The sequence below is a fragment of the Sander lucioperca genome, chromosome 1, assembly GCF_008315115.2.
Source record: "Sander lucioperca isolate FBNREF2018 chromosome 1, SLUC_FBN_1.2, whole genome shotgun sequence".
NCBI lineage: Eukaryota > Metazoa > Chordata > Actinopteri > Perciformes > Percidae > Sander > Sander lucioperca.
In genome coordinates this window covers 18,671,548-18,743,636 of record NC_050173.1, presented here as the reverse complement: position 1 = coordinate 18,743,636, position 72,089 = coordinate 18,671,548, and the positions used below count along the sequence as shown (strand labels likewise).

The window sequence follows — 72,089 nt, the reverse complement described above, 5'->3', positions numbered from 1 at the left end:
GATTCGCACTGCACCAAATCCTCCTTCCACTACACATTCATGCGCACACACACCACAACAACAACATATAAGCTTTCTCGAGCAACATGTGTCTTCCTGAAAACAATGAGACGCTCCCTTTCATCTATATTCAGAACGCACAGGTTCCATATCCACATGCATCAGCTGTCTGTCTTTGTCCTCACACTGGCTGTCTGTCCCTGTCTCTATGTATCTTTTCCAACTAGAGACCGACAGCAGACAATGACACATCCATCGGGCTTTCATCTGAGCAATCAATAAAATGTATTGATAACCTATTACACCCAAGCCAAGCAGACCTCTCTCCAAGTGTGACGCCACAACACAAATGCCACATGCTGCACATCAACAAAAGCTTCTCTGTTCTCACCCTGTCTCCCACCATACCTACTCCTTGGGGATTTAAGCAACCAGGCTGTGGGGGGTGAAAGATGGAGGAGGGGAGTTGATGAGAGAGAGGTTCTATCTGGTTTTGCTCTAATTATACAAGTACACAAAGCCTCTGACATTAAAGTGTATAGGTTCTTGTTTAAATGTGGTTACAAAAAGTCAGGAGCTCATCTATCAGCGCAAAGAGTTTTATTCATTAAATGTGAAAAGTGGAAAGATTTCACACTGTGAACAGGGTAACATCAAAAAGGAAAACATAATATGCTTTTCATCGCAGCAAATAACCAAATAAAGGCCCAGATTTGTAATCAGAAAGAAAAGAATGGCCTATTTGGTTGATGTCATTACTGTGTATAGGCCAGTGCAACAGATCTGTCATGGTTGTGGTTTTCTGTTATAGTTTTTCCTGTTTTATTGTGTTAATTTATTCCCCATTTCCTTGTTGTTTACTGTCTCTTGTGTTCTCTGTTGCATTTTACCCTGTTTTCATCCTTGTGCATGTTTTTTGCTTCAGTTTCCTGTTTTATTTTGTAGTCTGTTTCTCCCATGTCATGTCTTATTTTACTTCCTGCCTTGTGTTTTCCCGCCATTGTGTGTATTTCTACCCCTTTTGTCTCGGTGTTCCAGTGTATTTTGATGCCTGGTCTTTTGTTTCTTCAATGTTTTTTTGGAACTACTTTTGCCTGCTTACTTCAGGACTATTTTTGTTGTATCCCTTTTTATTTATTAAATCCTCAAACTCAACACTGCCCTGTTGTCTGCATTTTTGGGTCCGCCATTTCTCTAAATCCTGACAAGATCAAGGTCCTTTAAGGGTTCAACGTCAATTTTCACTGTTAGACTTGGGGAACATTTTGAAACAAGTTCTATTTACACACCAAATTCCGACAGATGGGACATCAACCGAGGAGGACGCCATATCTCAACAAAACCTGTTACAATATGATGCATAATGACCCAGGTCATAGCTCCCCACTCACTCTTAATCTTAACATTAGTATCATTTGATTGGTGGCAGTGTCATAATGTAAAATTATGATTTTTGGACTGGTCAACAATCCACAAGCATCACCACTGCTGTTTGAAGAAAATACTCTTTTCTTTTTGTTTTTACCAGAAATGCTTTAAAGGTTTAGATTGTTGCCCATTTCAATTACCAAAAAGTTACCTTTAGTCACCATCCTTTTCCAACTAATCACTCTTTTGCAAAAAAAGAGTAAATACAAGTGATTGCATATTAAATCAAGAGAGGGAAGAGCACAGTCTAGGCAGAGAAAACAATAAGTCACGTGAGTTTTTTCTTCCTCCCAAATGACCTATAGCCTGTCCTTTTTATCGGGTGAGAAGCACACTTACTGCAGACCTGGGATCAGGTTACCCCATGGCCTGTCCTGCACTACACTGTCAGGGGGCTGAAAAGATATCTGAACCCGGAGCAGTGTTCTGGATCAATCCTCACATTCTAAATGAGATGGAACGCTATCATGAACTAGAATGACCCTTGGTGTCATTGGTACCTCTGTGGTTAGGATCAGAGAAATCTGGGATCTCTCAAATGTCTTTCCTACGAAAACCCCTTTCTTTACTGTAACTGAAGGGTAGGGACACTCTGCTCCCTGTAACTTGTCTCATTGAATTACATACAAAGGCCTTTTAGGACTGCAATACACCCCCTCATTCTTAAAACAAGTGGTGCTTTGCGAGGCTCGACACACTGTGCAGTAGTTTGTCTTCATTTTTCAGAGCACGGGGGACTTAGAAAACAGTAAACTCCACCATTTGTCTTGCCCCCACACAAGAGGGAGAAAGAGGAAAACAGACCAACACAGCTGACCAATGATCTACTATGATGTCAAGCTACATTCAGATTTGCACACAGCTGCAATGGTTACTAGACTGAAGTTGCACACTGTTAGTACAACAGCTAGGAGAGGAAGGGTAAAGGAGCTGATTTAGACCCCAAGTTTGGCTTTGTATTTTAAGATGTAATCAAGGTAATTACGTTTCTTTATCTTAAACCCTGATAGAATTGTTTGGGTCACAGTCTATTTAAAAAACACTTACAGGCATATTCTGCCTGTCTAAAACTGGTTTGTCATCCACTCACATCAGCCTGTATAATATGAACAGAAACACAACAGAAAGACCAGAAAGTAGAGCATTGGGAAGCTGGTGCAATCACAGTTTAAGATCCAAACAGTATGACGTAGGACGAAAGGAGGATACTATAAAAAACAGTATGAAATCCAGTGAAGAAGAAAGTACTAACTAGAAAAAATAGTGTGTCCTTAGAGAAAAAAGTCATCCAGTGTAGCTAAGAAGACCGTGCCAAATGTTGAACGGTGTTGTTCAGTATTAGATGATGTTCCCTGACCTTTGTGCCTTGAACTGTATGTGTGGCACTGCATGCGGAGAGGGAGAGGAAATGTTTGTGTGAATGTCTGATTTTGTGTGTGTGTGTGTGTGTGTGTGTGTGTGTGTATTGAAGCATCAGTGCAAGGGATCCCTCCAGGTCGAGTATTGCGATAATTTTGCAGGTTTCCTTGGTAATTCAACAGTTGTAAATCCCAGAGATAGACAGAATAGATTCTATGGATGTACTTCGGGTGATGCAGTGGTGTATACGTGAGATCCAGATGCAACAGGCTGAAGCTAAAAACCCACAAGATATTGTGCGGCCATCTGCAGGGTAGCTTTGCCACATAGCTGCAAAGTAAGTAAGTAATAAAACCAGATCTCAGTGTTCAGTCATATTTTTGCACATAGTTTAATAATCAGTGTGCGGTCAGAAGAAGACCATCTTCAAAAAGCAAAAAAAACACATACAACAACAAACAAAAAAGGTGGGTTATTCCAGGCTGTGGCTATTGTAGAGTATGTTCATCAGAGAGTTTGAAATGAAGATTCCATTGTTGCTTTTTTTAAAAACTTTGGCTCTAACATTAAAGGATTAGGAGGTAATTTGTTACAGATTAGACAAGATGACAAACTTTGATTAGATTAGGTCCGTGGGAGCAAATTATGTTATGCCATGTGGCGTTCCATAAGAAAAATGTAAAAGATAAAAGGTGCTCTGCTTTTTTCTGTTTTTGCAGTGTGCAGTCATGAGCTGTTGAACTTTCAGCAGGTCAGGAGCTTTTCCAGGAAGTTACAAGGCAAATGTGTCTATTGCGTGTCCATGGATTGTCAAAAGTCAACCTCCAAAGTTCCAGTGAGAGCTGTGAAGTGTTAACCCAGCTTTTTGGAGTCTCCTCGTGACTTTCCCAAGTGAACAAAACCACTTATTCTATTCTAGCCTGTCGTAAGCCAAAACACTTAAGGAATGAGAGCTTTTAAGATTCGAGAGGAATTTATAGGCTGTTAACTCTACAGCTCAACATTTTTCTTGGTCTGGGAAAACTTTTGGCTCTGCATAAACAGCACTAAAGTGATGCACACTCAAGTCCATAAGTTAGTAGGCGGGAATCACCCGTTTGACAGGAGCTACTTCTTGTGGGCAGTTCCTCTGGTTGTGCTGCCAGGTTTGTTTCCAGAACGACGGACTGGCACCTTGGATACAGGGATTCTGGTGCGAGCTGGGGGAGGCTGAGCCTGGATCTTTGGTGGAGGGGATTCAGCCTCTAGAACAGACGAGAGGGCTGACTGGCTTACAGAGTGGGGAGGTGGGGTTTGTCTGCTACTTACTGGGATCTTGGATTCCCTTGGAAGGCTGGTGCTGCCTTTCATTGATTGGAAGGAGGAAGAGGAGGAGGAGGAAGGAGGAGTTGTTTGGGAGCTGGGGCTGAGTTTGTATTCAGTGGATGGAGAGGGAGTACTTTTTAGATCTTCATCTCCCTCCTGCTCTTCATCCTCTCCTTCAGGATCATTGTACAGGTCGTACAGGTGGTCTCCAGAGCAACTGTCGCGTGATAGGGCCATCTTCTGGTTTCGCTGCAGCCCGCTCTCATCAGGTGTTGCTGTGGGCGTTGCAGAGGGAGTGTCCCAGTAACCCTCATCACTAAGTGGCTCTTTTTCACCAGGTGATGTGGGATGACGGCCATGTGTGTGAGGGAGGGGGGGTTTAGCTGCCCGGCCTCCTGCTGCACCAACTACAGGAATCTTACTGAGCCCCAACGCCTTCACCTGGGGTACCTTTCGGTCTGCGCTCCTGTGCGCTGAGGGCAGGTGGCTGCTGGCAGGGTTGGAGGTGGCACGTGGGGGATAAGTTGAAGTCGGGGTGGTTGAGGCAGGTTGGTGTGATCGGGGCAAAGCAGGGGAGCTGTCCCCTTTGGAGGGCAGCATGTGCCAGAGCCCCTGCATGTCTGCATCGTCCACACCTTCTGGACTTGCCATTTCTTCCCCTCCACCCATGTAGGCCACCACACCACTACCGGGTGGGTGCGGCTGTGGTGGAGGCGGCGCCCGGGCCCGGGCTGGGAGGGAAGAAGGCACGGAGCTTGCAGAAACCGAAAACATGGGCTGAGTCAGCTGCGAAGGTAGAGGGGGTTTGGTTGGGGAGCCCCGAGATATGGCACTGGTGATACCAACAGCTCTCCCAACACCTACTCCCACACTCCCCCCTCCTCCCCCACTGCTGCTACTGCTGGTGCCACTGCCACCATTACCCACTGGCCCCTCCTCGTCTGCGTCAGCAATAATGTCACCACAGCCTGTCAGTGAATCAAAGCTCTTGAGGGATGTGACGTCAGTAAAGAGGAGAGAGCAGAGGCGATCCACCGAAGGTTCTGAGGGTGGGTCACCTGTGCTGCAACGATCCAAAGGGGGTGTAGCGAGAGAGGGGGTGAGGCTGGAAATTGAGGCTTTGGCTTTTTGGATGGGAGGGCGGAGTGGCGAGTCAGTGGGTGTGTAAGGAAAGGGGGAGTCTGGCTCACCAGATGGCCCTGGCATGGCAACACACTGTGGGGGTGTCATGGTAACACTAGTACTGAGAGTCTCAGGGTTAGGTGATGCCTCTGCATTCCCACAATCCACTTGGTGATGATGCGGAGGCGGTTCAAGGGTGAGAGTTATATCCTTTACCTTTTCAGAGTCGGCAATATCTCCATCCTTCTCTGTCTTTCGTTCCACCTCCTCCCCCTCTCCCTCGTTTGTTTTTTCCTTGCGTCTCCATCGCATGCTGCTAAAAAAGCCTTTTAGGCCCCTCCCTCTTCTGACAAGCCCCGCCCCTCCATTTTCACTAGATCTAAAACTCCCTCTTCGAAGTAGAGAAAAGAAACTCAGCGATTTGCTGAGGGACCTCACCGGCCCCGCCTCCAGGATAGCAAGCCCTTCCCCTCTCTGTCCATCAGCATCGCTGTTAGAGCTCATTAGTCCATCGTGGGTTTTGCTCCTAACTAACTCCACTGAGCCGTTTCCATTTAAAGAATTCCCATTGTCAGAATTCCCGTTGTTCCCGCTGTTTGTAGACCCTTTGTTCCTGAAGGAGAAGAAGCTGGCCATGCCAGATCCGGTGCGCCGCTTTCCGAAGAGTTTGAAGGCAGCTTTGTTGATCTTCCCTGTGGGCTGGGGGTCACACTGAGGGGCCACAGGAGGCTCCACACACTCCGACTGCACCTCCATTATCTAGCACTCTATCGCTCCCACTCTATCGTCTCCCTCAAGCTCTCTAGCTGCCTTTCTGTCCTCTCTCTCTCTCTGGCCACACATACACTCGCCCTCTCTTTCTCTCACCCTGCTGTCTGGTGCTCTATCACTCCCACTCTGACTTGCTCTAACGCCTGCCTGCTGGTTTTGTCTATCTGCCTGCCTTCCCCCCTCCTCTCTCTCTCTCTCTCTCGCTCTTTCTCTCTCTCTCTCTCTCTCTCTCTCTCTCTCACACATGCTGGGAGCTGCTCCTTACTGTATCCATGGCAACTGGGTGGGCTAAGCAGCTTTCGTCAACGTTGGCGGGGCGCCAGTGTCTATCCTCCACACCCTCCCCCATCCTCTTCCTCCTCTCTTCCTCTACCTTCCCTGTCACCAATGCACTGTTTGCTCTTTTGTTTTAACTACTCATCAATTTATAAGCCCTACATTCACTGCTTTCATCCCTGCATGTGTGTCTGTGTGGGTTTGTACTGCATGTCTTAGTGTGTTCAGTAAGTGGCCTAAAGATATGCACCCACCGATGAATTATGACGGATTAGACACAAGCTCAATATGTTTAAGTGCGCTTTCTCAGTGGATCATGAGACAGAGTGGAATGGCTCATTATAAAGACTGCATGCATACTTGTTTAGATTTGATGTTGTTTATATATGTTTGTGGAACATAGGCCATGAAGGTGGGTAAAATCGAACAAGTAAAAAGCAGACTTAGCACAAGTTTTAGATATGAATATTTTGAATTAATTGTTAGTAGATGTGTCATACTGTATCATCCTGTGAGGTAAGTCATGTCAAAGCTTCGTGCAAACAGTGGCTTGACATCATACATTTATCAGCATTACTTACTTCACCCAGCCCTGTGTGTGTGTGTGTGTGTGTGTGTGTGTGTGTGTGTGTGTGTGTGTGTGTGTGTGTGTGTGTGTGTGTGAGAGCATGGAAAAGTTCAAAGTAAATGCAAATAAGCATGTCAGAAGCCTGAATTAGAGGACTCAAATACAAGACCTGCTGTTCAACAGTATGTGGGTTTAAACCAGGATATGATTTTAAAAAAAAAATATTACACACACACACACACACACACACACACACACACACATACACAGACACACACACACACACACACACACACACACACACACACACACACACACACACACACACACACACACACACACACACACACACACACGCCTCATGCCTCCAATACAGTTTGGCCCAGACATATAGGCCATATGGCCTCGAGCCCTCTTCCATATGGATATACAAGACCAGGTGTCTGAGAGCTATGACAACGCATCTAACTGTCATCCTATCATCCTAAGTGTGCGTGTGTGTGTGTGTGTGTGTGTGTGTGTGTGTCCATGTGTTTGTAACCACTCATGCCGTCAACATTATAATCTTTCTTTTTACATTAGCTATACTGTTAGTGTCTACCTTGGCAACCAGCAGAGTTTCTGTGGGCATGCAGAACAATAAAGTGTTCACTGTGTGTAACCTTAACTTATTGCCTTGCTGTTATTTTCCTTTTCTTATTCTTTTAAATATACATATGATAAAGTATGTTAATGAAACAAATGGTTCTGCAAATGTGTGAAGATAAACTTTGCGTTCATTGATGTGTTAAAGCATGCCCTGAAAAATAACAAAGAAGAGGTTTTAAACTAGTGCTCCCCATCTCTCCTGCTGAGCCACTGTTTTCAAGGTATCTCTTCCAAAAAATATATGTCATCCTCGCCTGCAGTGGATTCACCCAGAGTTCCCCATTTTCATGCTGAGCGTGATCCACTGTGGGTGCTCTTTTTACTGCCTATTCTATCATCCCAACCCCCCATGAATCTCACTGATACCCCGACCCACTTACAAACCTCCTCTCCCCTCCTTGCTTCCCTCCCCTGCTCCTTTTCTCTCTCTCTCTCCTCCTCCTACCCAGTTGCTCTGGGCACAGGCTCTCCTCTTCCAGCTCACTGCTATCAAACAATGTCTGCATTCATCTGCCCAAGGCAACACACACACACACACACACACACACACACACACACACACAGATCTACAGACAAGCTCACACCCACACAAACACATTCTGAGGGCTTCCTCAGAGTGAAGCGCTACAGCATATCTTCCTTATGCTCTCCCCCAATAAGAAAGATAATCTGTCCGCTCAGCCAACAAGTCAGTCACCCAGCCTGTTTGTCTGCCTGCCAGTCAGTCAGTCGCCCAGTCAGCAGGTTTTCAGATACATCAGACACTCAAGCAGAATGCCCTATAGCCATGCTAGCAGGTCAGCCGGCTATTGGATGGACTTGAAGCTGACTCTGAGCAGCAGATGGCTGGCTAAGAGTGGAGACTGATGAGTGGGCTCAGATATCACACGATGAGACAAAGGGTTTTTGCTGAGTTCTTAGGGAAAAAATGCATGTTGTTATGATGATTAAATAAAGTAAAGCATTACTACTAGTATGCAATATTTGTATATTCCGTAATTAAGACCATTTTCATAAATCTGGCAACCTGTACTCGCTTTTACAATCTATTTTGGCAGGGAAAGCAACAGGGTTTAGAGGATAATACGTATTTACTCCAAACAATGAATACAAAAAAATCAAATACATAAAGACAGCATGAGTTGACATTGATCTTTACATTTTGAAGTAAATATTCGGCTTAACTATCACAACATGAAGATGCTACTCCCCTATGTAACAAGAACTGTGGTCCACAAGCTTTTTATGGATATTTGTACAAAAATGTAACTTTCTTCACAACCTAATGATTCATTTCTTTCTCCATTAACTGTAAGCGAGAAAAACACACACACACACACACACACACACACACACACACACACACACGCCAGGAACAGAAAAGCACACACCCTATTATCTTTATACACACACACACACACACACACACACACACACCCCATCTGTCTAAATAGGGTTCCCATTTCAGCCCCTTGAGTGAAGCTCAGCACTAAGTGGGACAGTTAGAGGACATTTTCTCTCTGCCTGTCTTACTGTGTTTTCTAACCATATGGCTTGTCTGAGCTTGTGTGCATAGTGTGTGTGTGTGTCCTTTGCATAATACCTGCATGTGGCTGCTGAATGTGCTTCTAAACTCTTCATGCTCTGCTAGCGAAAGGCCTCAGGATGCAAATATTCATTGACAGGTGTGTATGTGTGTATGGCAGAGGGAATGGATTGATGGAGGGATGAATAATGTTATGATAAGATGCTGAATGTAGGCTACATTTGAATACCAGAGGTCTTCCTGATATGGTAATTGAGTTGACATCAGTTGCCTTAAAGGTCCAATATGTAATATATTTACTGTAATAAAGCCAAAAATGACCTCAGTGCATCATCAGATATTAAGGAAACATGCTAATTTGAAATACTATCTTTTCTGACAACAATGCTAATGCCAGTATTTTCTCCTTTTGAAATTAAACTATTTGTGTTTTGGCAGTATCAACTGCCCAGTTTGACAGCCAGGCCGGGTTGCCAGATATACCTGTAAAAACATAAACCCAGCGCACAACAGCTGTAACGTTAGTACAGCCATGAAAGAAGCAAACAAACGAACAGGATCAACGGAGATAGATTCTACCCGACCAAAAAAACCTGGCATGTTTCTAACAGTTGTGTGACCAGAGACGTAACAAATCCCGGGTAAATATTGGAGATGTATTTGAAAGATGGAGAGAGCTTAGAGCCCAAAAGGACGCCGAGTTGGCTAATTTCCTCCTGAACAGGTAAGTATTAGCTTCAGGCTAATTTATCACGGCTACAAGGGACGGGCATTTTAAGTCATTTCAACATTTGTCTACTCACATTGAATTATATAGCTAGAGTACCTGAGTTGGTTACTCGAAAAAACAATTAAGACACAGCCAGTAAAGTGATCCTGACTGGTCCTGGCTAATGCCGCCATGCTAACCCTACTAAATGCTAACGTTACCGGAGGACCAGTCAAGCGGGCCACGGCTGTTTACAACGTGTAGCCTGTTCAGCGGCCGGAGCCAACAACGGTGAGTTATTTTAAGCCAAGAGAGGGGGGCTGTAAATTGGGAAGAGAGGACCATGAGTTTGCAGTGTGTTTAGCGATTGTTGCCGTAATTCTAAGCAAATAAAGTGTGTTCAGTCGGGTGGAGAGGATGGCAAGGTAGTGTTATTTTTAGCGGTTCCTAACGTAATTCTAAGCCGAAAAAGCGTGTCTGTCAGTTGGGTACAGCGCTCCGCATGAGCATGGGCTGACTATGTGAGACAAGCGTCTAGCAACATTGTTGTGGATGCTGCGGTCTCAGCCTGGCAACCTCCGTGAACTTCGAGTCTGGGGAGGAGGGGCCAGGGGAGACAACTCTCTCCAGTAGCTATTTTTAATTTGTACTGCACTAACTATTTTAAAACAATAGCTGTCAGTATAACATATTGTACCTTTAAAATTGAAACAGCCCTTTGTAACTTGCCTGTTTGTGTCATTCTCTGCCCAATCTGCAACATGAAATCATGACTTTGCGTAAACATACAAACCACTTTCCTAAAGCCAAGAAGCGTGTTATCTGTACGCATTTTCAGCTGTCTGCGTGTATGTTTACGTTGTATACAGCTGACTGCCGTCTGCAACGTCTTTCTAAAGCCACGTGGCGTGTGAGGGTTGGGTTGAAAAGAAAAAACGGTTTGGATTAGGAAAAGAAGAACGGGGTTGCATGGGTTTAGGAAAAGAACAAATGTGGACAGGAAACATCACACGAGGGACACAAAGGAAACTCCACACGCGAGACGCGGTCCCCGTTCTCCTGGGCGAAAGTCCTGTGTTTTACCCATCCACCACCTCAACCAACCTCCTCACGTGGATTTTCGGCCTTTCATACGGCGACAATTCACACGCAATCGCAAGGTAATGTAAGTCAATGGAGGCCAAACGGCGTTGATAAACACCCAAAATAGCGAGTATGCGTCTTTATAACACGCAAATCATTTCTAGTTAAAGGCAATGCCTTTGTCTATTCTTTTTTCACGGCAGCTATAGTGGGTGAACAGTAGCCTGTAAAGTATTCCACTGTCTCCACATCATGATGTAATTATCTTGATTTATTAGTGTGTGTGTGTCCTTATCATCCAACTTTGATTATCTGACTATCATGAGATCATGCCAATGGTGAATATGATGTCTCAACAGTCTCTTCTTTGTTTAATCCACTTTAGTCCTTCTAAAAATTAGTACCAATCTTTCCAACCTCAGCAAAACCATTACATCATTATTTTTTAAATACATAGTCCAAGTGCAACCTTAATATATAAAGATAAAAACTGCAAATCTGCCACTTCAAACACATTATGCTTCTTAATGCTCTAGCACCACCTTGTTTACAACTACTGTAGGCTACTACTGTATCACAAACACGCGCAGGATAAAACCAAGCTGAATCAAATCATAGGATCAAGTCAAACAATTAAGCAAAAGTCTATTGTGTGATATTCCCTTGATTGTGCCCTCACTCTTATAGGACAAAGGCGTTAACATGACAAATTCAACAGTCTGAACAGTGCCTCAATGCGCTAATCAATACTAAATCATACACCCTAATCATTAATGTCAGCGAGTGTTTTGAGTGTAGCCACAAATGAAATATGCTTGAAGTGTAAAGCCTGTATACTGTATAGACAGCAATGCTAGTTTAAGTAAGATCAGGTGTGCATGTAAGTGTATGACACTTGTCAGAAATGAGAACAATGAAACCAACAAACTATCCATAGTTTAGTTTCAGTGTAGTCTTTGCCAGTGCTTTGATGTGTATTGAAGCATCGGTACAATACAATACACGCACAGTATGTCTGCAAAAGATTAGAAATGCAAACAAGGCACAGGTGTAGCTGCTTGTCCGTTATTAGTCACTTATACCGTGCAAACACACACACCCAACCTTTTCATATCACACACACTTTTTTTATCATCATCACTAGGGTCCGGCTTGTAAGGTTGTTTAGGACAGAAGGTCCTCTAGCTCCAGATTAAACTAAGATATAATGTGTGTGTGTGTGTGTGTGTGTGTGTGTGTGTGTGTGTGTGTGTGTGTGTGTGTGTGTGTGTGTGTGTGTGTGTCAGCGCACATGTCGATGTTTGTGTACGTGAACCTATTAAACCCCTCAGGATTACCTCCCTGTGCTCTCTTGTTAATTTATTAATCAACAGGGAGTGGTACTAACTGTCGTTAGGCCTTCTAAGCACAGACTCCCCAAACACTTTTACATTCCAAAGGCTGTAACAATGTCTCTATGAGCATGTTTAACCTTTTTCCTATAGGCCTGTATTAGATATATATATATATATATATATATATATATATATATATATATATATATATATATATATATAAAATAAAGTAAAATAAATAATAATGATAATAATCTGAATAATTGTCTAGTCCTGCATTATTTATTGATTCAATGAAATATTTTCAATGTTAAATCTTTGTTGCAGCAGACAATTTGGCTCATCATAGCATAAAAAGCACATGTTTAATTGATAATATTACTGACGGTAGTGTTCCATTTAGGTATACCAGTTCCAAAGTCCAGGATTTATGCATGCTGGCTGTTCGGTATTGGCTCACTAAATGGAACAGATCCATTATTAATGTTATTAGTTATACCTGCGTTTTTTCGACCATAACAAGTCCAAATTCATGCCATGAAAAAGGTCTTAATTTCTCTATGTGCATGCCACACACTAATTATAAAGAAATATGCAATGGCTATATTTCACAACAGGATATGAGTCATGTGATACAGAAAGGCAGTAAGGAATTATACGAGTATATAGTATGTGTGTGTGTGTATATAGAGAAGTGCAGTTGCCAATGACTAATAATTCAACATGCTGTTGACATTGAGTTCTGTCTGTAGAAAAGGGAGACACCCAAAACCATTTTACACTACAGACACAACCTGCATATGCACCATTAACATACAGTGTGTGCATGTATACAGTATGCATGTGGGCTGTCTGTGTATATGGTACATGGACATTTTACATGAGTACTACTAGCATTTATGTTGAGTGGAATTACAGTATTAGCTCCTTGTCCTCGGGAGTGTTCTCCCAGCATGGCGTGCAGTACTCATCTGAATGATTTAGAGCGCCAGAAGAGCCCCCCCAGAGACTCCTTAATGTTTAATGTGAGACAACATGCACAAGGTGGCTACAGGAAGAACTCTCGAACAGCGAGAGTAGTGGCATACAGGAGTGTTGCATTAACCTGACTTTGTCAACTATCCAAATAGAAAGCATGTCACTTAAAAACTACGATGCCTTAAAGCAAATAATTAGTTCTTTTTTTATGATTTGGGTCAAACGCAAAAATGGGACGCTGCCGTAAGAACTGGGCCTTAGAATATGGGGCACACGCTTAACCAGGTAAGCTACCAGGGCACCCCATAATTACTGTTCTTATCAGTACTTTGATGTTGCAAATTAAAGCTTTAGTGAGTAACTTTTTGATATTAATGAACGTCCGTAACATTCAAGCCATTGCCAAATGAGTTGCTACAGAGCTAATTAAGACTATCAGCTCCACACAACTCTCTCTGTATTTCTCAATATGGCTATGTTTAGAAGATAGTGTCGTCCGGTGACTTTCGCGGGCACACTCTCGAGTGAAGATAATTACCTCTTCTGAAGATTCCATCATATTTTTTAATCCTCCATGGCTACTAGCAACTGCGTGGGGGAGGGGTGGGAGCGCGTGACCGATCTAAGCGTGAATTACGGAAGGCTTGTATCATGTGGACGCGCCGACAGTGTTGTTGTCATTACTTAGAATTCCTAATGGGGGAGACAGAAACTACGCACTATAGCTTTAAATTAATCCTATTTAAGCAACTCTAACTAACTTAACTAAACTGAACACTGTGAGCTACAACTTGTTTCTGATTGAAGGCATTATAAAGCCTCTTTTACACACGGCATTCATCAAATTAAAAAATGTAATTGAATAAAAAGGTTGGAGAAACCTTAAGAGAGAACCAGAGAGAGGTACAATATGTACAGTTGTGTTCAAAATAATAGCAGTCCAACATCACTAACCTCATAAATCAATTTTTTCTGGTAGAAGTGATATTTCTACATGGTAAATAATTTACTAGTAAGTGTAATGAGTCATAGAAAACCAACCCCAACAGTCATGACATGCATGCTGCTCATTCTGTGTAATTGAATCTGTAATTGAAAGGGGCATGTTCAAAAAAATAGCAGTGTTGTGATTCTGTGAAGAAACAGGTGTCAGTTATGGCCCATATTTAAGGAAGGAAGGAAGCAAATGTTGTGCATGCTGGTTATAGTGCATTTCACACTGAAATACTCAGCAAAATGGGTCGTTCCAGACATTGCTCTGAAGAACAGCGGACTTTGATTAAAAAGTTGATTGGAGAGGGGAAAACATATAAAGAAGTGCAGAAAATTATAGGCTGCTCAGCCAAAATTATTTCAAATGCCTTGAAATGGCATCCAAAGCCTGAACGACATGGGAAAAAACGGTCAACTACCATTCGAATGGATCGAAGAATAGCCAAAATGGCAAAGGCTCAACCAATGATCAGCTCCGGGAAAATCAAAGAAGACTTAAAGTTACCTGTGAGTACTGTTACGATCAGAAGAAGGCTATGTGAAGCAAAGCTATCAGCTAGAAGCCCCAAAGTCCCATTGTTGAAAAAAAGACATGTACTGAATAGGTTGAAATTTGCCAAAGGACACATTGACTGGCCAAAGGAGAAATGGTGCAACATTCTGTGGACTGATGAGAGCAAAATTGTTCTTTTTGGGTCTAGGGGCCGCAGACAGTTTGTCCGACGTGCACTGAACCATGCACTGAATTCAAGCCACCCACAGTACACTGTGAAGACAGGAAAGCATGGTAGTGCAAAAATCATGTTATGGGGATGTTTCTCGTACTGTGGTGTTGGGCCTATTTATCGCATACCAGGGATCATGGATCAGTTTCAATACATCAAAATACTTGAAGAGGTCATGTTGCCTTATGCTGAAGAGGAAATTCCTTTGAAATGGGTCTTTCAACAAGACAATGACCCAAAACACACCAGTAAGCGAGCAAAGTCTTGGTTCCAGATGAACAAGATTGATGTTATGGAGTGGCCAGCCCAATCCCCAGACCTCAATCCCATAGAAAACTTGTGGGGTGACATCAAAAATGCTGTTTCTGATGCAAAACCCAGTAATGCAGAGGAATTGTGGAATGTAGTTCCATCGTCCTGGGCTGGAATACCTGTTCACAGGTGCCAGAAGTTGGTCGACTCCATGCAACACAGATATGAAGCAGTTCTCAGAAATAATGGTTATGCAACTAAATATTAAGGCAGTGATTCAAAGTAAAGCAAACCCTTGAGACATTTTTCAGTTTATACAGTAAATGTTTGAGTTTGTAAAGAAAAATGCAAATCCTGCTATTTTTTTGAACAGCCTAATATTCCTTTTTCTTCACTTTCTGTGAAGGTAGAACACAAACTTGATCAATTTTGGTCATGTTTTGATTTGGAATTGAATGTGCAGTGTTCCCAATGCATTGATATTATGGAATTAAAAGCTATTCTAAGGATTTTGAGCATTATTCACTTTTTTAAACACACTGCTATTATTCTGAACACAACTGTATGTAAAGTGAAACTAAGGTTGCTAAAAACCATATTCTTCATTCTTCTACATGTTTGTGTACTCTGGGGGCCAATTTTTTTTGCCCCTTTCCCTCTGAATGTAGAGAGTATGGAGCTTTGGAGAAAGCTGACACAGGGAGTGTACACATCACACTGCACTGCCAGTCCAAGTTGTGCAAGTGTGCAAGTTGTTGTAGCTGCTCATTAGACATTGATTTGTCTAAGGCCAATGGTCACTTTGTTTGATTGCTGTGTGAATGCATATGTAAGCACAAAACTCCCATTTATTCCTGCAGTATGTGAGGACAGTGAAGAGAGTGGTGTTTCAGAAATAACTAGTTCACTGCCAGTGCTGCAAGCACAAATTCCATAAAGTATTTAGAAGCACACAGGCTGAGTCTCTGGTGTTGTGAAAGCATGTTTTGTTTCCTTGAGTGAGGCGCAAAGCACTGCACAAATAAAATATACGTAGGCAATAATGGATTTGCAGAGACACACACATCGCACATTCACTCTGTATGCTGACATCCTCCAGGTTTTAACTCTCGTCTTTCTGCAGCAATCGGATTGAGGGAGATGTTTGCTTGTACAGTAAATCCAATCCAATGAAGATCAAATCCTTTCTGAGCTCCGATATGAAGCAAAGTTACAACTTCGGTCTGGAATTAACACTGAATTATTATGGTTTTTAAATATAGCCAAAATACACAGTCTGGCTCGAAAATAAATGTGAACTTAAAGGACAATCCCACGCAAAACGAACCTAGGGGTTATTAACAGATGTGTACCCACTCGATCGCTCTCTGGGACATGTTTTCATGCTAATCGAATGTGTTTGTAGCTCGAAACAAGCTAGCGCGGACCGCTGATTAGCTTACAACGCTAGTATTCGGGGCACAGGGAAAGTAAAAACAAATCACTATTTATACCACTAAAAAGGCTCAAAATATCACCAAACTTCAACGGTAGCATAATGAGGGTCCTTAAATGTTAACCGAAGCATTGAGAACTTTGTAAGTGTACGGACAGTTTATTAAAAAGATAGATGATAAAGACAGTTGCGTTCTCGTATACAGGCGGCCGCCGTCTTGGGAACTACTGGGTTTCTTTGTTTCGAGCTACAAACATTCGTTTAGCATGAAAACATGTCCCAGAGAGCGATCGAGTGGGTACACAGCTGTTATCAACCCAGGTTCGTTTTGCGCCGGAATTGTCCTTTAAGGCCTAAATGCCAATTCCCGAAGGGCAGTAAACCTAACCCAGTTAGGTGTAGAAAAGTGGCCTGCTCCAAGATGTGAGTGCAACTAAAGGAACCTTTGGGATTGTCTGTGCTGGTGTCTTTTCATATTTCACGGTTTTAAATGCACTGTAAGGCAATGTTGGGTTTGGGTATGGTAAGGCACCCTAAAATGAAATATATTATTATTAAGTTAATCTTATAAATCCTGATTTATTGTTACCTACAACATTTTATGCAGATATAAATATTATGAAGAGTATTTCGACACAAAGTATTAGCACATACTATAACTTCTATCCAGTAATGCCAAGCAACACATTTCTTTTTCTAAATTTCCTTTTAAAGAGTCCAGCATTTGTCAGTGTTTAGCAGCGGTGGAATGTACTGAGTACATTTACTCAAGTACAACTTTGAGATACTTGTACTTTACTTTAGTATTTCCATTTTATGCTACTTTATACTCCACTTTGCCCACTCCACTACATCTCAGAGGGAAATCTTGTACCGTTTACTCCACTACATTTATTTGACATTTATAGTTACTAGTAACTTTTTACATAGAACATATGATGCAGCACTATATTACTAATAAGTATCTAAAATTTGGCTGCTGCTGCCCCCGCGACCCGACCCCGGATAAGCGGACGAAGATGGATGGATGGTATCTAAAATTTGCTCCACTTTGATGAACTGCATTAAAATGCATTTGTTGGCAATAAAACCTAAATATAATATTCTATAACAACACTTTGAAAAGGAGCCATTCTAAATAATGAGTACTTTAACTTTTGATACTTTGAGGAGCAGCTATTATACTACTTTTCTGGTCTTAGTTTTTGATTCTGGACTCCTATAGAGCAGCCTGACATGATTCACCGCACAATAATCTATGAAGATCGTCGGCAAACTCTTACCCACTTTCTGCAGCTCCTCTGAAAGCTTGGTTTAGGTTTCTCCTCCCTCAATTACATTTTACTGATAATACTTGTGTTATTTTAAGCATAGTAACTAAGTAAAATAACAAAAGTATGTGTTATTTTACTTAGTTACTATGCTTAAACAATCTTTTAAAACTTTGGCTCGTGACACAGTGACAGTGATACCCGGTTTAGCTCACGATACATCCAAAGTAGGCTAAGTTACTGTATGCTACACTTGAAATCCAACGATGCATTTGGAACGTATTCTCTTAATGTAAATGAATGATTTACTTTCTGAGCAAAACATTCATCGCAACGATATGACCTCCAGGTAACGCTAACTTAGTAACATAGGCCTACAGTGGGCAATAAAGCACTGTAAAGAAAAGACCGTTACGACAGCAGGTGTGGCAAAAAACACTGCTGCTTTTGTCCAAAGCAGCCGCTAGAATCATCACAAACCGAAAGTTACATATTGCCACTTTAAGTAACATTTTGAATTCAGAACTTTTACTTATAATTGAGTATTTCTACTTTGACTTAAGTAAAGGATCTGAGTACTTCTTCCACCACTGGTGCTTAGACACGCAGACTTTGACCTTCCACATTGTCCCAAGAGTATCTGTGACAGTGACCCGGGATCAGGGTCAGCTGTCATAAATAATCAGTCATTGACATGACAGACACAGACGACCAATAGGATTTGGGGATCAATTCACTTTAGTAAGTGAGATTATCTAATCAATGTGAGATGTGAAATAGGATTAAATGATGAATGAGGGTGGCAGTTAACAGCTGAACCTTTTCAGGGTCTGCACGTCAAGCCCATTTGTCCACCGTCGCAGTAATAGTTGAATAAGGGAAATGACTTCTTAAATCAAAACTGTGTTTAGTCCGATGAAGTTAGTAGTGCAGCAAAATTCTGGTTCAGCGTAGCTTCCAGTGCTAGATTATCTTTACTAATTTAGAATTTGAGGTTGTATTTTTTTCTAAGTCGCTTACATTGGAGCAAAATCATCATTCAGATTAGGCTGGATTCAAGCCTTTAGATGAGATGAAATATTTCTGGTGCCAAAAAAAGTGATTTCCTGTGGGTTTTCATGTAGGGAAATATGATTATTTGTTAAGAATATCAAGGTCATATGTTTAGGATTATATAAAAAGCTGAACAAACTAGAAGACTCACTAATTTTGGATGAATTTATTCTCTTATTCTATTCATTAATTTTCTATAGAGCTTTTCAACATTCATAAAAAAAACAAGCTTTTTTTCTATAGGTGCAGTATATGACATATTAATGACGCTTTCCATTGAGATGTAGACCATACACACATACAACTTCATTCACTCGGCCCATTCAGGACCATTGCGTAATCAGCAACCTTATCACATACAGAACCACAGCTTCCCCTCGACACGCAGTAAGCCCTATCACTCAATCGCGCCTGTCCCTCGCTATCCCACAATCCCCGTGTTTGGTCTCAGCAGGTCATGCGTGCTACTCCAAACTCCAGGCTGACAACAGCTGGCTCCTCTTTGGCCGACTCGCTGTTGTATGTCCCTTCCAGCTCTCCGTAGCTCTGCTTCCTGCTCTCGGTGCCGCTGCTGCCCTCCACCGTCCGCTCCGTGTCCGTGCTCTCCGTGGCCTCCTCGCCCACCTCCTCCTGCTCGTCGTCGTCGTCGTCCTCCTCCTGTCGCTGCACTTCTTTGTGGTTGATCGGCGCCCCCAGGATGAGGGAATTGGGACGTGGCGGGAGGGTGTTGGAGTTGGAGCGCTGATCTCTGGTGGGAGGAGGTGCAGGGGGGTCGGAGGTCACAATGGGAATCACACCGAGCTGGTGGAGCCGCTGGACAGAGAGGAAGGGACAAGACAACACAGAGGAGGAGGTTTTCACTCAGGAATTCAGAAATGCACCACATGTAAATGCAGCCACTTACTTTTCACCTTTTGACATGCTCTAAATATGATGGCATATTTAGGTTAATATCAGTTTCAATTTTAAACATGTTTCAAGATTAATATATATATTCTAAGATGATTTTACATGCATCCACTAAAAATGTTTTTGGAAAATAACTAAGAGCAGCCGGTTGAAATTATTTCATCTCAAGACAGAGAGAAGATAATGACCTTGTTATCTCAAAATAATGTCTTTTTCTCCACCATTTGTTTCCCCAATGTCACGAGAAAAACAACTTTGTTATTTATTCGAGATAATTAGCTCATAATCTCGGGATAACGAAATAAAAAAAATTAAAAAAACATAATTGCAACCATGGTTTCTGAAGGAATGGGATTTAATTTAAAAAAAAAATAAAAAAAATAAAACAGCATATATTCACACTGAATGTATAAAACAAAACAAAAACAATGACAACTGAGTGTATCTTCACATGCCCTAACTACAACATAGAGGCTCTACAGAGAAGTGTTTCAACTCACCTTCTCCAGAGCTTGCAAAGTGCTCTCTGCCTTGCGGTTGTTCTCTCTCATAGTCAGAACGGTTTTGAGGATAGACTGACGAGGGTGCATAGACCGGTCAAACTGGTGGTACATGTTCCTCCAGAACCTTTAAACAAAGAAACAGATAAGACATGACTGGGACAATCGAAATACGGTAGATAAAATATGTAACGACAGTGAGGAGGCGAGGAAGGCTGTACTGACTTGAAATGGTAGGGCAGAGTGGAAGGCTCCAGCACAGGGTGCGCTTCAGAGTAGGCAGGGCTGTAGAACGGATTCAAGTAGTTCTGTTTTTCGCTCATTAGAAATGCCCACAGTGAGTGTGTCCGCTCTCTCAGCCTGGAATACAAAACATCAGTTAGAAGGACACATAGCACATACATTTAAACACAGTCCAATTGTTTAGGTTTTTCAAAAATCGAGATTGATCTCGCTTTCACACACAAAAAGCTCACAGCCGATCTCCGCCAAATCCATTACTGCTGCCACTCACTCCACCCTCACAAAATGCCTCATAGATATAAACACCTGGATGCTAACGTCCTCAAACTCAACAGCGACATATATGAAATCCTCATCATCGGCCCCAAATCCCTCAACAAATCCTGCCATAATTTCTCCCTCTGCATCGATGGCTGTGCTGTTCCTGCTTCCATACACACCCCTCATCTTGGTGTCATCGTTGATCAAATACTCTCCGTCGAAACGCCATGTTAAACACATTACAGAAACTGCCTTCTTCCATTTTAAAAACATTGCCTGTCTTCGCCTCTCCTCTTGCTCATGCGTGTGTGTGTGTGTGTGTGTGTGTGTGTGTGTGTGTGTGTGTGTGTGTGTGTGCGTGCGCGTGTGTTGGACTCACCGCAAGTCCTCTCTTTGTCTCTGGTTGTTGCCAAGGAAGTTCCCATATTGACAGGAGTGGACGTGTTCATGAATCTGCAGCAGGAACCACTCGCTGAACTCAAATGCCTACGGAGATGGTTATCATTACATGAATACAAAAAAAAAAACATGTATGCATGTAAGACACAAGTCTGTGTAAATACGATACACAAGTCGTGTAGCTCGCACACTCCCACACACCTGTGGGAACTGCTCTGTCAGCTGCCAGACACACTCCAGGAACTGAGTGAAGATAGGAGACACCTCCTTTGGATCCCCATCCAACTGGTCACACCTAAGGGTACACAATTCACATACACCATAACAGCCACATAATTACTATTAAAGAATTAACTAAGTAGTATAAATGGTATCTATATAAATAATAATAGAGTTGGGTCGATATCTGGTTTCACCCATCTGACAGGCTAACCCTATAACAATTTACTGCAGAGTCGAGCAACCATGAAGGAGATCACATTGGCAGGGCGGCGACAGACTGGATGCGTGGCGTGAGCGTGTCAGCTGCATGGCGTGTCCGTTTTTATTTCGGCTCCCATGATAACAGGTTAGAGCTTGCAAACTGCCTGCGTGACACGCACGTCTCACGCGAATGCGCGTGTATGCTAGAAATAGGACTGACGCCTATTTTTCACGCGACACGCAAGCGTGTTGGAAGAGTTTCCAGGCAAAATAGAATAGGAAAATATGTTTACATGTCATTTTGACACAAATACATATTAATAAATGACATGTTGATGTTTGAAAGTATATAAATGTAATTTAAAAAAAATAAAAAAATAATTGATTTTCTAATATTGCACCTGTCAATACAGAACGAAATATTTTGTAGCCTATTTTGCCGTCAATACTACCGACGTTGTCTTTGCTGTAATCAAATCAGTATATATTTATGTTTAACATGGTATTTCATTTTATCAATGGGAAACATACATGTGTACAGACAAGGCTAGCAGCAGCAGCGCCGCGTCAGACACGTTTCTGGTGTGTAAAGACATGGAAAAATCCACCGCCGCAGCTGACGCGCAACAGAAACGCCACGCTCACGCCACGCATCCAGTCTGTTGCTGGCCTTGGAGGTGCATTACCAGCACCAAGTGGACTGGAGTCACTCTCTCGTCAGTCTCACTCGGGAGCCGCTTGTGTGACACCTAGTGGTAAAATTTCATTATATACCGGTCTGGTCCTGTGTAACAACCCGGTTATTATATTGTATATTAAAAATATAAATGACTATGAAATAAAGAGCAGACTAAAATCTTGAGGCTTATTTAATCCAATTCAAATCTCACCTGTCTGCAAACTTGTGACCAAAGGAGATCCAGTCTTTCTCTATCAGTACCTAGAAGACAGATGTGCAGAAAAAGAAAGTTTGAAGTAAGACTTTTCACTAGTGCCTAACTGTGTGTGTGTGTGTGTGTGTGTGTGTGTGTTTGTGGTTGGTACCATGAAGCCCTTGATGGTGCGGTAGTAAGGGTCCATAAGCAGCGCCCCCAGTGAGCAGACCTGGGCTGTTCTGTCCCATCCGTCTGAACAGTGAACCAACACACTGGCCCCTTCCACTGTCACCGCCTGGGGTGAAAGTGAAGACAGACGGCAGAGGATTGTTGTGGCAATAAAAAAGGGAAAAGAAATGAAGCAGTCCTTGACAGTCACGGTCTATGACGGACTAGTGGAGATGAGCCCATGATGAGCGAGGAGATGATGATATCATCACTGTTATTATTGAATGCTTTACAGTTTAGTTATAGGAATATGGAATTATATAAACACTAAATGCATTTTCACAGAAACTCAAGCAGGAAAGGGATTTGTTTTTTTTTACCTTGGCGAGAAAGATAGCTGCGTCTACAACAGCCTTGATGTGCCGCAGCCAGCCACTACTCTCCAGGCCAACCAGGAAGTCACTCATGGAGAGAGACCGAGTCCCAATCACTGAGAGAGACACAGACACAAAGTCATTTCAGATGAACCGTTTACTGATTACTTTGACATTTGAATTATCAAAAAAGTGGCCTTCATAATCTGCAAAAACTGAAATGATATTTTTGGGCTGGTGTGTGTCAACGCGTGTTTAACCTTCTAGCAATTTCTGTAGGCTGGTCCTCATTACATGGATGTTTTCAATGCCAACAAACTGGAAGCGGATGTTGGAGTAGTTGTCCTCGTTCTCATAGCCTTTACCTGCTGCTCGGTTAGCTAGCGCATTCAACTGCAAGACAGAAAAAAAACACATAAAACACAAAATACTATGCTAGTCTGGTTTCAAAACTGTTTTATGTAGTGTTGAATCCAGTTGTACGTACAAACAGCACATTTAAAGCATTTCAGAAGTTTTTTGTTCAGCTGTTACCTTTGGCCTGGTGTCCATGACGTAGACAAATCGGCTGTTGTGATTGGCTTTGCTGATGGCCTGCAGCATGCTCTCGTCCTCCAAGCATCGAGCACTGAACCCAGAGAGAGGCTGACTGCATCGACACACTGCCGCCTGTCAGGGTGAACAGAGGACGCTGATCAGAACAAGGACATGTACAAAAATGACAAAGTGTTAAGGAAAAACTCAGGAGCAGCACAACCCACTTCACACGCGTGAAGAAGATTCGGGAGACCTTGATGAATTGCACAGAAGCGTTTAAAGCACCCATATTATGCTCATTTTCAGGTTCATAATTGTATTTTAAGGTTGTACCAGAATAGGTTTACATGGTTTCATTTTCAAAAAACACCATATTTTTGTTGTACTGCACCGCTCTCTCTCACTGCTGCAGATCCTCTTTTCAGCTGGTCTCTGTTTTCTCTGCTACAGAGTGAGACCTCTTTTCTTCTTCTGTACTATCTTTGATTGCACTCGCACATGCGCAGTAGCTCAGCTGTAGATCATGTGAGCTAGCTAGCTCCATAGACAGTAAAAGAAAGGCTGTTCCTACAACTTTGGTCAGTTACAAGGTAGGATTAGCTGGGAGACTTCTAAATGAGGGCGCACATGTAAGTAGTTCTTTTGTAGATTATGGTGAACTTGTGTGTGTTGTAGCAGTGCTTTGCTATTGAGAACGAGGTAGCATGCTAGCGTTAGCATTAGCGTTAGCATGCTAACGCTACGAGCTAATGGTTGCGGTTAGCCAGCTCGTTTCGGCTTGTGACGTCACAAGCCGTGCTGATTTTGAACAGCTCACCCAGAGACTGAAGGCAGGAAACATTCAGAAACTGTATCTCACTCTAAATGGCATGGATGGGTTTTTTTTCAAAGTTTGTATGAGTGTGGAAGCACCAGAGACACAAAAGAACACCCCAAATCCCAGAAAAAGTGTTTTTTCATAATATGGGCACTTTAATGAACTCTCAATTGAGGAGAGAATTTAGGCAGGCAGTACAGTTTGACCACAGTGTGTTATTGTGTCGTGCCGTCCCAACTCTCCAAAGTTCCTGTCTTCCTGAAGGTATATTTAAACATGCTGGAGGTGTTACGTTTAGCTGAACCTTCAATATAAACAAAGCTATTGCAGGCGCCGTAAACACAGATGGCTTAGCTAAAGCCTAGTTTTCACCAAACTACAAAAGGAGACAGTCCTCGAACAAAACATTCCCTTATCATGCAGCTGCCTAGATTCCCTGAATCTGTAGAGACATATTTTTACATCAACAGTTTAATGGTTAATTGATCATGACTAAGCCATTCTGTAGAACTGTACATCATTCTGTGAAAACCCCAGATGAAGTCACTGTGCCAAAAATGCATTCATTGAATGCCGAGTGCAGATAGTTCATTTTGACGAATCCGTGCCGAGAGTCAGGTTTCCACATAATGTGGCACAGCAGGCTGGCAGGACTTCTGCTCTCTTGGGCTTTGTGTTTTTAATGAAAAATTTGCTAAAACAATTTAAAATAATCAATTGATGGAAGAATACTGTCTTTTGAAAACCAATACTCTACTACACCTTTAATAGCAATCTTTTGTTACTTTCCATGGTGATTTCTTTTTTTCCTTTCACACCCTCTCTACACACTACTACACAACAACATACAAAATTACTAAACCAAACTTAATAAAAAAGAAATGTACAAAGCATGAAAAAATGGTTCATACTCATACTGTGAACAGGTTGTTACAGTACCTTCTTTTCTTGGTAGAAGTATGTGAGTACAGGAAAGCGTCCTTTGCTTCTGAACTTGGAACTCCCTACAATGATAGGCTTACTGGCGGTTATGGGAACATACAGGTCCCGTGGATATGTCTCACACACCTGGAAAACCAAACACAAAACATACACACATTACATACACAAAATATATTGGCAGATGTCTCCTGGTTTTTGAGCATGGGTATTTCTCTGAACAGTGAAACATGGTGCTGTTAACTAAATCCATTAATCGATTAGTTCAAAACAACAGATGATTCTACCCTAAAAACTACTCTGTGTAACTATAGTTTGGGTTCTGCACTTTCCTGCGAGTAATCGCTTTTTTAAAGTTGAACTTTTGGATTGGAGCTGTGCTTGTCTGTCATTTTAGAGTTGGAGGTGAACAGTGAAGCTCCAGCGCCCTCTTATGGACATATGTGCATCATGTTTTCATCATGTGTGGTTTCTCCAATATACTGTATTAAAAGGTGCACTATGAGTTCCTGCACGACGTCACTTCTGTTGACGTTCCAAGTAAATATCAAACAAAACAGAGCAAGCTCGCCCCTCCCCCCATGTTTCCGTAACTGTCATGACTAAGTGACTAACTGTCACTAACCCCCAATCCCTCCCCCAACCATCTTGTCAGTGACTGGCTGGAACGTGGTTTGTTGTATTTTGGTGTACATTTCATTTGTACAGACAGTCTGGCCACCCTCCATTGACAAGTGTTAACTTCCTTAAAGCAGTACTTCCAGAAAAATTCGATGATGTTCACGTCGCGTAATTACGTCACTTCATAACATTCCCATGGCAACAGGGGAAAATGGCTAAGATATATGTGACTTTTTTGCAATGAAAATGCGGGGATTATGAAATCATGCAAGCCCCGTATATTTTGTGCGGAAATCGGCAATTTATGCGGCGAAAGTGCGGCGTATTTGAAAAAATGCGGCCCCAGCATAAATTTGCGGACTTTGGCTGATTATGCATTGAATTATGCGATCGCATAATCGCGTTCTTCTGGAGCGACTGTTAAAGGCGGGTACTCTGTTGAAGTTTAAAACTACTGGATCTGCCCAGAGCCACTCTGGATCTGCCATAACCAATCGCTTACGTTTGGTCATGATGTATGTCATGCGCATGTGCAACAAGAAGGGAGACGCCAAGGCTATTAGCATTAGCACCGCTAGCGATAGCCTTAGCCAGCTACTTCACCACTAACAGAGCGAGCTGGAAAATCAAACTTTTCCCAAACCCCGTGGGGAGGAGGGCCACAACATCATGTAGAGCTGGGCAATATATCGATATTATATCGATATCGTGATTTGAGACTAGATATCGTCTTAGATTTTGGATATCGTAATATCGTGACATAAGTGTTGTCTTTTCCTGGTTTTAAAGGCTGCATTACAGTAAAGTGATGTACTTTTCTGAACTTACCAGACTGTTCTAGCTGTTCTATTATTTGCCTTTTACACACTGCCATTATGTCCACATTACTGATGATTATTTATCTAAAATCTAAGTGTGAAGATATTTTGTTAAAGCACCACTTGTCAACCCTAGAATATCGCCGCAATATCGATAGCGAGGTATTTGGTCAAGAATATCGCGATATCTGATTTTCTCCATATCGCCCAGCCCTAACATCATGGCCACCAACAAAACTTAGCAAAGATTGTTCTTTAACTTCTGGATATTCGGCGGCGTTGCCACAAAGGACCGAATGGCGTCACTCGCATCTTTCTAGCGCACGTCCTCAACATCATCGTTCTCAGCCACTCCCTCTGTTCGCTGATTGGACCACCAAAAACTTTGGTCGAGAAAACCCAAGACTGTACCGCGAACCCAGACGGAGTACTGAAGCAAAATGAAAATTGAGCGGAGGTACGTAGGAGGGGCGGAGCCAGGCTACACAACCTGTGCCCCTAGTGTTTGTTTGACATTTACGACCCGTGTTGTCTCCCGAAACCAGGCTTTTTCACAGTGTATTCAGGGAGCAGGCAGCTAACGGATCAAGGAGAGATGCCTACGACTACGTGACTACGATTTGAGACCAAAATTAAATTGCGCTGAAAACATGCAGGAACTCATAGTACACCTCTAACTGATTCCCTACACTACCACTACGTATAGAGTTATAGCCAGCTTATTTTAACATAGGGATCCCTTTGCCTCATGTTTGAGCAGGCAAGCCTGGAAAATGTTTACACAAAACACAATAAAGTAATACAGAGTGTCAGAAAATACAACTATGCCATATGTGTGACTTTACTGCTCTGTAATCATGTGACCTCAACAAACTAACTACTCCTTGGGAGTTTTTGTCTTTGTAGCATGTGTTGTTTATTGCACACAGAGACAGTGCCAAGGTTCCAAGTCCAGCTTTAACTGGGCGCAGTGCTTGCTGGGTACAATTTGGAAGCATATATTTTTTTTTTTTTTACTCTTTTACTCCAAGTTTTATTTCATCACTTTCTGTACATGGACAATATATCCTTGCAGTTACCAAAACTGTTGACATGATCTGTTGTGTTTATCCATTTTGTCCTGATTGAGGAGGATGTTAGGCTAATTAAAAAAAGGTGCATTTTTACACAAAGGTCTGGCTTACGGCAGATTTAACTACATCTTGGCTGTGAATGGTAACAAGACATACCATGAAACTGCAGAGACTATTGCTTCATTTCCACTGCATAGTACAGCATGGTCGTACCCAACTTGACTCGCTCTTTTTCTGTTCTCCATTAGCAGAGGTTGTGGATAGTACCTGGTACTTCAATGGTATTCGCCTACACTGGGGGTAATATCTGCAGTGGAAAACTAAATAGGGAAAAGGACCTACGTAGTACCTAAAGTGAGTTGAGTCAAGTCGAACCATGCAGTAGAAATTAGACGTGTTTGTTCCTCTTTCTCAGCACAGAAAAGAAGCAGTTATGACTACAACAATTTGGCACTTCAGATGACCAAAACTTATGGTTTACAAGACACAGCCAACTATCTACCTTGTAGTCTATGTTGACGTTCGTGAGCTGCCATTGGTCGCAGGGGACACCCATTCTCTCAAACTCCGCCCCGAGGTCGATGATTTGCCATCCTTCCTCCCTCTGTTGGTCGTTCTGTTTGGGGTTGTATGAGAACGCATAGACCTCCTCATAGGATACTACACAAAGGAGAAGGAAATTAGAGACTAAAAACCCTAACAAAACGCAGACAAACATGGACAGATAAAAACACAGATCTCAGACGGACACACTGAAACCCACCAGGCCGTAGAAGACGCAGCAGCGAGCTGTAAATGTCGTGGCAATCTCTCTCTCTCTGTACCACAAAATGAACCACCCTAAAGTTGCGACACTGGATGACCAGAGGGCAGCCTGTGGTGGTCAGGGAGAGCTTCTCCACAGACGCTATATGGTGATGCAAAATCTGCACAGGAGGGGAGAAGTACAGGAGCAACAGAGAGACAGAGTTGATGATGTTCAGAGTTATTTACATCGGCTTAATTATGTCGAAAGAAAAAAAAAATTATTTCTGGAGTATACTGCTAAAGATCCATAGTATGCAAGGTGCTATTTTCCTTCTTCTCATAACTTTCTGCACCTTTGGTAAACTTAATGTATACACAAAAAAATGCTGTGTGTCAAGATTAATTAATGTAACACCCTTTAATGTGTTCAATCTGATAGTAACCTCAAACCATTGTAAATTGTTCTAAGAGGACTTATAAGCAAATCATGAGGTTACAAAGCAAAGCCAGACAAGTCATTTTGAAATTTAAAAAAAGGCACATTTACAAATCCTGCCACTGGTTCAGTTGCTGCACAACAACATCTGTCTTTAGGACTAATGAAGAGAATCTGACAGCATGTTCAAAATCTTTGTAAACGGAGTCCACTAGAGGAAGCCTGTATGCCTACTGTAGCATTTGAACCTCTTTTGCATTTGTTTGCGTCACAGATCTTTGTCAGAATAATTAAGATTCAGAATATTGAAAGATGTGCGAGGATTTCAAGAACAGGTAAGTTAAACAGAGGAAAGTTGCAAAAAGCTTGCCGTTTGCTCCATATTACCACTTCATCATAAACTGTTTTAATGCCATAAAGTACAAAGGGCAAGCAGGCCAAGAGCAGCACATCACCATATTCAATGAGGGCAGCTTGAACTCCACAGGGATTCCAACCATGGGAGATCATTAAGATGCACATTCATCAGCATTGGTAATGACCAGTGAAACACACACACACCCACACAAAGTATATGCTGATCTCACCAGCTGTTGAGACAGACATTAACTCAACTGTTTAATATTTTATAAGGCTCAATGGTATTTCTAACAAACTCTTTTCTCTCTGACCAACAGACTGATCCTAAAATGCCTCCACAAATGCACGCAGATACAGCACACTGGCGCACACACACACACACACACACACACACACACACACACACACACACAGGACTAAATGCACCAACAAACACACAGGGCCCAGTAGGAGACATCCCTGCATGCTGCACAGTGCACCAGAACCAAAACAAGAGAAAATGTTCCCTTCTCTCAGCAAATAAAGCAGGAAGGATGTTGGGGAGGGGAGGAGGTCATGGCCCAGGATCTGCTGCACAAAGCATTTTAAACCACGCTAATCTTTTCACAATGCAGGCCATCTAAACACTGAGAGTGCTACTTTCACTCCATCACATAACAGGATACAAAAAAGGATAGCATTTCTTCCATGCATACCCCAACACATGCCATTGTGTTGTCACTGTAACATTAAAAAAGGTCGACCATCAACAAATCACTTCAGGATGCCCTACCGACTGTTGCAGCAGGATATAAGATAACCCAGTTCTCACAGTGCTACAACAGTAATCCTCTTTCAGGTGAAAGCAGAAAACACACACACACTTCACATGCACGCACAAAAGCCTAACCGGATACCTTGCTACTATATAATGAGGCTTTTGAACCTCTAACCTACTTCCCCTTACCACACACAGGCTTACATATTCTCTCCTTTTGCCCAACACCCCACCAACACAAGGACACACACACACTGAATCAGATTGCAGACTTCCTTGTGGTGGTCACGCTGATGTCTCTTTTCAAAACTGGCTGCAAATTTAGTAAAAAAAAAAAAAGTGATTTTCTGACATCAGCAGCAATGATTTTGCGAGACGCTACTAGCAACATTTCACTGCCAGTGTGGGAGTGCATAAATTATATATTGCAGACTAATAAAAGTGAACTAATAGCCTAAAAATACATATTCTTTCTCAAATGAACATCCTCAATTTACTCACAGTAATTAGTGTGGTTGTAATTGTACTATCACACTTTAAACTTTTGGCAAATTGGCACCATCAGGTGAAAAATCTGGGGCACATGGAGCAGAAGCCACAGGAGAAACTGTCTCCACTGTGAAAGTCCTCCCATTCTGCACCTAACCCTGCACTACTGTGGTATACAACACTCAGCATGGTTAGCCTAACCAATGGTGGATTTATTGCGGTTACATCCATGTATAACATACTGGGTGAGAAAAGGGACTGTGAATGACACCTGTCATATCGGCAGAATGCAGTCACCACCTAAACTACTCACCCAGATCTCCTGTGCGGCAGATGTTGAGTTGTTAGAGCTGCTCTCCACAAAGATGAGATGTGTAGCTGTGAGGTACAGTGTGCCATTTGTGGACTTGTTGCTGAATCGATCCAACAGTCGCACCTGCTCCACCTGCAAACACACACACACACACACACACAACCAGTAAAAACATTAATCAGCAGTTCAAAGTTATGTATAGTACATACTTAAAAGAAGAAAGATAGGATCTTGCTAACACGAATGCCACCTGTCACAAAATGACTAAGTGGCACTCTGCAGTCTGCACTGGCTCCAGCTGGCACACCACCTAATCCTGACCACCTGGCCTACCGTTCAGCTGCCAGTTCCATTATAATGAGTCACAAATGATTTCTGGATATGGGAAGAAAGTCTTCGTGTGCGGTTTGACTGAACAACGTAACAAATGTAAATGTGCATGAATCATCTGATTGTTAAATTTTTGTTTTGTTTGACCAACTGGTAACTCAACTCCTTTGTTTCCGTTTTCCTGTGGTTCTCAGATATGAAGTAATAATTAAGCCTATCTCTGTCTCCCAGCAACCAGCGGGACACAGCTCTGTCATATAGACAGGCTTATTAGCAGATAGGTAGGCCTACTGGAAGTCAGGTGTGTGTTTGAGTGAATGAGTGAGTCTCGTAAGAAAGTTTATGATGAATGTGTATATAACAATGCAATGCAACCTAAGCTCTGCTTCAAAGTACTTACAATATTTAGTTTTATTCAAGCAAACAACCGATAAGACTTTAAGACAGTAGGGCCACACCCAGTCTGTATACACTTATTCCATTATGTTCCCAAAGAATTGTGTGCACTTGGCTGTAATGTAGGACTTTCCTTGAGCCTCGAAAATGAGGTCACAATGTTTCCTAATGTGATGAAGAAAGCTCACCTTTCAACATACACACCCTTACAATTACACATACGAGAATAGATTAGGTGTGGGCCTAAATCATGTCCCAAACTAGCTACAGAGGCTTATGAAGGATACTTTTGAGTTGTTATTGTTGTAACCTGTAAGTATTTGGACAGTGACATATATTTTAGCTGTGTTGCCTTTGTACTCCAGCAATCTGGATTTGAAGTAAACAATGATTATGAGCATAACGTGCTGTCTGTTTTAGCTTTAATCTGAAGGTGTAAATCCCATACTGGTTGAACAGTGTATACTGTAGCCCTTTTAATACAACTTTTAGAGTAGCTGCTACATTGTTAGCAGCTACTGGGGATCTGAATAAAAGATAAAGATGGGACGAAACATAATTTGATCATTTATCATACAATTAAATTCAGCATATTTAATATCCGGTTGCTAATCATTTAACGTCCCTCAATGTCTTAAGTATCTAACCCATATGCATCACCAGCCACTTTGTATCTTTTCTATTGCTGCTCTGCAAGGCCTGTACTTCAGTGATCATCAGTTCTTGCTTGTTTGAGGACTTTTTGCCGTCTGGCTGGTGTTCACACAGGGAGTGATTTGGGAGTCAAGTAATTGACTTGGCCAGTCAAAAACACTCCACTGTTTAGCAAACCCCAATCCATGTTCGGATGTTTAGGATAACTGTGCAGATGATGAACAGGTGAGACTATATATAAAAAAGACTGCCAGTCCTGTTGCCAGTCCAGTGATCACTCTGGGTGTGAACAGCTAACAGTACAAACACTATCAGACAACACAGATGTGTCATTATTCTTGAACGTAGCTTGGTCTCTCCTTGTGGTGTTCTATCACACTGCATGTTAACGTTACACTATCAAGCCAGACTGTACCGATAGTGTAACGTTAACTCAGTCAATAATAGGGCGTGTAGATAGTAACATTACAAAGAGGAAGCCCAGCTAACGTTATTTGCTGAACGAAAAAAAAAAAAATAGCTCATTGATTCTCGTCACGTCTGACACTCCAAGCTGCTGACGACACCTGCTACTAGTCATTATGCTATTAGCTAGATCCACAAACATTAGTCTAAACATTTATATTTGGTAAACGTAACCACACTCGGGCATTCCAGAAATCCCCACAAGACAGGCCGAGCTGCTGAATGTACCCCATCCATTTGCAATTAGCTAGAAATGTTAGCTACCTTTGGCGTTCGGATATGCTCCATTTTACCGAGTCGAAACAGCTGTCAGCGACTGAAAGGTTCACACGACGCCTTCCGGATATAACTGTATCATTGATAATTTGTTGGCTGAGACTGCTGCACAAACTGCCTGAACTTTCTCGGAGACATACGATGTATGTTTATTGTCAATTATTTTTACTCCTCCATCCGCGTAAAGATCCTGGCAAACACTTCACGTTGCACACTTTTCAAAGTAAAAGCACGACTTTATGTCGGTGTTTATATAACATAAAATGGGTCACGAATTTATCCCACTATTTATAAATTGTGTATACTAAAAATAAGTTATTTTCATCTTGATTAAGCACAACTTTAGTATTCAGTAAACTTTTTACTATTTACTATTTAAATACTGAAGTAATAAAGGCCTTAAAAATCGATGGTATAGTCAAAGATTCTCTAGCTGGTTCTCAACCGTCTCTATAGTAATATGTAGATGTTGCCTTAAGGCTACCTAGTATTTCAATGTATAATACCTTATTATAGGATATAGAGCATTTGCCCACTTTGCCTGTGGTTATCCAGATAATGTATGATCATATGGTAAAATCTACACTATAGCAGGTATTGGCCAGTATTACAAAACATTTTACAAAAGTGTTTGCAATAGCACTAGGGGTACTGCAGAAAGGTAACATTAAAATTAAGTAGTATGAAAAATGTGTTTATTGTAAAGGTATTGTTATGCAAAACATAGAAATGTAAATAATGATATATTTGCGTTATCTGGAGATAGAGTATATGCAGTGTAAAACAAAACAGAGAAAAAGAAAAACAATACATAAAAGAGAAATCATTCACAAATACAGTACAATGGAACAAGTAAGGCTAATGCAGAAAATGACAAGTGGCAAGAATTGACCAAAAAGAGTGTTTGAGGGAAACAGCATTGTGCAAATAATGTTTGAACCTATTTACAGTCTATGGTTTCCAAATACAGTGCTAAGCATAAGTGAATACACCCATGCTAATGACTAAAAAGAGGAATAAAAAATCATCTTTTGGAAATTGCTCTTAATGCCTTAATTAAAAACAATTAGCATGATTTTATATTCCTCTTTTTAGTCAACTTTAGCATGGGTGTATTCACTTATGCTTAGCACTGTACATATGTTTTATCTGCCTGGCCTAAGCATCTACTAAATCTAGTCTCAAATGGCGTATTTTATTTTGAAAGCAAGACCGGTCAATTGCTACCTTGCGCATGTGTGAGGCATCACGCGAGAACAAAAACAGCGATAGGGACGACGGGAAATGTAGTTAAACAAATTACCCGAAATGCAACAGCATTCGGGAATTACCAGGCGGGGAATAGAAAAACACCATGCGAGAATTAATCCTGCGGTATTTGACAGCTTTACAAATCTAAAAACAAAAGAAAGAAGTGCGAAACCATAATATTAAGATTACAGCCAAAGAGCTCCGGATTTAGCGTATTTGGAAAAGCCGACATTTTTGTCTTTTTGAGGAAAGGCAAACCGCGAATTTGGCCCTCACGCGGGCATCTTTCAAAGCTAACATTAGCCGGGATGCTGGGTTGCTAGCTGAGTGTCTTCTGGATAAAGTCCAAATCGCCAGTTGGTGTTAAATGTGTGCCTCTTAAGACAAAATGTCTGGCTTTAACTTTGGATCAGGGACTCTTGGTTCTACCAACACTGGTGGAGGATTCGCATTTGGGGCCGCAACCAGGTAACGTAATGAGATATTTCAAATAGTCGACTGAGCTAACGTTAGCATAGTTAACCTGACGTTAGCAGGTGACAACAAATGCATGCTTTTATAACATTACCTGAGTATCCTAACCTTATGTTATCGTTAAAGGCAACGCGACATACTTTTGCGAAGACTAGTAACGTTAATATGTGAGCGAGGAATGTTTTGTGTAACGTTAACGCTAACAATCTAACGAGAGAAAGTGTTAACGCGTATTTTAAGTTCAAAGTTACGTTCTGTCTGTTGTGTAATTAACGTTAACGTTACTTGTAGCTTGTCCTGATAAGCAAAGCAAATGTGGCGTGGCATTCTCAACAGAAGGAACTGTCACAGCTGTTACTTTGATCCACCAAATTTAACTCTGCGAATTGTCCTGGCAATCTGTTGTTTGGACATGTAACAAGTAAAATGTGTAACGTTAAGGTAAAGAGTTGGAGGGCATGTCCTTCAATTTTTCTATTGTTATCTTTCTATTGAGTAGTTTTACCAAGTTTTATTAGGAAAAAAACGTTTGCATAACTGACGATGACAGATTATCCCTAGTTTGACACTTGTCTCTGGTATCTTGAAAGAACTGTGTTATGTAACTGAATTTACTGTCTTTTTTCCTCATTAGTGCACCTGCGGCCAATACTGGTGGCTTCTCCATCGGGACTTCTCTGGGTACAGCAGCAGCAACCCTTGCCACCTCCACCAGCACCACCCCATCTCTTGGTCTCGGAGGAAGTCTCTTTGCTCAGAAACCAACTGGGGGATTTTCTTTCAACACACCTGCCTCAAGTAATGTCACACAGATTCAAAAAACAAACCCCATGGCAAACGGTGACATAAATTCCTGTGTCTGCCAGCTGCATCCATAGGCTAATATCTTATCATATGTTGTGATGTTGTTTTCTTTTAGGCGCTGCGGCACCCACTGCAGGCCTTACATTAGGTATGTTTGTGTTAATGCTTTATTTATTTTTAAGAAAAATCGTGGAAATTTAATGAAATAAGTTATAACCTTGATTTCTACATATACTTTCTTTCAGGTGCCCCAGCTACTACAGCTGCGTCCACTGGCTTCAGCTTGGCCTTTAACAAGCCCACCGCCTCAGCAACACCCTTCTCCCTCACCACCACTTCCATTTCCTCATCAGCCCCTGCGGGGGCAGGTGTATCATTTGGCTCTGTCCTGACATCCGTGGCTCCACAGCAGCCTGCATCGGCAGGCTTCAGCCTTGGTCTTGGTGGCACAACAACCACCACAGCTGCAACCTCAACAGGCCCATCACTGGGCGGGAGTCTCTTCGCCAACACTTTGTCTGCAGGTGAGATGCAAACAGGTAACCTGAGCTTGTGCACATGTGCGGACATGGTGCTGAGAGCTCAGCATAGTGGCAAAACGTTGTATGATTTATATTAAAGAAGAATTGTATACAAAGGCAAAGTCAATGAAACGTCTTAATTGTTATAAATAAACTAATCATAATTAGGTTTTTTTGTAGTTTTTGGTCAGTGGGAGAGCAATGTAGTGGTGACCTTTCAATGAGGAAATCAATGTTTTAAATTGTTCCAGCTGCAGTGGTTTTGATTATGACTCAACTATCTTAACTGAGGACTATTTCAGAAGTAGTTCTCAATCTTTACAATGTTGCACAGAGTTATAACCCATATGTGTACTTGGTGTTGCAGGTTTGGGTCAGACCACTCTTGGACTAGGAAGCGGGTTAACTTTGGGTTCTCTGTTAGCTGCCTCCACAGCAGTATCAGCGGCCCCTGCCCCCAGTATTGGCCTGGGTGGAGTCGACTTCAGTACTTCCTCTGAGAGTAAGAGCGACACTTCTGGAGCCAACGCACAGTAAGTCCTGCTGACCAACATATGCATGGTTCTTTACTTAATGTAAATCCTAGAACTGTCCAGGCGTCTCATTTATAAAACTGTGCGTAGGATCCTTACTAAAAGTGTACGTACGCCCAAAATCCCAAAATGGCGTATGCCAAAATAAAGTCAGATTTATAAAACAGTGCGTACGCACACCTGTAAGCAATGTTCCCTTTATGAATCAGATTACCCACAAGTGTGCGTACGTGGATCAGCCTCTTATCCTGCCCAAAACGGCAGGCATTACGGCACTCGGGGACAGCTTTGATATACCAGACGTATATAATTAGATTTAACAGAACTATATATTATATCCAAACAAGCCTTAGTGATAAAAATGAAGATTATATATAATATTTATATTATAAAAACACTCAGCTCTCTGACATTTCCCTCTGGAAACAGCCGGTTGCCCACAGAGTGGCGAGGACCTGTATTTGGACCGGGATGGCGCGGTTCTGGCGCGTTGCCCTCTCTACTGGACCCAATTCAGTACATAGATCCAAGAGCTCAGCTTTAGGGAATTTAAATCGGCATATTAGCCAGTCATCGACATGGTCCCTGAAGTCTCTTTCTCTCCTGATTCTGTCATTGGCAGAGTCCTCCTGCAGGGCCAGCAGTGCCATCATGCAGCATTACGCACGAGGTTCATCGCAGTATTTATATGTTTACAACAATTTGTGATTGTTAACACCTTGCCAACACAGCATCAACTAGTGGTATCCCCCACCTTGAGATACAATTTGAAGACAAAAGAAAGTCTAATAGGCAAACACACTTTTCTTCATGCAGGTTTTGTCACAAACAGTATTAAAGTTCGGACGGATAACGAGGACATTAAGGGTAACGATTGCGTCAGAGCATAACGGCTGTATTTTCAGACTTTGACATTTGATGATAAATGCACAGTATTAAAGACAGATATTTAGTTATTTACACTGTGTTCTGCCGTTATGTAATGGAAGGGTATTTGATGCTATCCTGTAATCCATGCAGTCGGGCCATCTCCTCCTCCTGTGCTCCGTAGCGGACAATGTGACGCGAGACAGCGCCGATTTAAACATTAAGAACTAATTTTTATTTAAGATTTGAGTTGGAGGTGTTTATGGAACAATTATCACTCAGTACAAGGGCAAATACCACTGCTGGATTTAATCTTCATGATGATATGGAGTGAAAAAATGTGCGTGAGGCATCAATACTAGAAAATATTACGAGTAATCGTTATTCCCATTTACTTTCTGCAGTCTGACTTCAGTTCACCACCTCACCATCTGCGTCGCCAATTCCTATTTTGTCTCCAAAATGTGCGTACGCGTGGGTCAGAGTTTGTGTGGAGGACCGCACATTCTCCCGTCAAGTTTGTTTTTTATAAATCACAACCTTTGCGTGGGAAGTGGTGTACGCACATTTTCAGCCCCGTTTTGTGCGTACACCACGTTTATAAATGAGACCCCAGACCTGTACATGCTATAATGTAAAATAGTGTACATAACTGTTTACTGAGAGGCATTCTGTGGCTTTGTACCCTGTTTATGTATACCTGATCAGCATGTACTATTCAGTTTGTTGTAATGATGAAAAGCACTTTTTTTTTTCTCTCAGGGACAGTAAAGCTCTGAAAGACGAGAACCTGCCCCCAGTTATTTGTCAGGATGTCGAGAATTTCCAGTAAGTGTTTTTGTATGTGTATACACTCACCTAAAGGATTATTAGGAACACCTGTTAAATTTCTCGTTAATGCAATTATCTAATCAACCAATCACATAGCAGCTGCTTCAATGCATTTAGGGTTGTGGTCCTGGTCAGGACAATCTCCTGAACTCCAAACTGAATGTCAGAATGGGACAGAAAGGTGATCTAAGCAACTTTGAGCGGGACATGGTTGTTGGTGCCAGATGGGCTGGTCTGAGTATTCACAATCTGCTCAGTTACTGGGATTTTCACGCACAGGGTTTACAAAGAATGGTCTGGAAAAAGGAAAAACATCCAGTATGCGGCAGTCCTGTGGGTGAAAATACCTTGTTGATGCTAGAGGTCAGAGGAGAATGGGCCGAGTGATTCAAGCTGATAGAAGATAAACTTTGACTCAAATAACCACTCGTTACAACCGAGGTATGCAGCAAAGCATTTGTAAACATGGCTAGAAGGATCATATGGCGTTTTTCCATTACATGGTATCTGCTTGACTCGACTCGACACACTGTGCGTCCGTTTTCCATTGCAGATTTTAGTACCGCCTCAGCGTTGCTGGTCGTCTTTCCTGCTCGATGCACACACCAGCGCACAAGTATAAACATCAGACCACTTGAGCTTGTTTTACAATTCTGTGGAGGCTCCACGCAGAGCTTTCGCCGTAGCCTATGTAATATGTGGCCTGATGTATACATTTGTCAGCTGGTGTGTGCGTCGAGCCAGCATGTGTGTGTACGTAGGCTACGGTGAAAGCTCTGCCTGGAGCCTCCGCAGAACTGTAAACAAGCGGTGCCGTAGTAAACTGCCGTGACCTAACGCGACACACACAGAACGTCGACGGTGTGTGTTGTTGCCAGAAGACACATTTTATTTCAGAAGAAGCTGGAGGCAGCAAAAAAAAAACCAGTTGGCTAAACTGTTTAAAAATAGCGGGTTTGTTCAGGACACCCCCGTCTGTCGCTTTCACGTCACCTTTTCGGCTCGCCTCAGCTCGCTTGGAACCTCGACTGAGGAGGTACTAAAAAAAGTACCTGTTAGCAGGTACCAGGTACTTTTTTTCGTAATGGAAAACCAAAAAAGGCGAGTCGAGCAGGTACCATGTAATGGAAAAGCGCCAATAGTCATAAAGCTATGGCTTCTACTTAATAGGTGGAGTGTGGCAATGTTAGGGCTGGGTACCGAATTCAATACGTTTTAGGCACCGACCAAGTTGCCTCTAAAGTATCGAAAAATGCTGCATCATTCAATACCCAATTTCAATATTTAAGGATTAATTCAGCGTCAGTGAGCCAATAAGCATGCACAGTGGCGGCGCCAGAGATTTGTTTTGCTGGTGCTATGGGGTTGCTCGACGTTTCAGTGAGGGTGCTCTCAGGGCTATAAATAAATCAATGTCCTGTGTGCTGTTAACTTTGGTTTTGTGATTCATTTATTCACAGTTCTGTAAAACACATTTTCACTGTAATGTTCTGCTACGAGACAGAGATAAGAGTGAAGTTCTTGCATAGACCCCTATAGAAAACTCCTCACCCACTATGGCCTCGCTGTGCGATCCCCTGGTCTAATGTAATTTACAGCAGTGTAACGTTAGGCATCCTCAGCAGCAATCGTGGCCGCGGTCAGGTCATCATCCTCCGGCCGCTTTTCTTCATCCCGGTTGGTGACAGGTTCACCATATCTCTGTCTCATTTACAGGTTTTTTGATAAAGTCTCCACACGTTGACGTTTAGGTAGTAAAAAATGACGTTACTAACGTTACACTCACTTCGCTAATCCTAATGGCTCCAAATATTGCGCTCTTCTTCTACTGTGTGAATACGTTACTGCGGAAGTAATGTCTGTAAGGCTGCACACATTGGCCGAATAGTATCTGTGTTTGCTTCATGTTTTTATTCTAAAAATAATCGGTTTGTTTTATTAATGTATAATGTTTAAATCTAGATTATAGTATTATTAACACATTAACGAAAATATTTTTTTATAAATAAACCGCAGCAATTTCTTGGGGTTGCTGAGGGGATGCTATGGGAATCCTAGGGGTAGCTACTGCACCCCCAAACACCTCCCTGGAGCCGCCAAGTGCTGGCCAATTGCCAAGTAAAATCCATTATTCACTTTGGAATTAAAATGCAAAACAACTAGTACTGGTACCCGTCCACCGACAGTGTATTGCTGGAAAACATTTTTTGTTTAGTTATTTCCAATTTTATTTCTTTCTTCTTTTTATAGAAAATTTGTGAAAGATCAGAAACAGGTTCAGGAAGACATCAGCAGGATGTCATCTAAGGCCATTTCCAAAGTCCAAGATGACATCAAGAGCCTCAAACAGCTGCTCTCTGTCAGTGCCAGCGGTCTGCAGCGCCAAGCCCTGGCCATCGACAAGCTAAAGCTGGAGACAGCGCAGGTAAAAACAGTACAGCTACATACACAAGCATAAGTGTGAAGTTATGTGTTGACTCAACTTTTTGGTCCTGATGCACAAATTCTATATAGTCATACAGTAGATCCATTGTCAGAATGAGCATGCATCACAATGAACACTTGACTTCCTTAATCAAGTCAAGAAATACACATGACAACACACATTGTATGTACCTACTGTTGCCCATTTTAATCACAAACTACATATATAATTCACAAGAAAATGCCCCAGTTCTATACCAAGATGGATAAGTGGTAGTTTTCTCTGAGGTATAGCTGTAGATCAGTGTAGCTCTTGCAAATGGGACTTCAAATGAAAATGTTCTCCAAAAAAAAAGGTATATATATATATATATATATATATATATATATATATATATATATATATATATATATATATATATATATATATAAAAATCTGTCTTTTTACTGTCTTCTTTTCCTTTGTTCTCAAGGAGCTGAAAAATGCTGACATAGCACTGCGTACACAAAAGACTCCCCCTGGACTTCAGCATGAGAACACTGCTCCATCAGAGTAAGTAAGCCACCACATGTAGCAAGTAAATCAAAGGGAGATGTGCAGTAGCAGTGGACAAAGATGAAAATGTGTACATTTTCTGTGTTTAGTTATTTCCGTAGCCTGGTAGAGCAGTTTGAGGTGCAGTTGCAGCAGTACCGCCAGCAGATAGAAGAACTGGAGAACCACCTGACAACGCAGAGCAGTGGCTCCCACATCACTCCTCAAGGTAAGAGGACATTTGTCTGACTTTTAACACAACCCAGGAAAGTAAGTGAATGTGTCTTGTCATCTCCATGTATTAATTCATGTATTTTCTATTAACATTAACGCTGATGACTGCGGAAAGTGAAAACTGTTGCTCACAGTGACAAACAGCAAATTACTGATCTGTTTAGTCATTTCAGTTTATTTAAAAAGCTTTTTAGGTATTCTGTTGTTCTATATTATTGGAAAAAAAATAAAAGAATATCCAAATACTAAAATTGAAACCTGAATACCTACCCATCAAACAAATTTCAGAATAGTTGAATTTTTGGGTCCAGACCTACTTATTTTGATGCAAAGATATGTACATTAGCAGGAATGAAGCACAGCATTGAAATGAAAGCAGTGCTCTGTTTATTTAAATGTGAAAGTGCAACAACAACAAAAAATGTCCATAATCACTGAATAATCGTGCTTATCATTTTGGCCATAACCGTGCAGCCCTACCTTCATCTTTTCTTGAACTCACCTCAAATGTGTACTCAGATGATGATATTTTGTATGTTTTTTTGTTTCCAGACCTGACATTGGCCATGCAGAAGTTGTACCAGACATTTGTTGCACAGGCTGCCCAGCTCCAGTCTGTTAATGAGAATGTCAAGGTCAGTTCTTTTCCTCCAGCTTTGTCTGAAAATGATTCAATATTCTTATCAACTTTCAAAACATTGTTTTGAAAATGTGTTTAATATTGTCTAATGGTGTGTTCACACCGGCTGCGCTACACGCGAAATGCGCAGCGTAATTACAAAGTCAATGCAAAGACACCAGTAGACGTAAATTTGCGGCGCAAATGAAGCGAACATGCGAAATGCGCGTGACTTGCGTATTTGCACGCCGTTTAAAAAAATGGCAACTCGAGCAAAACAAATTGTGTGACGTTGTGTCGCGAAACCTAATCAGCGTTGAGATTCTTCTGCATAGCATAGCCCTGATTGATCCTAACCTGCAGAAAACAAGCATTTTAAAAGTTGTTTGCTTGTCGTCTTGCGGATAGACTTGACAAAGCATGAATTCAGACTTTTTATGATGAGTTTATTACAAACCATCCAACCAGATTTAATTGACAAAGTGCATCATAAGCTACGCTTCATCTGTATCATCTTCTCGCTTGTTTAGTTTTGTCTTTCCAAGTTTTATTTTTTAAAGGTCCCATGGCATGAAAATTTCACTTTGAGGTTTTTTAACATTAATATGAGTTCCCCCAGCCTGCCTATGGTCCCTCAGTGGCTAGAAATGGCGATAGATGTAAACCGAGCTCTGGGTATCCTGCTCTGCCTTTGAGAAAATGAAAGCTCAGATGTCTCAGATCTGGAATCTCCTCCTTATGAGGTCATAAGGAGGAAGGTTACCTCCCCTTTCTCTGCTTTGCCAGCCTAGAGAATTTGGCCCACCCATGAGAGAGAGACATCATGGCTTTCAAATGAGCAAAGTGGCAGTTGGTCAAGGCCACACCCCCACCCTCCACCTCTCTCCTCCTCAATAGCTACAGACACCGAAATGGCACATACTAAGTAAAGCTCATTGTGGGACTGGCTCTAGTAGCTGTAATTCTGCACCAAGGCTGAATTTCGGGAAAGAGACTTCAGATACATTATTAGGGGACCACTAAGGTCTATATAAAAGCATCCAAAGAGCACCATGTAATGGGACCTTTAATGTTGTAGTCATTGTTTCCCATAATTAGTTAATACACCTTTGTTTTACTAGTTTATGTGGGAAACACTGACGGCAGTAAAAGTTCACCGAGCTGTGTGCTCCTTCAGATGATGTTATGAATCCAGACACGATTTTGTGACGTATCTGGGACTTCCGCAACAGGTACAAAGCAGCAATAGTGGTTATTTCGGCCGTGGTTGATGACGGAAAGAATCATTGTTGGTGCCTACAGCTCTGCACTGGCGCAAGTAAGCACAATGATGCTGCGATCAAACTCGCGCAAATAATACAACACAAAACTATCGGCCAGTGTGAACCCAACACAAGGCTGTGTGAAAAGGAATTTATCAAGCATAAGCATTGTAATAATATGATGTTATTATTTACAAAATGATGTTGTCCACATTGTCCAGATTCTAAGCAAATTGTAATTTACAATGTGTGAACAATATGTTAATTCTATTCTTTTCTTTGTCTTTCCCTTTGTATACGTCTGATATCATAGATCTTGAAGCACCAGTACCTTTCCTACCGTCGGTCTTTCCTGGAAGACTCAACGGACGTCTTTGAGTCCAAACGGGCATCCAACAGGAAGTGGCAGAGTACGCCACGAGTCACGACTGGGCCTGCCCCATTCTCCAGTGTGCCCAACGCTGCAGCGGTTGCCATGGCAGCCACGTTGACCCAGCAACAACAGCCTACTCCAGGTCTGACTGCCTACAAGTTCTAGAAAGTTTTCCTCTTCTCACCTTAAAATAAAAGAGGGAGAGGAGAGAAATGTTTTGGAGAGGACAGGATAAGTAACTTTTAAAATGAGGCAATCGTGGGAGTGGAAAGGTCAAGAGGGGACAGAGAGGATGATTAGAAATAATAAAAAATAAAAAAAACCTTAGCTGGTGCCAAGCTATTGTGTCTGTACTTTCTCTAATGAAAGAACAGCTAAAGAAAGACGGAGAAAGGCAGAGATAAGAAATCTGTTGCTAAACTCCGACAGGAAACCTTTGTGCTGCCTTACCATCTTGTCATACAGAATGTCATACAAACACTTTCAGTAATACTAGGGATACAATAACCTACTTCACCTAATTTCTCTCTGTGCCCTATGTTAGAGCAGGTATATGTGGCTGACATTGAAGAAATGATATAATGTGAGAGAAAGTCCAGCTATCTCAATTTTACTCACATGAATCTTGAAGTTATAATTAGAGCTTGTACATTTCATTTGAGTTAGGACTGTTTTTTATTTAATGGATGCTTGAAATGAGCCTACTCAATGAAGGTTGTTATGTGATGGGGTTAGAAGCATTAGACACTTGCTGTGTGATTACTTGGCAAACATTCTTTGAATTGAATCAGAGTTCTGTTTTTTTAATTTTTTTTTATAAGATTGTGTCTTGGTGGTCAGTTGGTGTATAAATGTATTATAATGTAGCTCCTACTCTCTTCAGTCCAACTGTAATGTAGGGAAGCTCCAATTGATTATTTACTTCACTAAAAATACAGCAATGTTGAACATTTTAAAGAACAATTTATAAAAAGATTGTATCACCATTGTTTATTGAAGCATGGAGCTTCTCTTGTTCAGGGTCTTTCCGATAGTAGGCACAGTTTAGGCTAAGACCCATTTTAAGGCAACCACACTCTAAATAATTAAACTAAAGGCCTAAATCAACTTGTATTCAAAAAAGCAAGTTCTATTTAATAATTTATAAAGTTATGTTCCTTAAATGTTAAACCATCATACCACATGTGAAATTCTTTCCATATTCTGCAAGTAAAATCATAATTATTTCTAAAGGTTGTTCTACACAGTATTAATATCCAGGACAAGCAGACAGGTGATTACACATACAGCTTACACACAGATTGGTGTCAATGGTGTGTTAAGACTAGTGTCCATAATGGTTGTTGCCACATCTCAGAGGTGTTAAACAAATGTTTGGCCTTTTTTGTAGGCTTTGTTTTGTAGGCCATTTTATTGGAATATCAGGGCACTCAGTCACTATGAACAAACAAACTAAGCTCCTCTATATTGGCATGTTTCTGCTGTATTTTTCTTTCTTCTAAAGTGTAGTGAAGATGTAATTCAAAAGTTCAAAAGCAATATTTTAATTGGATGGGGTTAGGCAGCATGGTTTGGAAATTCTCACATGGAAAATTATAGAAACTTCAGCTCAAGTCTGGCTTCATTTGCAAATTTCTGCTGCCTCCTTTTTCACAAAAATCAGCAAATCTGCTCAGACTGTCACCAGATACAATAATTACCAATTGTTACCCAGACAATGAATGTGGCTTATTTTTCAGTGTTATAATATTGGAACATTCAAATACCTTTGGTCGCTTAGCAGGACATGCAGTAGCTATTCTGAATAAGCATCTAGCCTTTTTAAGTATGTGCCAAGTAGGGAAAGGAATGTTTTACAATCCATTGCTTGACCCTAATTTGGAGATAAAAGCCCTTCGTAATCAAGCCCTGTTGCCACAGTAGGTCAAATCCACTTGTGTGGTAGAAGTGCACGCTACCTTGGTGCCTGCTGAAGATTTATTGTGTGTTGCTTTCCATTTTTTATTTCATATAAAGCCAAATCAGTTCCTGATCATTTTGTTTGATCATTTGTTTATTGTAACTGTGTTCTCTGGGTAAGCTAGCTGTCAAAAAAGGCTGCATTGCGCTGTAAATTATTTATTATAAGGTATAACTTTGCAAGCCTGTTAACCCCAGAGTTGGGTACTATGTTACAAGATTGCTTTTTTTTTTTTTTTAATATCAATGATAATATTCAGCAAAGTTCCCATCCCTCTTTCCAAATAGTGGTTATTTACTAGTATTTGACTCAAGTCACTGAGTAATTTCATAGAATAAGCCTACTCAGAAGTGGTTGTCTTGGTCTCTTCACTATTTATTTACCTATTTATTTCCATTTATTTTTTGTTTGTGTGTAACTTAGTCTGTAATTGGAATGGCAGGTGGCCAGTATCACAGCCCTTACAACACTAACCATGCGCTTACTTCAGGCAGATTCTTGTTCGACCCATATATTTGTCGTTGGGTTGATTGTGTCGGCAAAAAGCTTAATCAGATGTGTGCCTCAATGGACATAAGGTGAAAGGTGCCAAAAGACTCAGGACTGAAAATAGAAGTTATTTAATTACCTGAACTGTTCATTAAAACTAAGATTATCTTTCCATTACTGCACTTTGTCTTAAAGTGGAAGTGAGGCTGCTGAAATAGCCCCAGTCTTTGTCACTTATTGATGGCCTCAATGAACCGGTGTGCTCAGTGTTTGTATACAATCAAGTGTTGAGAACGAAAAGCCCTCATTTATATTGATTTAATTTACAAAATTGATATTCAACAGTCACAAAACTAGTCTGTGTTTACTCACTGTTCAATACTGGATTTGGTTGGTGTGGTTGTGTGAGGCCATACTGCGGTTACTTGATTTAAGCTATTTCACCTAAGGGCTACTGTCAGCGTAACAGAGACAGATCATTTCACATTCAGTTCAATCGAATGCAAATGCAGAGTAAAAGTACTTTTAACAAGTTGTAATTTCAGGTATTTTATCCAAGGTGTTGGTACTTTGTATGGACCTTTTGCCGTGACAAGTTTTCTTGTAGAACATCTACTTTCTAGTAGAGTCGTTTGTTTGGTAGTTCCTTAGAGAAGAATGATCTTTGCTGCTCACACTGGTCCTTCAGTACCAGCAGGATATATTAGTGTCAAACGAAACAGACAGATCAGTGTGGTTCAGATTGTGTAGTGTCCACGTCTCTTTATTGCGCGGGGTGTTATTTCTCACCATTTTATGATGAAAGGATAGTCTTGCTTGATATTGAGTTATATTGATTGAGATAGCGGTGAGAGCATAGCATTATTGGCACTCAAAAGATTGAAGACAAACATTTAATGTGTTCCGATATTAACTGGTCAGTTCACTCTCCAGCATGTGCTGCATATTGCTGCTAGTTACAGTGGTGCTCGGGTGAACCCAACCTAGTGGATTCGGTCTTGATGGAGCCGCTGCGTGTTAAGAGAGAAACTGCTGCTTTGGACATTCCAGTCCTCTGTTAAACAACTCTAAACTTTTTGTAGGATTGAAATACAGTTTTGGGGTTGAGCAAAAGTTCGTTTTAAAGTTAGCTAGATTCCCAAGTTGTCCAGACTTTTGTGTAATTTAGCATACACCTTAACATATTGTCTTCCACATCTCTGCAGGCATACTTGGCACAATAATGACTATTAAATTATGTAATAATTATTGGTCTGTCAAAGCTGTTTGAACCTAAGTGGTGATAGTTGGTATTTAGCCACCGTATTCCTGTATGTTGGGTATCTTCTCAATGTCTGTCAGTAATATGTATGCAAATGCTGACTGTTGTATTTTCTTGAAAGGCATTACAACAGCAGGAGTAATCCCTTTTTCTTTTTTTTTAATGAAGGAATTAAAATGTGAACACAGTGCTCAACTCAACAGGAGTTCTTCTGAAACTCAATGATTCTGAATTTATACGGTATGGTATCTTATTTTTCCTGTGTGATGTTGAGCATCAGCACAGAAATTCTCTTAAACCAGCCCGATTAGTCGAAATCCAGAAAATCACTCTGGTTCTTGTTGGCTGTTGACTGTTTTTTGAATGTTCTTATTCTCTCTTAATCATTTCCTTTTGACCATTTCTCATATGCTTATGTTATGCTTTTTTGTAGTGCTATTTCTGTATGTGGCTTCCAGGAGGTATTACTATTGCAGGTTGTGTTTTGGGGGGGTCTCTGTGATCTCCGACAAGCTAATGTTTAACTAGACTGAATCTCTAATCAGACTTGATCCAACAAAGTGTGTTTGTAGCTTATAATCACGTGTAGATTTATCAAAGGTGCAGCTTTTGTGTTTAGAAAACAACCACCAAAAATTTGGCTGTTATGTCACTGGTGAAAAGTGTTCAGACACAAACCACAAAACTTGACCACATTGACTTTGACAGGCAAACTGTAACATATCACTGAGTTTCCTTTATCTTGACCAGTTTACACTGAGAGGCAGCCGTAGATGCCAAATTCACATTTCTTATCTAAATCTCGAGTGCTTTTACTTGTAGATGAATGTTTAAAACGTATATAACCAATGCCTGTTGATACAGTATATTTAATATATAACATGGTGTGCCTTTTAAGCTTTATTCAATAATTGTGTGATGCATTTTTTGCCGTATGCTAGTTCATTCACTCTCAGAAATCTTGAAAATTTGGAAACTTGTCAAATGCAGTAGCAGTTAGCAATTAACAATCAATTCTGTTATAAACTTTGTTTGTTTGTGTTTTATGTAAGTGAAATTGCATATTAAATTGACAATAAATCCATTTTTAAACAAAGAAACGTTTGTCCTTGTTTCTTTTTGACTGAAGTTGTATTAACAATGCAGACTAATTGGAAGTCTTACAAAATTTGATTACATAAAAGAAAAAATTGCATAGAGGAAAAAAAGACAAGTTTCTGAGTGAAAGAACTAGCAGCATTTCCCCCCCCCAGTTTGTCAGCAACTACTATGTTATAGTTTAAACCTTTTTGTAAATATTTATAAAGTACATATATTTGTGCACTGCATTTGTAAAAGCATGGTGCATTTTCTAATTCTGCAGTTGCACTGTAGTAATTGTATTTGTATTACTTAGCTGCTGCAATCTTGTGACGTCCTGACAAATACAACCACAATGTTAGATTACTCTTATGCAAGCTATTGCAGACATTATGTTTTTATCACGGATGCATTTAAAAACAAGGTTATTTAAAACCTACATGCTTGGGATTTCTTTTAATCTTTTTGAAGCATATTTTCAATGTGAAAAGGAAGTCAATTTTATGTGACAGTAGTGCAAATCCCAAAATACATATGTCCTTGTCATAGTGAATGTTCTTACCAACTTTTTTCTGTCAAAGGAGATGGACATAATTACACGCATGCACGCATTCAGAGGAGTAAAGCATATGCTCTCTCTCTGTGCCTTAGGGACCCAGGCACCCTTGGGGGCAGGGTTCGGAAACCCCTTTGCCTCGGCAGTGGGCACTAGCTTGGGCTCTTCTACCCTTGGAGGTATTACCTCTGCCCTTCCCTTACACAGAATACCCTTTCCCTAATGTCTTCTAGCTTTTTTTTTTTTTTTGGTCTTTGTGTTCTCCTGTATGAAAGTATTGGAAGGCAGTGTGTATGTGTGAGAGTGGTGCAGTTAAAGCTTGGCAATGCAGTTTCTCCTCTGTTCTTTCTTGCACAAGAGGTCAAGTGCGTTCACACCACAAGAAAACTGAGCACTGGTCACTGTATCTTTGATGTGACAAGTTGGATGATTGTTTTCCTTAGTGAGGAGACATTTGGCCAAAACTAAGCAGTCTGTTATACTAAAATAATGTTCTGCATGTACCATGTAGCTAAAACACCTTTGGATGTCAACCGGCAAATCCACTTGGCCACAACAGCCAGTTAAAAGTAACTTGGCAGTGTGGGAGCAAGTGGTCTGAACGCACACCAAGTTGGTGTGTTCTCTTGTAGTTGGTGTGTTTGGTAAAATCTTTCTCCTGACGTTTTTCTCCTTTGGCCCTTGCTTTGCCATTAAGTGTACTGCAAGTACTGTTTTGATCTGCAGTCTCCAGTCAGAAGTTAAGCTCTGGGCAGTGCTCTATTGATTAGGTTGTGGCATTTGTTTTGCATATGGGTCATTCTGTGTCAAATCAGATAGTTTTTTGTTTACATTTATGATTTTATTCAAACTATGTTTATACAGTTTGACACCAAAAAATATTTTTGCTGATTTTTGTGAATTGCATAGTTTTTTTTTCCCCTGGGAATTTTGTCGTTTTCACACCCATCAGAAATATAACTTCTAGAGACATGACATGTTGTAGGGGCACAGACAACACAATGTACAACAGATCCAGATTGGCTTGTCATACTGTATGCCATAATGGTAAGTATGGTGAGCCAAGGTTGCATTTTGTTGCCTTTTATTTTTTGTCTTTTTGATTTGACACACAATTACCCAAATATGTTTGCCAATGCCTGCCTTTGTGTACTCCTGAGCCACTGCTCCTTGTTTTCATTTCTAGTGTAGGTTGTGTGCTTAGCCCAAACTGACTTCCATGTCACTCTCTCCCACAGGTTTTGGTGGTGGGCCAGGATTTGGTGGGGTGGGGACTGGGGGGTCTTCTTTTGCCTTCTCCTCTACCAGTAAGCCCACAGGAGGCAGTCTGAGTGCAGGTACATAATACTGTATACCCCCTTCACACCCCGCCCCCAAAAATTACAGTACAACTAGAACCTGAGTAGGCTTGTGCTTGCAAGTGTACTTCCTTAATTGAGATATTTCTCTGTGCAAATTTCATCAGAAGCAGTTGGTCAAGCTTTCTGTTACATATTGTCAAGCTATTCTGAGCAATGTGCAGATACTACTGCATAATAAGTTTTTCTGGTTTCCTCTCTGCTGTAAGTAGGTTTTGTCGACAACATTATCCTGTTTTGTTAGCCTTTTACGCAAGTGTGCTGCCAGCTTAGCCATCACATTTTGGGATTTGGGGTTTCACAAGTGGACAAAATCTGTTCACAATAGAATGTGTATTTCATATGGACATCTTTTATTTTAATCCTTTATTTGCTCCACTGCTTTAGTTTTCTCTAACATTTCTCATGTTTTCCTCTTTCTTTTTTTGTCCCGTGTCCCCTGTCTTTTGCTTTTCTAGGTTTTGGTAGCAGCAGCAGCACAGGCTTTAACTTCAGTAGTAACCCTGGCATAAACCCCTCGGCCGGCCTGACCTTTGGCGTGTCTAACCCAGCTGCTGCAGGCTTCGGCGCAGCACCCCTTCTCCAGCTCAAGAAACCCCCTGCTGGTAATAAACGGGGCAAGAGATAGAACCAAGGAAAAACCAGAACCCTGTGACTGAGCAGCTTGGAGTTTGTAGCGGGTAAGACCTGGTCTCCCAAAAGCAAAAAAGTGCTATAATAATTGTTATCCAACTACAAGACAAAGAAAATGTAGATCTGAGGAAAACATCAGGGCTGGGATTGAACCCACCATAAAACAGCAACACAGGATCACCCATTTAAAATCACATGGAGGTATATACTCAATGAACTTTGAGAAAAAGCAAATCCTATTCACCAACAAGCATTATCTTTCCATCATACGTTGGTGCGTATTGTCCACTGAGTTAATTTAATTTGATTCCAAATTGCCAATTCCTGAGCCAATATGACCTGTCGGTTGATACCAAAAGGTTCTTACGTTAAAGCGTTCCTATTAGATTAAACAATTCAGTTATATTACTTTGGTCTTATTAATACTCAGTAACTCTGAATAAATGTAGTAGACGGTTGACTGTGTGGAAAGGTTATAAATAGTGTTTGTATAATTTCAAACGTAAGTTTTCCCATTTGCATTGACTCCAAATGCTGCCTGCACACTAATCTGTAGCGCTATAATACTTTTGGGAATGCCAGCCATGGACAGAGCTGGGTCACTTCCAAATCGTTATCTGTGAGGAATTGCTTTTGTCTGAATATTTTTCAAGATCGATGTGTTTTTGTGCTTTGAGGTGGACAGAGCAGTTGGTTCCATTGTTTTACACAAACTCTGTCAATCGCATAACTGCACTTGAACGCCTTTCAAATGATGACTTGGCCAAAGTCTCGTCCAGGGAAGGGTAAGATATGGTAAAGGGAAAGGAGCTTATGAGATAATAGTTGGTCTGGAACAGTGTAATCCCTGCCTGAAGATGTCAATGGGGAGTATTATCTGATCCTAGATAGTTTTATAGGCACAGGAGTGTCCAGGGTGGGTTTTTGGGGAAGCACAGTTTTATTTTTGTACCAAGTGGAGAAAGAGATGACATTCGGGAGGGGTAAAAGGGGACTAGGACCTTGGGATAGTCCACATAACCTGTGTTGTTTTTGCTAGAGTCCATCCTTATCATTGTTTAATAATGACTTTTTAGACACATTTAGTTTGCCCCAATGTAAGAACTTGAGAGAGGAAACGCTGTGCTGTTTGTATTACATGGCTCCCATAATGTTAAGTTGAATCTGAAAGGGATTTCACAAGCAGATTCTACCTACACATCTTATACATGTGCTCAAATAAATTTGCACTTGCCAGCGTATATGACCTGACAGTGATTGTGTGAATGTGCATGTGTGCCTAATGCACAAGTATGGGTTTGTTTCTGTGGTCTATCATAGTTTCTGACTTATTTTGAGTGTCGGGGGTGGTAGAGGTGATATTCTGCTTTTTTAAATTGTCCATGTCTGTTCCATTACCAAATACTGATAGTTGTACTATTATTTTCTAATCAGTCTGTGTTAACCTGTATTTTCAAGAAGCTGTTTAATAATAAAATCTTCAATATGATGTTTTGCTATGGCATCACTTCAATAAATGTGTGTGTTGACACAGAATGGTGTATGTCATTATATGTTTGTCTGAATGTGCAAATCACCTGATTTGGGACAGTTGTAACTTTAATCTGACAATGAAGATCTAGTTTTATACAGTCTATGATGAAGATACATTTAAGGTGCAGCAGTTTTACCACTTCTGTGGTACTGTTTACTGTATGTTAACATTATCATAGCAGGCCCTGTATCCATTACATTTCCCTGGAAATTGCACAAGCAAGTAACCTTTTTGAAACGCTTTGTCAAATGAGTTTTAAAAATCCAGTGTATAGCTAGTTCCTATGGGAAAGTGTGTCTGCTTCACAAGATACATTTTTAAGTTGTTCCGGATAAAACAGGATCAGTTTGTTGGGGACATGATGCATCAATGCCCATGTCTTAAGTGGTATTAAATAAGTTTTTAAGTTGTTTTTTTTTATTCATCTTTGCAGGAGTTAGAAGTTAAATTATTTCGTAATTATTGTCATTTTATATGTCAAACAGCTTGGTAAGTGAAATATCCTTTGTCCTCTCCTTAGCAGAAGGAGGCGGTAGTGCGCTTCACGCAGCATTACAGCTGCCCTTGAAAACAAGAAGAATGCTGTTGCTATGCGACGTTGTTGCGATACACACATCAACCGTTCTCTTAATACATCCATGACATCAACTGCTACATTTACATTATTTGAGCCGGCCACCCATATTTTAGCCAATCTTTCCGCATTTTTGTCTGCATTCATTGTTCAACAATCCAGGTAACGTCGACGTTACATTTTGTAAAACTCAATATATTCTGACAGGTCAAATTAGTCGGAAATGCTTTATGCCAATATTTGCCAATTTAGCTAGTTAACTGGACGGTAACCTATGACTAAAAGAGCCCATTTTACGTTAAGGAACGTTCATGTATTAACAGCTAGCTAGCTACATTTAACGTTAACTAAGGTTTCTTGTTTCTAACATTCTTAACTCTGTTTCTTTATTCGCCGAGCAGCTTCTGCAATTTACTGAAGCTACAGTTTTCGGGTGGCTAATGCCAGATTCAGACACATTTATTCTCGGCCTTTTACTTTCTTGCTGTTTTTCTCATTTAAGCAACTTTGCCTAATTGATGATAACAAAACTGTATTCATTGCGGGATCTTCTCCAACATGGCTCCTTTTATCATACAGTTCTATTTTGTATCATAGTTCTGTATAATAAAAGATACACATAGCCTATATGTAGCTTTTTTTGGGCTTGTACTGTATCTCATGAAACATGTACCTCCATATTCCTCTTAAACTTACTAAGTCATAAGAATCAGAATTTAATTATGTTAATGGGGTGGTTATTGTCACTAGTTTTAGGTGGCCAGCCCAGTGAGCTGCCACTTTTTTTCTCTTACATCTGCTATCTGCTAGATCTTATCTGCTAATTGGACTATATTGCAATGTTTTAGATTGCAGCCATGCCTCTTCCAGACACAATGTACTGTGCCCAGCAAATCAACATCCCTCCCCAGCTGCCAGACATCCTCAAAAACTTCACTAAGGCAGCCATCCGTACACAGCCCAAGGATTTGCTGCTCTGGTCTGCGGCGTAAGTTTTAATCTCTGTCAGTGGTGGTTCGGTAGAGGGTACATGTTATTATGTTTTATTTCAATCTTGATCTCTTAAACAATCCCATAAACAGTGTCTCCAGCCAGCATCACTTTATGAAAAGGCAGGCCCTTTTCACCTGTGCATCTCTCATCTTTACATTGACTGGCTGTAATTGGATCCCAAGGGCTTCTGTTTCTGCAGCGGTTATCTGCCTTTTTTCCAACAAAGAAAAAGCTCTTTAAAGTACTGGATGAAATTTAAATATATTAAGTTTTTTTTTGGTACCCCAAAGGACATATGTCATATCATCTGTTATTATCTTAGCAGGGTTTACAGCAAAAGGCAATAAAGTGAACCATATGGTGAAACAAAAACAATTCAAATGTCTCCTGGGTTACAAGATGTTTATATGCTATTAAAGTAACACCAGTCTCTGTTGCCTCTCAGGGATGCTGAAAGTCATGCTGCCTCTAAATTCACAGCAAACAGTATTTAAACTGTGAAGTAAGATAAGCCACCGTATGCCCTTTAGCACAGTAAGAATATTGGTAAACTTCAGACAAGGAAAACTACAACACATGATTTATTCACCCAAAGGCCCTCATGAGAACTCATTCAGTTGGACTAATGCCAATGTATGCTTTATTTTACATAGTCTGCTGCTATGACTTTATTTGATTGGCATACTTAGGAAGCAGGGGAGATGAGTGACAAGCAGAGGGAAGCTAAGCACAGTGTTTACATATATACTGTGTGTGTGTGTGTGTGTGTGTGTGTGTGTGTGTGTGTGTGTGTGTGTGTGTGTGTGTGTGTGTGTGTGTGTGTGTGTGTGTGTGTGTTCCAGTTACTTCAGTGCGCTGTCTAAAGGAGAGTGTCTGCCTGTCAAGGACAGGCTGGAGATGAATGTTGCCACCCAGAAGACAGACACTGGGCTGTCTCCAGGTCTACTGAAGATTCTCCATAAACAGGTACTTTCTTTACAGCAGGACCACACTCCATTAAACTGATCACATGATTGTTTGCTTCATATTATTGTCCTGTGCATGCTACATTCTGTAATTGATTACTGTACCTTGTTATTATTCGTTGCATTAAAGGAACACGCTGACTTATTGGGAATTTAGATTATTCACCGTAACCCCCAGAGTTAGACAAGTTGATACATACCCTTCTCATCTCCGTGCGTGTTGTAAGGCTGTCTGATGGTTCCAGCGGCATCAGGCCAGCACAGAACATGCAGGTGAATGGTTCCAGTAATCCTACTGCTCCAAATAAGTGACAAAATAACGCCACCATGTTCCTATTTACATGTTGTGATTTTTAGAGTCACAGCGTGTACAAAAAACAACGTAACATGAGACACAGCCATCTTCTAACCGTAAACAAACCGGGAACTATATTCTCAGGCGGAAGAATATAGTACTTGGGTGGAATGATTTGCTTTGCAGCAAGCCTGTCTGAGAATATAGTGTAAATAGGAACATGTTGGCGTTATTTTGTCACTTGTCACAATTCGGAGCAGTAGGATTACTGGAACCATTCACCTGCATGTTCTGTGCTAAGCTAAGCTACCGGTGGAGCCGTCAGACAGCGTTACAACACGCACGGAGATGAGAAGGGTATGTATGGACTTATCTAACTCTGGGGGATACGGTGAATAAGACAAAGTCCCAATAAGTCGGCGTGTTCCTTTAAGTTTATTATCCATATTTGCTTACACTTTTATTTTGTGTGTATCTGCATATTGGCGTGGTGCTGTTACCCCATTTGAATCATTAAAGTTTAATATTATTGTAAACCTATTTTTTTTCTCACCTGGGGCATCTACTGGCATCATATGTATCTATCCTTGCTGTGTCTTAAGGTCGTGACACACCAACCAGATGGCCGACCGTCGGCATAAAAGCCAGTTGGACGATCAGTCTCCCCGAGTTGGTCAAAAAAGTGCCTCGGAACACACCAAAGCGACGAGACGTAATACGTCTCCATAACAGCAGGCGGCGCTAATCTGTATTGTTGCCCAAAAATGAAAATCGGCAGCTGACTGGACGAACGCGTCACGTGGGTCTGGTTTCTCCAGAAATTCAAAGCCAGACTGTCATGGCGGCTTGTTCAGAATATGATCTCATATTGTACTAAAATAGTTCACCGAAACGTGTTTCTGAAAACATTTTAAGCGAGAAATAGGCCATGCAGTTGCTGAATCTGTCTTCATTTCAGATCGTCAGTTTAAAAGATTTTCGTCAGATTTTGAGAGACTCTAGTCACGCTCATCCCGCTCCTCGTTTCTGGGTTAGCACTCCAACAATCAGATGGGTCATTGAGTCCAACTGCCGGCAGTGCCCGCTTTCCGATTATACATGTCAAATCGGCCAAAATGAAGGCCGACGGCCCCTCGGACGGACGACGGCACGGAACACACCGAACAGACTCGAGGCACTGACCTCGCCAGACTTTCCGACAGCCGATTATCGGCTTTGTGTGTCTCAGGCTTTAACTAAATAGCTTCCCATACATAGAAGTAAGGAAATCTTGCTGATAAACACATCATTAGTATGCATGGCTGCCTGATTCCCCGGATCCACAACTGCTGTTTATTACAACAAATAATACTGAATAATTACTTGTGATTTTTTTACAGTCATCTGGTAAAGTAGATAGCCTAATTGTTTCTTCTAATCTCTACTAACCCTCCACTCCCTCCACCCAATTGTAGCTGTCCCCCAGTCAAACATGCAGCAAGGAGGAGCTGCAGAAGAAATGGAAGGGTCTGTGTCTACCCATGGATCAGCTGGAGACCCTGCTGTCACTGGGAAGCTTTGGCTCAGACGTTAACTGGATGGATTTTTTCGCCCTGGGCTGCAGTGCTCTGGGAGGGGTGAGATGTTACATGAGGCCAGATATAAATGCTAACACCACTTTATACCACTTCCTTTGAGCCTTAAAACCTACTGTGAGGCAGAGCACAGCTGAGATCGTAGAAGAGTCTTTTTTTTTTGTTCATCTCACAGTCTAGTCTTCTAGTGTTTAAACTAGATCCAGAAATCCGTGATCCAGAGGTCTCCATCACGGTCCCCAGGCTCCAGAGATAAATCCTTCTCTGACTCCTTGAAGCTTTGCAATGCTTTTAAGCCAATGGTTTTAAAGTTGCAGATAGAGCAGTGGAGACAGATTAAAGAATTTCTCGAAGATTAACTTTGCAGGTGATGACTTAGAATATGCAGAAGCAAATGCAGCGCAGCATGAACAACATTATGTACTCATTGTCAGGAGTTTTTCTTGGGAAGGATGCTGCTGTGTATGAGGCTGTTGAACACTTTAACCACATGAGGGCAGTCATGTTCTACACTGATTAGGCTGTTTTTTTTTGTAACTGTCCGTGAGCTAGTGTGTGATCGTCGTTAAATGATGAAGGTATGTTTGTTGACGTGTATCTGTTGTTTTTCACACAATCCCATTGTCTACTTCTCCGTGTCTCTGGAAATACTTTGTCAGACCCTTGTGAGTTCTCTGAAGTTTGCCTGTGAGATCCTGACAGAGGATGACGAGGGTGGCGCTGCGAGAATCCCGTTCAGCACCTTCGGCCAACTCTACACCTACCTGGCTCACCTGGACGGGGACATGCCACAGGATCACATTGACAACTTCCTCCGCAGCCTACAGGCACAAGCGTACGTCTTTGTGTGTGTGTGTGTGTGTGTGTGTGTGTGTGTGTGTGTATTCTTGTTTAACTACATTCGTGGGGTCAAAAAAACACAGTATACAGTATACTTGTGGGGTCCGGACAGCTTTGTGGGGCCAAAATGCTGGACCCCACAACTTTAAAGGGCTTTTTGAGGGTTAAGACTTGGTTATAGGATTAGGGATAGAATTAGGGTTTAGGTTAGGCATTTAGTTGTGATGGTAAAGGTTAGGGTAAAGGGCTAGGGAATGCAATATGTCAATGACGGGTCCCCACAAAGATAGTGCCACGCACTGTGTGTGTGTGTGTGTGTGTGTGTGTGTGTGTGTGTGTGTGTGTGTGTGTGTGTGTGTGTGTGTGTGTGTGTGTGTGTGTGTGTGTGTGTGTGTTCTCGTCAGCTTTATAGCTGTTGGTATGCTTATAGAAATGAAGCCTACCTCACTAGCACCACTTGCAATAAGCAGAGTGGATGTAGGCGGTGGACAATTAGGCTGTTTCACTTGCATCACCAATAGAGATGCTTCACACTTCTCTTTTCTCAAACAGCCTAATTATTTTCCTCATTTGAATCAGTTCCCCCTGGATTCAGCTCCTGTCAAATCACATAAAAAGTACTTATTTCACTTGTCTATAAAGAATATATGAAGATATGCCAATATGTTTTTTGGGTGTGCTGAACACTGCTTTAACTTAGTCTGCTCCAACATTTCTGCCAGTCAGTGCTGATAGGCTAAGAAGCACAGACAGTTTAAGAGCTAAGCCAGGTCCCCTGGCCTCAGATGATGTTGTGAGATAGCGATATTCACTGTTGTGAAAATCCTTATGCTGCTGAGTAGAGCTGTTGCACTGATGTACTGGTTTCTCCTCCCGACAGCGAAAAGCAGAACGACACGATTCAGGTTTCCAACTTCCACATCAGCAGGAAGTGAGGGAAGGAGAGACGGAAAGCAATGGAAGACAGGAAGGAAGGGATAGAAGTAACACAATGACAGTGTTCATTTAATAAATGGGCGTGCTAATGCTCCTAAATGCACAGCTGTTGTTTCGTTACCTAGAAATTGGCCCCATTAATTGTTAGCATCAGACACAGTGGGTTATTATTCATCATTGTCCAACTGAACGAGGCTGCTATTTTAAGTCAGGTTGGAATCCTTTAATGATCAGCATGAGAGGCACAAAGCTTCCATACACAAACTGTCAGGTGGCGTGTGTGTATGCATTTTATTGCCTGTTCCCTTATGTCTGGGTTAGCCAAAGTTAATTTATCATACACACAACCCATTAGCTTGCAGCCTCGCCGCATTTGGCCTCTCTGCTGGTGTATTCATTACACCCGGCAGACGAAAAAGAGGAGAAGTAAAGGAAATAGGCTCTGAGGGCACAAGAGCGTGGTTTTCAGCTCGTGTTAAGGAGCTAAAACCCCCTGTGTTTTGTTCACTCCTCCATGCAATATTGGAAATGGGCAATTACAAATGCACACTCAGACGGGTTTATTACACTAGTCAGAAAGCACAAACACAAAATCACATTAAGGGCCAAGGCATCTCTTAAGGCGTACACACAATGCATAAATCTCACACCCAGTCTCTCTAAACTTTAGATTTACATTTTATTTTATACAATGCACAATACATGGTCAGAGAGGCCCAGTATGGCAGTACTACACACACACACACACACACACACACACACACACACACACACACACACACACACACACAGACAGTTGGCAGTAGGTTGTAGGGGTGGAGGAGACACACACACTCCCACACTAAAGCTTTACCCCTTGCACGATTGTAGCTGTGGCTGAGTCAAAGGGGATTGGACGACAGATTGAATCCCTGATATCACCCATATGACACAGCAGTAAAGGAATTTTGTCAGGGCTTAAAACAGAGATCTTTCTGTAAAGCAATAGTATGTTGAAAATATCTCAGCATCTGGTCAGATTATCTTTCCAACACAGATTATAAAGATTGTGATTGTATGAATTTTTATTATGACTTTTGTAACATACTATACTTTGACTTTTTATGACTTTTTAATAGCTAACTATACTTGGACTTTTTAGGATTTATTATATTTTTTATGACATACTGTATCATGATTTTATTATGGCACTATGCTATGACTTTTTGTGACAGTTTCACCATACTATACTACATTATGAATTGTGTTATGGCATAGTATGCTATGACATTTTATGACCTTTAAATAGCAATGCAATACTATTACTTTTATTTATGACTTTATATGCCATACTATGACTTATTTTATGACAATGTTATGACGAACTATACTATGACTTTTTTTTATGAATTGTTTTGTGACATACTATGACAGTTTTGATGATGTTTTCATTAATCTAAGACCCTATTACCTACTTACCAGTGGTCAGGGAACTACCTGGATTGCGTTTGCGCTGCTGAGCATCGCTGACTTGTAAAACACAAGCCTGGACACTGCAGCAGTTTGTGTACATTATTTATTCAAACTGTAAGTAGGCCCTATCTGTAGCTAGATTCAATATTAGGACATCCAGTGGGAATTTTGTTTTGTTGCAGGTGTGTTAGATTATGTTTTGTTGTTGACTGAGATATAGACAGTGGGCAAAAGAAGCAACACTGAAAGTTTTTACGGTGGTTATTTATTAAACAGAAAATAAACTGTAGATCCTTAATGCTTTAGATACCTACCTTTTTGGCTTTTTTTTTTTTTTTTTTTTAAATATCCTCCCTATTCAACTCTGCATGTCTTCCTTCAAGCATATATCAGATTTTTAAAAAATCACACTCACAATAGCACACCACCAAAAGCAACAATGTGGTCTCAAACAAAACTACTGAGTTTTGGTTATCTGTCTAAAACTGAAACCACTAAAACTGGCACGTGTGTGATCAGAGACACTACTTGCACTTATTATTTTTCATGTATAATTTACCTAGTTAATCCACTATGGACTTTGTTGCCATGCATGGATTATTTTTGCCTGCTAGGGATAAGGTTGAAAGAGAAATATTCCTGTATTAACTGACCTTCTGAGATAACGTCTGTTTCTCCCTGTTCCGATATTCTCAGTGTACAGTGTGAAACACTGACGTGTTCTTCACAGAGCATTTGTAGGCCTATCTTCAAATGTCTATGAAACACTCCTTATTTTTTAAGAGCGACATCTAGTACATTGGTCATACAGTACAGCTTCAGAACTGTATGCTCCATTGTTTTAGGATGTTGGAACTTGGTAGAAACATGATGTCATTGTAAAGATGTCAGTGGCTTAGGAATCTCTGCTCCAGGGTGGACACTGTTGCACAACCCCTACTGTTTCTTCAAGCTTCGCTCATAACATCGCATCTCCAGGGACACGACGAATGTAGCAGAGCAGTGTGAAAGAGACAGGAGAAGAGAGAGTGGACACAAAGACTCCATTTTAGTGTTACCCTCTGTAGCTGTTGTGAAACAGATTTCAGGGTAAGGATAAGGGAAAACATGAATCATGCTCTATTCTGAAGTTGCAGAACATGGATATTTTATCAGTCAGCTTCTTGTACTCAATACAACTGTACTCTGTTTGTTAGGAAATTGGGTTGTTTTACATGATTTAATCAGTCTAGAATGCATAATAATGCTTGGCTGTTTGTATTATGTAGTCTTAACCTTAATAACAAATATAATGATTGTATGAGTCACTAGACATACATTTGAATTAGCTGTTGTAGTTATATATGTAATTATATTGTACAATTGTATATCCTAGATGTCTAACAGCATACTATTTGTTCCAGGGAACTCCAACATGGGATGATAAAACCTCTGGACTTTATCCATCGGGATGATATGGACTCAAAGCCTTCTGATTCGTCAAACTTTTCCAGAGCAACCTTTTCCGGAGCTGAATAAGGACTATGAAAAAGAAATTATAAAGCACTATGTTTAACAGGGAAAGACAAACTTAACTCTAAACAAATCTGCTGCTGAGTGCAGGGTGCAGCATGTGTATGTTGGTGTGACCAAAAGAGAGATTCAGCTGGAAACGCCTGCCACTACACTGTATCTCATGTAACTAATGTGCTAGAAACATGGACATCATGCCATCGACATCACCCAAGGGAGCCAGCAGAAAGCTCCAGGGCTGCCTATGACAGGCACCTGTCAATCAAGCAAACACCCCCAAAGCATTTTTGTCTTTGAGCCTCATTATCATGGAACAATGATCTCACAATCCCCACTGTGACACACATTGGCGGATGTAAAATTAATTATTGAGACCTGAACTACTAGTGGAAAAAATAAATAATTACTTTATCTTTTGAGAGAGAAGTTGGAGGAGTTTCCCACTGATTTCAACACATACTGGGATTTCTTGGAGCCAGTATCCTGCAGCCATTAGAGAAACTGCACCTCTGCAATGGCTCCACCACTCTGCCTCACCATTACAGTGAGGTTATGTGTGTGTAAGAGGGGCCTTGTTTGCTTAACAGTATAGATTGTCTTTAGTCTATTTTATGTCTTTGTGTATTTATTATTAATAATGATTAGGGTCTAACAACAAATGTGGAATATGCTAACAATACATGAAGTTGATTTGTCCAGGCTGTATTTTGGAGTCGTTTTTACACACATGAACACACATCACAAAAATAACTTAATTAAGGGCCATTGCTGGCTGATTAAAATGAGTTAATTGCCAATTGTGGACTATTGCATTTCCCCTATTCACCTAGCAGAAACCACGTTCTTCTTGTTGTCCCTAGCTTCTAAATACACATTGTTGTCTCTCTCAGCCTCATTAACTGATTAAGCAATAATATGAAGTGTTTCTAATCAAGCTATTAGTAATCACTACATTAGGCCTTTGCTATGAAGTGGAGAAAAAGAAAGGCATTTCCAGGCAAATCTTAGACACACGCAGCTCCGTTAAAACCCTGGTGTAAACACTCACAATGTTGGTCACATGTTCACTTTATCATCACACATATACACACACCTAACAGTTAAGTACTTGTGTCAAAAGGGAGACTCATAGGAGATCTTTGTATGGCACTCCTGCTTCAGGTATGCCATTAGAAGAGACCATGGTGTGTTGGGGGGTTTTGGCTGCTTGTGGTCTTTGGGGGAATAAATGAATGACTGAATGGGGGAAGGACTGCAGGAGCTTGTCTAAACCTACCAGCACCAAGGTCGTGTGCTCATTAGGTGCATGTGGGATGCATTTATGAGCTCTACTGAGAGAGGTGATGTTAGAGAAATGTATTTATGATCAACAAAAGCCTTTTGAATAAAGAGCCTTCCACAATACAGTCATTTCTTAGTGTAAAAGAACATTTTGCTGCTAATTATGTGGAGATGCATTCCGTGCTTAAGGTCAGAGATATATACATATAACATCCACTTTGGAGACATTCTGCTCAGCGAGCACATCCCACAATGCCTCCATGTTCAAGTAACCTGTGCATGTGAGCTTCTCAATTGTACACCATGAGGCATACTTAACGTGGCTGCAAGGTCCTGATGACTCGTTGAAAATATGACTTTTTTTGACATGCTATACTATGACTTTTTTTTGTGACTTTTTCGAAATACTGTATATGCTATGACTTCTTATGACTTTTTTTCGACATACTATACCATGACTTTATTAACATAATATGATTTTGTACGACTTCGACATACCATACAGAAAAATATTCGCACATCTACAACGTGAGAAAGGTGTATAGGAGGTGGACAAGTAGGTCAAGAGTTGCAAAGAAACTGACTTTTTTATCACTTTTTTTTACAAACTGTACTATGACTTTTTTATCACTTTTTTCGAGATACTACACTTTGACTTTTTTTATCAATTTTTTCGTCCTACTAGTATGACTTTTTTCCGACATACTACTATGATGTTTTAGTGACTTTTTCGCAATACTATACTATGATGTTTTTATGACTATGCTATCATTTTTTTTGTCTTTTTTTACATATGCAATACTATGACTTTTTATGACTTTTTAATTTATAATATACTATGACTTTTTTCGCAATACATATATTACGACTTTTTCCAACATGCTTTAATATGACTTTCTTTTGTATCACTTTTTTCGACACACTATACTAAGACTTTTTTTATCACTTTTTTCGACATACTCTACTATGACTTTTTAATCACTTTTTTCGACACACTATACTATGACTTTTTTTATCACTTTTATCAACATACTATACTATGACCTTTTTTATAAATTTTTTCAACATACTATACTATGACTTTTTTATCACTTTTTTCAATATACTATACTTTGACTTATTTTATAATTTTCTTTCGACATACTATACTATGACCTTTTCATTACTTTTTTCGACATACTATACTATGACTTATTTATCACTTTTGTTGACATACTATACTATGACTTTTTTATCACTTTTTTCAACATACTACACTATGACTTTTTTATAAATTTTTTCGATATACTATACTATCACTTTTTTTTTACACTTTTTTCGACATACTATACTATGACTTTGTAATCACTGTTTTCGACATACTATACTATGACTTTTTTATCAATCTTTTTCGACATACTATACTATGACTTTCTATATCAATTTTTTCGACATACTATACTATGACTTTTTAATCACTTTTTTCGACACACTATACTATGACTTTTTTTTATCACTTTTATCAACATACTATACTATGACCTTTTTTATAATTTTTTTCAACATACTATACTATGACTTTTTTATCACTTTTTTCGATATACTATACTTTGACTTATTTTATAATTTTTTTTCGACATACTATATTATGACTTTTTTATCACTTTTTTCGATATACTATACTTTGACTTATTTTATAATTTTTTTTCGACATACTATACTATGACCTTTTCAATGCTTTTTTCGACATACTATACTATGACTTTTTTATCAATCTTTTTCGACATACTATACTATGACTTTCTACATCAATTTTTTCGACATACTATACTATGACTTTTTAATCACTTTTTTCGACACACTATACTATGACTTTTTTTATCACTTTTATCAACATACTATACTATGACCTTTTCAATGCTTTTTTCAACATACTACCCTATGACTTTTTTTTATAAATTTTTTCGACATAGTATACTATGACTTATTTATCACTTTTGTTGACATACTATACTATGACTTTTTTATCACTTTTTTCGATATACTATACTTTGACTTATTTTATAATTTTTTTTCGACATACTAAACTATGACTTTTTTATCACTTTTTTCGATATACTATACTTGACTTATTTTATAATTTTTTTTCGACATACTATACTATGACCTTTTCAATGCTTTTTTCGACATACTGTACTATGACTTTTTTTATAAATTTTTTCGACATACTATACTATGACTTTTTATCACTTTTCAACATACTGTACTGTGACTTTTTTATCACTTTTTTCGACATACTATACTATGATTTTCTATATCACTTTTTTCAACATACTATACTATAACTATTTTTATAATTTTTTTGCGACATACTATACTATGACTTTTTATCACTTTTTTCAACATACTGTACTATGACTTTCTATATCACTTTTTTCAACATACTATACTATGACTATTTTTATAATTCTTTTCGACATACTATACTATGACGTTATATCACTTTTTTCAACATACTGTACTATGACTTTTTTATCACTTTTTACAACATACTATACTATAACATTCTATATAACTTTTTTGACATACTATACTATGACTTTTTTTTATCACTTTTATCGACATACTATACTATGACCTTTTTTATAAATTTTTTCGACATACTATACTATGACTTTCTATATCACTTTTTTCAACATACTATACTGTGATTTTTTATCACTTTTTTCTACATACTACACTATGACTTTCTTATCCCTTTTTTCAACATACTATACTATGACTTCTTATGACTTTTTTCAACACACTATACTATGACTTTTTTTATCAATCTTTTTCGACATACTATACTATGACTTTCTATATCAATTTTTTCGACATACTATACTATGACTTTTTATCACTTTTTTCGATATACTATACTTTGACTTATTTTATAATTTTCTTTCGACATACTATACTATGGCCTTTTCATTACTTTTTTCGACATACTATACTATGATTTTCTATATCACTTTTTTCAACATACTATACTATAACTATTTTTATAATTTTTTTGCGACATACTATACTATGACTTTTTATCACTTTTTTCAACATACTGTACTATGACTTTATATATCACTTTTTTCAACATACTATACTATGACTATTTTTATAATTCTTTTCGACATACTATACTATGTCGTTATATCACTTTTTTCAACATACTGTACTATGACTTTTTTATCACTTTTTACAACATACTATACTATAACATTCTATATAACTTTTTTGACATACTATACTATGACTTTTTTTTATCACTTTTATCGACATACTATACTATGACCTTTTTTATAAATTTTTTCAACATACTATACTATGACTTTCTATATCACTTTTTTCAACATACTATACTGTGACTTTTTATCACTTTTTTCTACATACTACACTATGACTTTCTTATCCCTTTTTTCAACATACTATACTATGACTTCTTATGACTTTTTTCAACACACTATACTATGACTTTTTTTATCAGTCTTTTTCGACATACTATACTATGACTTTCTATATCAATTTTTTCGACATACTATACTATGACTTTTTATCACTTTTTTCGATATACTATACTTTGACTTATTTTATAATTTTCTTTCGACATACTATACTATGGCCTTTTCATTACTTTTTTCGACATACTATACTATGACTTTTTTTTTACATTTTTTCGACATAGTATACTATGACTTATTTATCACTTTTGTTGGCATACTATACTATGACTTTTTTTTATCACTTTTTTCGACATACTATACTTTGACTTATTTTATAATTTTTTTTCAACATACTATACTATGACCTTTTCAATGCTTTTTTCGACATACTATACTATGACTTTTCATTACTTTTTTCGACATACTATACTATGATTTTCTATATCACTTTTTTCAACATACTATACTATAACTATTTTTATAATTTTTTTGCGACATACTATACTATGACTTTTTATCACTTTTTTCAACATACTGTACTATGACTTTATATATCACTTTTTTCAACATACTATACTATGACTATTTTTATAATTCTTTTCGACATACTATACTATGACGTTATATCACTTTTTTCAACATACTGTACTATGACTTTTTTATCACTTTTTACAACATACTATACTATAACATTCTATATAACTTTTTTGACATACTATACTATGACTTTTTTTTATCACTTTTATCGACATACTATACTATGACCTTTTTTATAAATTTTTTCAACATACTATACTATGACTTTCTATATCACTTTTTTCAACATACTATACTGTGACTTTTTATCACTTTTTTCTACATACTACACTATGACTTTCTTATCCCTTTTTTCAACATACTATACTATGACTTCTTATGACTTTTTTCAACACACTATACTATGACTTTTTTTATCAATCTTTTTCGACATACTATACTATGACTTTCTATATCAATTTTTTCAACATACTATACTATGACTTTTTATCACTTTTTTCGATATACTATACTTTGACTTATTTTATAATTTTCTTTCGACATACTATACTATGGCCTTTTCATTACTTTTTTCGACATACTATACTATGACTTTTTTTTTACATTTTTTCGACATAGTATACTATGACTTATTTATCACTTTTGTTGGCATACTATACTATGAGTTTTTTTATCACTTTTTTCGACATACTATACTTTGACTTATTTTATAATTTTTTTTCAACATACTATACTATGACCTTTTCAATGCTTTTTTCGACATACTATACTATGACTTTTTATCACTTTTTTCGACATACTATACTATGACTTTTTTATAAATGTTTTCAACATACTACACTATGACTTTTTTATAAATTTTTTCGACATACTATACTATCACTTTTTTTTTACACTTTTTTCGACATACTATACTATGACTTTTTATCACTTTTTTCGACATACTATACTATGACTTTTTTATAAATTTTTTCAACATACTGTACTGTGACTTTTTTATCACTTTTTTCGACATACTATACTATGATTTTCTATATCACTTTTTTCGACATACTATACTATAACTATTTTTATAATTTTTTTGCGACGTACTATACTATGACTTTTTATCACTTTTTTCAACATACTGTACTATGACTTTCTATATCACTTTTTTCAACATACTATACTATGACTATTTTTATAATTTTTTTCGACATACTATACTATAACGTTATATCACTTTATTCAACATACTGTACTATGACTTTTTTTATCACTTTTATCGACATACTATACTATGACTTTCTTATCCCTTTTTTCAACATACTATACTATGACTTCTTATGACTTTTTTCAACACACTATACTATGACTTTTTCATGACTTTTTTGATCATACTAAACTATGATATATACTATAACTATGCTATTTCCCTCCTCAGGTGCTACAGGACTCTCCATTTCAGCACCAGCAGGCTAAGGAAAAGCTTCCTCACCTTAACCTTGCTGAAATCTGCAGTTCTATGACAGCAATCATAAACACTGTTAATACTGCGCCATAATATATCTAGTATATTCATACCCCTTACTGTTAATTCCACATACTGTTGATATAACATTTTCTTCTGTATATACACTGTACATACTCTCCACTTTACTGCTTTTTGACCTTCTGGTTAGATGCTCTACTGCATTTCCTTGACTCTGTGCCTGTACTCTGCAATGACAATGAAGTTGAATCTAATAATGAAATATTTTTTCTTGTCAAACTATACTATGAATAAGAATAAAGTTTATGTTTGTATACTGTTTCTTTTTCATTACTTTTTTCGACGTACGATACTATGCCTTGTTTTAATAATTATTTTCGACATACTATACTATGACTTTTTTTTAACACTTTTTTCGACATACTATACTATGACTTTGTAATCACTGTTTTCGACATACTATGCTATGACTGTTTTTATACATTTTTTCGACATAGTATACTATGACTTATTTATCACTTTTGTTGACATACTATACTATGACTTTTTTATCACTTTTTTCGATATACTATACTTTGACTTATTTTATAATTTTTTTTCGACATACTATACTATGACCTTTTCAGTGCTTTTTTCGACATACTATACTATGACTTTTTTAAAACTTTTTTCGACATACTATACTATAACTTTTTCATAACTTTTTTCAACATACTACACTATGACTTTTTTATAAATTTTTTCGACATACTATACTATCACTTTTTTTTTTACACTTTTTTCGACATACTATACTATGACTTTGTAATCACTGTTTTCGACATACTATACTATGACTTTTTTATCAATCTTTTTCGACATACTATACTATGACTTTCTATTTCAATTTTTTCGACATACTATACTATGACTTTTTAAATCACCTTTTTCGACACACTATACTATGACTTTTTTTATCACTTTTATCAACATACTATACTATGACCTTTTTTATAAATTTTTTCAACATACTATACTATGACTTTTTTATCACTTTTTTCGATATACTATACTTTGACTTATTTTATAATTTTTTTTCGACATACTATACTATGACCTTTTCAATGCTTTTTTCGACATACTATACTATGACTTTTTTATCAATCTTTTTCGACATACTATACTATGACTTTCTATATCAATTTTTTCGACATACTCTACTATGACTTTTTAATCACTTTTTTCGACACACTATACTATGACTTTTTTTTATCACTTTTATCAACATACTATACTATGACCTTTTTTATAAATTTTTTCAACATACTATACTATGACTTTCTATATCACTTTTTTCAACATACTATACTGTGACTTTTTATCACTTTTTTCGACATACTATACTATGACTTTCTATATCACTTTTTTCAACATACTATACTGTGACTTTTTATCACTTTTTTCGACATACTATACTATGACTTTTTTTATAAATTATTTTGACATGCTATACTATGACTTTCTATATCAGTTTTTTCAACATGCTATACTATGACTTTTTTTTATAAATGTTTTCGACATACTATACTATCACTTTTTTTTACACTTTTTTCGACATACTATACTATGACTTTTTATCACTTTTTCGATATACTATACTTTGACTTATTTTATAATTTTTTTTCGACATACTATACTATGACCCTTTCAATGCTTTTTTCAACATACTACACTATGACTTTTTTTTATAAATTTTTTCGACATAGTATACTATGACTTATTTATCACTTTTGTTGACATACTATACTATGACTTTTTTATCACTTCTTTCGATATACTATACTTTGACTTATTTTATAATTTTTTTTCGACATACTAAACTATGACTTTTTTATCACTTTTTTCGATATACTATACTTGACTTATTTTATAATTTTTTTTCGACATACTATACTATGACCTTTTCAATGCTTTTTTCGACATACTATACTATGACTTTTTTTATAAATTTTTTCGACATACTATACTATGACTTTTTATCACTTTTTTCAACATACTGTACTGTGACTTTTTTATCACTTTTTTCGACATACTATACTATAACTATTTTTATAATTTTTTTGCGACATACTATACTATGACTTTTTATCACTTTTTTCAACATACTATACTATGACTTTTTATCACTTTTTTCGACATACTATACTATGACTTTTTTATAAATGTTTTCAACATACTGTACTGTGACTTTTTTATCACTTTTTTCGACATACTATACTATGACCTTTTCAATGCTTTTTTCGACATACTATACTATGACTTTTTATCACTTTTTTCGACATACTATACTATAACGTTATATCACTTTATTCAACATACTGTACTATGACTTTTTTTATCACTTTTATCGACATACTATACTATGACTTTCTTATCCCTTTTTTCAACATACTATACTATGACTTCTTATGACTTTTTTCAACACACTATACTATGACTTTTTCATGACTTTTTTGATCATACTAAACTATGATATATACTATAACTATGCTATTTCCCTCCTCAGGTGCTACAGGACTCTCCATTTCAGCACCAGCAGGCTAAGGAAAAGCTTCCTCACCTTAACCTTGCTGAAATCTGCAGTTCTATGACAGCAATCATAAACACTGTTAATACTGCGCCATAATATATCTAGTATATTCATACCCCTTACTGTTAATTCCACATACTGTTGATATAACATTTTCTTCTGTATATACACTGTACATACTCTCCACTTTACTGCTTTTTGACCTTCTGGTTAGATGCTCTACTGCATTTCCTTGACTCTGTGCCTGTACTCTGCAATGACAATGAAGTTGAATCTAATAATGAAATATTTTTTCTTGTCAAACTATACTATGAATAAGAATAAAGTTTATGTTTGTATACTGTTTCTTTTTCATTACTTTTTTCGACGTACGATACTATGCCTTGTTTTAATAATTATTTTCGACATACTATACTATGACTTTTTTTTAACACTTTTTTCGACATACTATACTATGACTTTGTAATCACTGTTTTCGACATACTATACTATGACTTTGTAATCACTGTTTTCGACATACTATGCTATGACTGTTTTTATACATTTTTTCGACATAGTATACTATGACTTATTTATCACTTTTGTTGACATACTATACTATGACTTTTTTATCACTTTTTTCGATATACTATACTTTGACTTATTTTATAATTTTTTTTCGACATACTATACTATGACCTTTTCAGTGCTTTTTTCGACATACTATACTATGACTTTTTTAAAACTTTTTTCGACATACTATACTATAACTTTTTCATAACTTTTTTCAACATACTACACTATGACTTTTTTATAAATTTTTTCGACATACTATACTATCACTTTTTTTTTTACACTTTTTTCGACATACTATACTATGACTTTGTAATCACTGTTTTCGACATACTATACTATGACTTTTTTATCAATCTTTTTCGACATACTATACTATGACTTTCTATTTCAATTTTTTCGACATACTATACTATGACTTTTTAAATCACCTTTTTCGACACAC

The 72,089-nt window shown here is 39.3% G+C and overlaps 4 protein-coding genes across 12 annotated transcripts; 2 read left to right on the top strand and 2 right to left on the bottom strand.

Moving 5' to 3' along the window:
- Positions 1-979: 979 nt before the first annotated feature.
- amer2 (APC membrane recruitment protein 2) lies at positions 980-6,151 on the bottom strand. Its single transcript, XM_031301323.2, has one exon. The coding sequence runs from the start codon at positions 5,968-5,970 to the stop codon at positions 3,895-3,897; it is 2,076 nt and encodes a 691-aa protein (XP_031157183.1). The 5' UTR covers positions 5,971-6,151; the 3' UTR covers positions 980-3,894.
- A 12,856-nt stretch (positions 6,152-19,007) lies between these two features.
- Positions 19,008-33,263, bottom strand: mtmr6 (myotubularin related protein 6). Of its 2 annotated transcripts, XM_031301324.2 has the most exons (15): positions 33,025-33,263; positions 30,916-31,047; positions 28,577-28,739; positions 28,316-28,473; positions 25,302-25,430; positions 23,543-23,677; positions 23,269-23,401; positions 23,015-23,124; positions 22,636-22,761; positions 22,482-22,531; positions 21,370-21,463; positions 21,149-21,255; positions 20,491-20,625; positions 20,266-20,392; positions 19,008-19,669 (listed from the first exon to the last, which is right to left on the bottom strand). In XM_031301324.2, the coding sequence occupies exons 1-15, from the start codon at positions 33,046-33,048 to the stop codon at positions 19,304-19,306; spliced, it is 1,989 nt and encodes a 662-aa protein (XP_031157184.1). In that variant the 5' UTR covers positions 33,049-33,263; the 3' UTR covers positions 19,008-19,303. The 2 variants fall into 2 exon arrangements, with proteins under 2 accessions (XP_031157184.1, XP_035855710.1); XM_035999817.1 differs by lacking the exons at positions 30,916-31,047; positions 33,025-33,263 and adding an exon at positions 29,108-29,538.
- A 1,066-nt stretch (positions 33,264-34,329) lies between these two features.
- nup58 (nucleoporin 58) lies at positions 34,330-52,637 on the top strand. Of its 4 annotated transcripts, XM_031301326.2 has the most exons (14): positions 34,330-34,755; positions 35,396-35,559; positions 35,681-35,713; positions 35,811-36,089; positions 36,454-36,619; positions 38,249-38,314; positions 40,568-40,742; positions 41,215-41,294; positions 41,387-41,505; positions 42,063-42,145; positions 43,705-43,906; positions 49,206-49,289; positions 50,349-50,447; positions 50,927-52,637. In XM_031301326.2, exons 1-14 carry the CDS (start codon positions 34,676-34,678, stop codon positions 51,094-51,096), a joined length of 1,800 nt encoding a protein of 599 aa, XP_031157186.1. In that variant the 5' UTR covers positions 34,330-34,675; the 3' UTR covers positions 51,097-52,637. The 4 variants fall into 4 exon arrangements, 3 of the variants coding, with proteins under 3 accessions (XP_031157186.1, XP_031157187.1, XP_031157188.1); XM_031301327.2 differs by lacking the exon at positions 49,206-49,289; XR_004896939.1 differs by lacking the exons at positions 49,206-49,289; positions 50,349-50,447; positions 50,927-52,637 and adding an exon at positions 45,054-46,288 and having other exon boundaries at positions 34,331-34,755; positions 43,705-45,010.
- Positions 52,638-53,245: 608 nt separating this feature from the next.
- On the top strand, positions 53,246-62,516 carry ropn1l (rhophilin associated tail protein 1-like). 5 transcript variants are annotated; one of them, XM_035999787.1, is made up of 6 exons: positions 53,246-53,371; positions 54,049-54,197; positions 55,045-55,168; positions 56,917-57,078; positions 57,696-57,871; positions 61,668-62,497. In XM_035999787.1, exons 2-6 carry the CDS (start codon positions 54,067-54,069, stop codon positions 61,780-61,782), a joined length of 708 nt encoding a protein of 235 aa, XP_035855680.1. In that variant the 5' UTR covers positions 53,246-53,371; positions 54,049-54,066; the 3' UTR covers positions 61,783-62,497. The 5 variants fall into 5 exon arrangements, with proteins under 5 accessions (XP_035855680.1, XP_031157220.1, XP_031157219.1 ...); XM_031301360.2 differs by having other exon boundaries at positions 53,252-53,371; positions 54,080-54,197; positions 61,668-62,501; XM_031301359.2 differs by having other exon boundaries at positions 53,252-53,371; positions 54,058-54,197; positions 61,668-62,002.
- The last annotated feature ends 9,573 nt before the right edge of the window (positions 62,517-72,089 follow it).

Excerpts from the sequence above, each read along its gene's own strand:
- ropn1l (XM_035999787.1), top strand. The coding sequence starts at position 54,067 with ATGCCTCTTCCAGACACAATGTACTGTGCCCAGCAAATCAACATCCCT. Across the intron at positions 55,169-56,916 it reads TGAAGATTCTCCATAAACAG|CTGTCCCCCAGTCAAACATG; the intron begins GTACTTTCTTTA and ends ACCCAATTGTAG. Across the intron at positions 57,079-57,695 it reads GCTGCAGTGCTCTGGGAGGG|ACCCTTGTGAGTTCTCTGAA; the intron begins GTGAGATGTTAC and ends ATACTTTGTCAG.
- mtmr6 (XM_031301324.2), bottom strand. The coding sequence starts at position 33,048 with ATGGAGCATATCCGAACGCCAAAG. Across the intron at positions 25,431-28,315 it reads ACGTCAACATAGACTACAAG|GTGTGTGAGACATATCCACG; the intron begins GTAGATAGTTGG and ends TTGGTTTTCCAG. Across the intron at positions 21,464-22,481 it reads GGTCACAAGTTTGCAGACAG|GTGTGACCAGTTGGATGGGG; the intron begins GTGAGATTTGAA and ends GTGTACCCTTAG.
- nup58 (XM_031301326.2), top strand. The coding sequence starts at position 34,676 with ATGTCTGGCTTTAACTTTGGATCAGGGACTCTTGGTTCTACCAACACT. Across the intron at positions 38,315-40,567 it reads CAGGATGTCGAGAATTTCCA|AAAATTTGTGAAAGATCAGA; the intron begins GTAAGTGTTTTT and ends TTCTTTTTATAG. Across the intron at positions 49,290-50,348 it reads GGGCTCTTCTACCCTTGGAG|GTTTTGGTGGTGGGCCAGGA; the intron begins GTATTACCTCTG and ends TCTCTCCCACAG.
- amer2 (XM_031301323.2), bottom strand. The coding sequence starts at position 5,970 with ATGGAGGTGCAGTCGGAGTGTGTGGAGCCTCCTGTGGCCCCTCAGTGT.